The sequence below is a fragment of the Littorina saxatilis genome, linkage group LG9, assembly GCF_037325665.1.
Source record: "Littorina saxatilis isolate snail1 linkage group LG9, US_GU_Lsax_2.0, whole genome shotgun sequence".
Classification (NCBI taxonomy): domain Eukaryota; kingdom Metazoa; phylum Mollusca; class Gastropoda; order Littorinimorpha; family Littorinidae; genus Littorina; species Littorina saxatilis.
Window position 1 is genome coordinate 4,320,729 of NC_090253.1, and position 53,921 is coordinate 4,374,649.

Consider the following 53,921-nt stretch of genomic DNA (forward strand, 5'->3'; position numbering starts at 1 on the left):
GTCTTCATCCGGAAGAAACATGGCACAACTGTCATCGGCAGATCATGAGGAAGCTGACACTCGAATACTGCTCCATGCAAAAGATGCCGCTCAGCAGGGATATGGTCAGACAATCATCATCAGTTCTGTCACAGATGTCCTGGTTCTCCTCACTGTACATCGGACCGAGCTGAGTCCCCTTCTGTGGATGCAGACTGGGATATCCAGGAAGAAACGGTACATCCCTGTGCACGACATTAATCTACCAGAGGCAGTGCAATCGTCTGTACTGGCATTCCATGCAATAACAGGATCAGACAGCACCAGTCAATTTGCTGGCATAGGCAAACAGTCTGTATGGAGTACATTTGTTAAGCATCCTCAGCTTCTCGAGAACCTTGGTCGGGAGGACTTCCCTGACCAGCGGGTACAGGACGACGCTGAAGCTTTCATATATATGCAAGCTGTATGATCCAAACACAGCCAGCCAGCCAACAAGTGCGCTGCTCTCTCTTTCACAATGCAAAGAAAAGCATTGAGAATCTCCCGCCAACACATGCTGCTCTTTCTCTTCACATCAGACGCTCTCATTACCAAACGCTGATCTGGAGGAGAGCCCTGGAAACAAATCCTCAGCTACCTTCGGTCGTTGACAGTGGATGGCATGCTGTTGGGACAGAAGAACACTCGCCTTGAACCTAAGCTTCTGACAACTCACGTCCCAGAGTCAATGTGTTTGGAACTTGCATCTTGTGGATGTGGTGCTGGTCCTACCTGCTGTGCCCCGCGTCGTTGCAAGTGCACCCACCTGGCTCTAGCATGCACGCGAGCATGCCACTGCACAGAGTACTGCAGAAATCCAAGGAGCAGGATGATTGAACAAATAGTCGTACACTCGATATGCATTATGTGTGTCAATTCCACAAGAGGGAGGGTTTAAACTCATCAGACTGATTTGCTCTGCAATATGCCAAGGGTGCCATTGTTGAACTTTGCTGTCTAATGTTTCTGTATCTGTACTGCATATTTGTTTGTTTTTTACTAGGATTGAAGAATGTTGAAACTATTTTGTCATTGTCTGCAGACCATTTGTACAGAAACCGAACTGTCTGGGTGTCCGAATGTCTTAATTTTTCCCAATGTGTCGTGGATAATTAAGAAAACAGCTTAAAACCTTAGTGAATCATTTCTAAAATATCTTAAGTGCATTCCTCGTGCCAGAAAATGTAGAAATAAATGCAAACTTTATTGAATTATTCGTATTAGAGCCAGAGATATTCCAAAATTTGATAGCGGCGGCAGCCATTTTGAAAACTGTCATGGCGGCCATAAAAACGATATTCAGGATGGGCATCCATCCTGGTCGTATTGTCATACATCTAAACTACACATACACACTGGATGTTTGCTTCTAACAAGCAACGTTTAGCGTGTCATTTTTTTTGCAAGCTACAGATCTCAGATTCTAGTCTATCTGTAAATGACTAGATTCAGCCTTCGGCGGCGCAACCGTTGGATAATCGCTTCACTTCAATCGATCGGCCCGGTCAAAGTATAGCCCGTATTGATGAGAAAAGATGTTCTTCTTGTAGATTAGCCTTTTAAGATTACTGAGAGAAATGGGCGATTTCCAAAAACGCCTGTGTCAAAACAAAAACACTGTGTTCAGAATCAACTATATTCACAACATGTTAATAGTAATTATGAGTCGCTCAGCGGAATACATAATTACAAAGGATTGATCTGATGGTATGCAAAATGTCAGTAAACTGCATCTAATACTTTTTCCTTGCGAGATCTCAGAACTTACGCGATTCGGCCTTGGACGGCGCAAAAGTTGAAATATTGTTTCACTTCAATCGGTTGGCCCGGTTAAAGTATTGCACACATTGATTAGATAAGACATTGTCCTGGTAGATTGGCCTTTTAACATTATTGACAGGAATGGGCGATTTCCAGAAACATCTGTGTAAAAAGTAAAACACTGTGTTCAGAACCCACCCTTTTTCAAGACGTTAATAAAATGTTGATAAGTCGCTCTTTCACATACATCATAACAAAGGGTTGATCTTATGCCACACTAAATTTCAATATTGTACTTTAAATAGTTTTTCTTCGCGCGCTCTTGGAACTTGGGTGACGATTTCGAGTGTTTCGCTTGCCGCGACGTCAAATAGCTTTTTCCCTGTACACCGCGTTTGCGGCTAAGTCCGAAGCGGGAGATAGCGTTTTGGGGCAAGTTCGGGACTTGTTTTACTCATGAACCAAAAACAGCACGTTCACATACCAACAATCATTCAAAATAACAACAACTGGAGAAACCCTTGCAAGTTGTTTGACGTTTTCAAAATATTTATTTAGCCTTTTAAATCTTCATAGAAAAGTAAAAAAAAATCACGGCTGTGGCCGCCATTTTGGATTTTCCCTGTGGGCCTCCCTATGTGTGTGTGTAGAGCGATTCAGACTAAACTACTGGACCGATCTTTATGAAATTTGACATGAGAGTTCCTGGGTATGAAATCCCCGAACGTTTTTTTCATTTTTTTGATAAATGTCTTTGATGACGTCATATCCGGCTTTTCGTGAAAGTTGAGGCGGCACTGTCACGCCCTCATTTTTCAACCAAATTGGTTCAAATTTTGGTCAAGTAATCTTCGACGAAGCCCGGACTTCGGTATTGCATTTCAGCTTGGTGGCTTAAAAATTAATTAATGACTTTGGTTATTAAAAATCTGAAAATTGTAAAAAAAAATAAAAATTTATAAAACGATCCAAATTTACGTTTATCTTATTCTCCATCATTTGCTGATTCCAAAAACATATAAATATGTTATATTCGGATTAAAAACAAGCTCTGAAAATTAAATATATAAAAATTATTATCAAATTTTTTTTTCGAAATCAATTTAAAAACACTTTCATCTTATTCCTTGTCGGTTCCTGATTCCAAAAACATATAGATATGATATGTTTGGATTAAAAACACGCTCAGAAAGTTAAAACGAAGAGAGGTATAGAAAAGCGTGCTATCCTTCTCAGCGCAACTACTAAACCGCTCTTCTTGTCAATTTCACTGCCTGAACGGTGGACTGACGATGCTATGAGTATACGGTCTTGCTGAAAAATTGCATTGCGTTCAGTTTCATTCTGTGAGTTCGACAGCTACTTGACTAAATATTGTATTTTCGCCTTACGCGACTTGTTTTTTTTCCTTCACTTCTACTCACACGACCTAACTTTCGGGGTTTGTATTCACTCAATTACACGGTTGAGCACAACACTTACTTTGTGCAAAGGGGTCTATCCCTAGCAAACGCCCACCCCCCAATTTTGCCCTAAATCTGTCCACAGGGGGGGTGGGCTTATGCTAGGGATTTTACGGTATGTGCAATATGATAGCTTTGCTTGTTTTCATCTCTGAAATGTGTTGATGTCTATGAAAGTGGGGAATGTAAAATGGCGACCGCGAAAGTTAGGGGGTAGGGTTGGGAAACTGCCTGCAGTTTCATTTTTTGGCATGGGACTTGATATTCAAATTTTCACTATAGCTCTAGAAATGAGTGAGCTACAACATATCAATTTGTAGGGAAATCGGAATTATTCAGAGACTTTTTTTCTTCTTCTCTATATGAAGACAAATGTAATTGCGCTAAGTAAAATTATTTAAAGGCATACTAACGCACTCCCGTGTTTACAAAGTGTAGTTTGCCCACAATCGATGTCAAACGCACCATAAGACCATATAATGACGATACGTCACCATGCGCGGACCATAATACATGCATTACAGCTTGTTCTAGCCTCTGAAAAAGTGAGGATGTCAACAAAGCCGCGGTGTTCTCTCCCTTGCATCAACGTTACATGTGTTGCTAAATCTATAAATAGGACGATCCAGATCAAAATGAAAATTCAAATATCTCAACATTTAAGGGGTCCTAGACCACAATATTTTGCAGGGAACTTAATTTAGTCTGTCTCCAGCTGTTGGTAAAGCAATTAGCGTGTATAGTCATCGAGTACATATGGCTTTAAAAAAGACGGTATAAAACATACCAAAGTGCTTTGAAATGTAATTTCTTGCTATGTTCTAATAGGTATAGCATTCACTTCCCCCCACAATTATCTAGCAAGTGGCTACTACATGCGTACTGTCCAATATTAGCCGTTATCTTTATGTACCCATTTTCACAAAATTAGAAGACACAAGGTTATTTCAAAAAATCACAAAAAATTAAAAGTGCATGGGACTAGAACAGTTCTCGCAGATATGTAATGTAGACAGAATGTTCTTTCTCCCACAAAAGCATCAACAACTTCTAATTATTCTGACCATAACTAGGCAGATCCCTTAATGGATTTTTTAGCGAGTGGTTATCGACAATTAATGACCGGTAATTTTTAAATCGCAAAATGTACAACAAAAAGTCATAAAACACTTAAAAGAAAAGAAATATGCTCTAAACTCGCAAATGTGATCGCAGCTCTGTACATTTTCAGACTGGAAGAACGAGTTACGTTTGACGTCACAGACAAGTATGACGTGTTATTTCGAGCAAGTGTAACGTGCTTTGTCGCCCGGAATATTGCATTCTAAAAATCGGTCTCCCTCTGGGTTATTGTGTGTACCGTTGTACTTCCAAAATGATGACAACAACAAAGTTTGGTGGCTTGTTGTCAGACCAGCATTTTTGTGTTGGTCCTCGGCCTTGGTCGATAAAAATGAAACAAAAGACGAATTTATGGTACCCTCGGACCAACAAAAAATCTGGTCTGTCAACAAGCCACCAAACATCTTATATTGTTTTCTTGTAAATCCAAAACATCGCCGTTCATAGTTCAAGACACCCAATAAACACACACACACACACACACACACATACACACACACACACACACACACAGACTCGCACACACACACACACGTCAGGGGCGGACGAGGGGGGGGTTTCTGGGGTTTCCGGAAACCCCCCCCCCCAGCCAAAAAATAAAAATATTTTTGTGTGTTTTTTTGGGTTGAGTTTCAATTTTGTGGGTATTAATCAGTGACAAAATCTGCTGCCTGGAACTGGTAATGATCATCCTCAGAATGCACCAGCTTGCACCATTTTGCATCCTTTTTTTCAAAATTTTCCGGGGGGGCATGCCCCCGGACCCCCCTAGCAAGCTAGGCGCTTCGCGCCGTCGGCTCGGCGCTTCGCGCCGTCGGCTCGGCGCTTCGCGCCTTCACACCCATATCTTCACAATATACTTTTGGAAACCCCCCCCATAAAATGAACTGATCCGCCCCTGCACGTCCACACACACACACACACGCGAGCGCGTTCGCCCACACACTGTCAAAAACAACAACACAACTATTCAGTATTGGCGTTAATCGGTAATTAATAGTATTTTACCGGTAGAAATGACAAAATACCGAAAAATAATTGGCTGCCGGTATAACCTACCGGTTGATTTGTAGAACTACCGTTTTTTTCGCTAGTAAAACAACAAAACCAGTACTCTGAGTTGGACTCTCACTGGTTCCAATGACCAACCTACCGTTTTTTTCTGGATAGTTTTTATCATAAAAGTTTGTGTACCAGATTGAAAACATATTAGCGCCATCACTGCTATTTCTTGAAACTGAAATTCTTGCACTTCAAATATGTCGGAAAGCTTTGGATATTCGTTGGAAGCACAGGCACTCGTCACTCGGGGCCTATGGCTGTCACTTGTGATGGACGGGGGGGGGGGGGGGGGGGGGGGGGGTCTTTTCTTATGGTTTATGAGTTTTACCTTGTAATAGTAGTAGTCTTGAGAGCGCACAGGCCACGCCCACTTTGATCCCGACCCGATCGTGACGAGTGCCTGTGCCTGTGGTTGAAGTATCGAAGGTGCGGGAGTTGGTTGACCGAGACCATGATATTTCGTGACACCGCAACCTGCCCACGCTCGCCGAGACTACTTCCCAGCATTATTGCGTCAGCATGCTTGTGTGACGAAATTCTATGATGCAATAATTCCACTTTAGACTATTCCGGACTCCTTGCATTTCCGCACCTTCTTCAGCAAAGTCCAGAGTACAAAATTCTTCAGGGACTCCCTCTAGAAGTCGCCGTATTAACAACAGATTCACAGGGCAGTGAATAAAGCGGTGTGTTCTTCATGGAAGCTTTCCTGTTCGTCGGTGTTTTTTTCCTTGCAGCCTCAACACACTTTAAATCCTTCGTACCTGTTTTGCAGAAGACCGATATTGGTGTCCATGCTTCAACACACAGCAAAGTCGCCCAACAGTGGAACTCAATACTGACCAGCACATTGAACTCTTCAAACTGTACGTTTAAGTATTTTCCTCTGGAAGCAGGACGGAGGGCCGCGTGTGGTCAGACCTGCGTTCTTGTACAAAGAGAACACCAAGAGAGGCAGCCAAGAACAGATCCATTCGAGCGTGTGGCTACCAAGTGTGTCATGCCATACTTACCTGGTGCAAATTACAGCCTCTGGGATATGCAACATTCCATCTTTTGTAATTTTAAAAGCAGATTTGTGCCTGAAATGCTGTATCAGTCCACTGTGATATCTTCGAAGATGCAGTCAACCGTCGATCACTTTTACAAGAATGTGCATTCTTATACAAAAGGCGTCGACAGTTCACAGGGTGATACTTTTCCCATGGTTCTCACACTGCTTGAACAGGCCGGAATTCAGATTGCCTCCTCCCTACAAGCTCAGTCTTTGTGGACAGCAAGTACACATAGTGTTGTGATGAAAGTTATCAAAACAAACATAGCCATTTTGGGGTGCTTCAGTTTTGCCGCAGTTTTGACTAGTGATGCCCACACCAAAACCACTGTTTTACTCAGTCTTCGCAAGACTGAATCGAACGTCGACACGCATTCTGACATCTTGCGCGTGACGTTCTTTGTCGTTTCAAACTCTGACAGGCTTTACAGCAAGCAGGGTACATTCTCTCTTCAACATGCTGAGAAGAAAAGCAGGGGAAAACAGCGAAATAGGATAGTATCTGACATCGTGGGTGTGTCTGTGTCGACATCAAAGCAGGCCTTGTTGAAGACAAAAGTAGTCATCACATTTACCCATCGGATGTGCGTTGATTGGGCCATGCACACTCCGCAGTGTATGTTCTGGGACACTTCAGCCTACAGGTGGTCAAGCAGTGGGTGCTGGATCCTATCCTTCAACAACACCCACAGTCATTGCCAGTGCAACCATCTGACCAGTTTTGCTGTGCTCATAAACGTCAAGCGAGGAGAAGAACTCAGCAGTCATCCAGTGTTGGTGCAAATGACTTTAGTGGGAAACATCGTCTCCATGGTGTGCCTGGGCATCACTCTCTTCACTTTCAACCACTTCGAGAACCTCAATTCGCGCCGCAACCGTCTCCACAAGAACCTTTCTTGCTCGCTTCTGTTGGGCAACCTTATGTTCTTCATTGGCAGTTTTCTCGATGGAAATGCCAAAATGTGTCTTGTTTTCACCGTAGGAGCTCATTACTTCTACCTCTCTGCCTGGAGCTGGATGTTTGTCGAAGGTCTGGAGTTGTTTTTTCTGTTCGCTCAGCCGCTTATGGCCAAACAAGTCACCATGTCTATGGTGGGTACGTACGGAATTTACGGGATAGGCTACATTCTGCCGCTGCTCGTTGTGGTTGTGACGATAGCAGTGACGCGAGAACAGTACAAAGCCGCCGGTTACTGCTGGCTCAACTGTACCAATGGATCCATCTGGGGCTTCGTCGGGCCTGTCATTGTCATCGTCTCCATCAACACGTTTGTACTTGGATTTTCGACCTACGTGATGCTGAATCATTCCTACAAATCTAAGGCCAAGAAGAGTCGTCCTTTCTGGACTAAATTTGCAGGGTGGGTGAAGGGCATTTGGATGCTGGTGGCAGTCCTCGGAATACCATGGATTATTGGTATCTTTGACGTCAACGAAAAAACGATAGTACTATCCTACTTGTTTGTTGCACTTGCTTCTACGCAGGGCATGTATCTCTTTGTCTTGCATTGTTATTTCAACGTAAAAGTAAGAGTGGAATATCAACGGGTTTTTCTTAGCATCAGTTGGCTTCCAAAATGTCTCCTTCCCGATCCGATAAAAGTTAAAGGAAAATACAAAAAAGAAATAAACAAAGAGAGGCGCAAATCGGTGTGGAAAAATTCATCGACCCACCTTGACAATAAATGTAGGGAACAAAGCGAACCCAGCGTGAACAAGATACGTGCTGACGCCTTTGACATGTTCTTGGCTGGATGGGAGGTAGAGACGATTGACATTCCTCTCGCAAAAGCGCAAGACGAAGATGCCTCCGAAAGGGATGATTCGGACAGCTCGGACGACGATTTTTTGTATGTCTTTGACGAACCTCCACTGGAGAATAAAAGCACTGGAATGATGATCGCATCAGCAGCAAAGAGATTTTTGTTGCGAAGTGACGCTAATGCAGGACCAAGTGACTCGTCAGGGCAAGATGAGGCCGGTCTCGAAGGTAGCGCAGGTTGTTCTGACAGCGCAGGTCAGGGCGTCATCCAGTACATGTTCAGTGTTGATGAAAGCCAACAGGCCGCTCCAACCAAGGAACAGTCATTCATCTCTGCTATCTTTTCTGACATCCCAGAGCTGAAAGAAGACGAGTCCAGTCTAACTGCAGGCATGAAAAGAGCACCCATTCGCGAGAAGAGTCGAACTTCAAAATCTAATTTGCCAAAGAAGAAGAATATGAAACCTGATTCTGTGAGCAAACGCAAATTTTCAACCTTCAAGCGAATAAAAAGCAGTGCCATCAAGAGAATTGATACTCTGCATTTGGCAACAAAACGATCGTTTGCTGATATTCAAAAGCAGCAGGGTTCTGGTAGCAACACTTCCGTTGATCAGTCTAAACCTGCCACTGGTGGTTTGGCACCAACCACTAAAGGCATGAGTGACTCCGGCCCGGCCGAGGAGACAACATTTACACAAGTAACGGAGGAAGACGAAGTTCAGGATGGTACTTCCGCGACAAGCAAAAGTTTGCCGGAACCGGAAAATCAAAAGGGCGAAAGTAGAAATAAACTGTTGCCCTTTTTGTGTGTTCCTTTCTGGAAAGCAAAGACAAAAATAGTTTCAAAGTGGAATGAAATGAAGAAAAGAAAGAAAAATGAAGGCTCGGGAGAAAGTAACGCGCCTACAAAAAGCCCAGATGCTGCAAGTGCAAATCTGTCTAGAGTTAGTGACTCCTCAGTAAAAAGTGGGATCCGGTCGAGCGCATCATATGTGAAGCACCATGTGGTCAAGACAGTGGACAAACACCGGGCGACAGAAGCAGTACCAAAGCGGACATCCCCTTCTAAAACTACGGATGTTTCGTACACGAATCTTTACTGGCTAACGCCTCGTGCGTTTTTCGTCGGTGAAGATGACAACGGTGAACAAATCAAACCTTCCTCTTCGAAGGGACGCACGGTGATGAATCCGATCTATCCCGGCCAGTTCTACGTCAAGGAATCGGACAGCCTGACAACGGGACTCGCAGAGGAGAGCAAAGCGTCGCCGCGCCGGCCTTTGGTGTCGATTCCTACCGATGTTGTGTTTGAGGACAGTCCCACGGACGCCAGTCTTGCGTCCTCCAGCAAAAGCTTACTGTTTCCCTCCACTTTCTGCGTGGACCCAGACGACAGTTTCACGATCGCCACTGACGACGGCCCCGCAAAGGATAAAAAGCCTGGGGAAAAATCCACCTCGTCTAGCACTAACACAAAAGACCTGATGAAGGAGTTAGCTCATGTCTCGACGGAGAACTCTGAATACATAGAGTTCATTCTGCCCTCGGCTGACTCGGTCGCCTCGACCTCCAGGGGCGTCAGGTCCAAGGCACGAGAAGGAGGGATGATACGACCAGCCGTACAGGAAAGTCTGGCGGAACAGTTTGCCCGAGACATGAGGGAAGACTCTATAGAGCATCAACCATGGGAGATGGGGCTGGTGAGCGGACCCAACAACCTGGTTCGACAGACTGCCTCCCAGCTGAGCGCGGCTGTAAGTCCCGTAAGCAACACTCTTGGTGCTGCAATACAGGCCGCTGAAGCTACGGTCTACAGTAACGTGAGCTACCGTGGTCCCAAGGCCATCCTCAAAGGTGACATGGATCTGTTCGATTTGCTGGCCGGCAACCGCAATCCCAGCATTCGGATCAGGCCAGACGTTTCCAAAGACTTCAGAGCCAGTCGAGAGAAAAGCAAGGGGAAAAAGAAAGGTAAACGGCATTGAGGCAGGAGAATGCAGGTCTCCGGAATCTGCCAAGGTAACTAGGAGGACTTAACACATACGTTGACATTTCAGAGAAGAACTTAAATTTTGTGACTGAGTCAGTGAGTGATATTGTTAGGGCAACGGTTTAGTATCTAGTCTTAACAATATGTAACAGGAATCTGGATATGAAATTGATCTGACCAATTCGGCGTATAGTCGGCCTTTTCGGGAATGAATGGAAAGGAAGATTGAGAAAGTTTTACATTTACACACTCGTCATATACACACACACACGTTGGAGTCGTTGAACGTTGCCCGAAATCATAATTTCAGGTTTGAAATTAAAAACATAGACCAGAGTGGGGGGGGGAAAGTGTAGAAACTAGAATGGTCAACTTTAGTTCATACCTCGAGAGTAAACTGCATCGTCTTAGAAAACCAGACCTAACAGTCTTCGTAAGAACTTACAGACACACTTCTTTCTGTATACATACTGCACGATTACTAAAAGATAAACGCCCTGGGAGTTCGCTGTGCAGTGTGGGTAAAACATTTTTATGAACTAATGTCGTAAAAGCGATTTGGCTTTTTAAGGCTGGAGTTCACACCTGAGGCCATATTTCAAAGTGGTTAGGCAGTTTTAAAGGTTTGTTTTTATGTTAGTTCAGTGTTTTGTTTATCAGGAAAAAACAAAATGAATAGAGCTTGTCGCGCAAAATTTTGAGATAGCGACTGAAGTTTGAGCATAGGTATGAGATTTTTTCACGCAAACCCTACTGAAGAAATTGTGATATTGTATTGTGAATATGTTAACAAAAAAACAATCGGATGATCAGAAACTGAAGAAGAGAAATAGGGAAGCAAAATAGAACATCAAACATAGTGATTTTACAGGTGAATTTGGAAAAAAACCCTTATGTATCCATTTTTGAAGCCCAATTTGAAGCATGGAACACAGTCAAACATAAATTAAAAGTGTTAAAGTGGTTACAGTGTTCACAAATAGTGTTAAATAACAAGTTGAGTTATCCCTCTTCACAAATTTTAAGAGAAATACACCTCTTGTCGCGCAAAATTTCGAACTGTGATGCTTTTACTACCCCCACCCCCTACTCATTTTTCAGAAAAGAGTGTATATTATCTTCCAAATAGACAAGCAAGGTAGTCAGATGATCAAAACTTCAGAACAAAAATAGGGAAGCAAAATAGAACATGCAACATAGTGATTTAACTGGTGAATTCAGAAAAAACACACTTTTTTACTCATTTTATTCGCTGAATTTAAAGCTTGGAAGACAGAAATAAATAAATTAAAAGTGCAAAACTGGTTACAGTGTTCAGAAATAGTGTTAGATACCAAGTTGAGTTATCCCTCTTCATCAAAGTTAAAAGAAACGCACCTCTTGTCGCGCAAAATTTTGAACTGTGATGCTTTTACTACCCCTACCCCCTACCCATTCTTCAGAAAAGAGTGCATATTATCTTCCAAATAGAAAGGCAAGGTAATCAGATGATCAAAAACTTCAGAACAGAAATAGGGAAGCAAAAAAGAACACCCAACAGAGTGATTTAGCTGTTGAATTCAGAAAAAAACCACTTGTTTACTCATTTTATAAGCTGAATTTAAAGCTTGGATGACAGAAAAAAATAAATTAAAAGTGCTAAAGTGGTTACAGTGTTCAGAAATAGTGTTAGATACCAAGTTGAGTTATCCCTCTTCATCACAGTTAAAAGAAACGCACCTCTTGTCGCGCAAAATCTTGAACTGTGATGCTTTTACTACCCCTACCCCCTACCCATTCTTCAGAAAAGAGTGCATATTATCTTCCAAATAGAAAGGCAAGGTAATCAGATGATCAAAAACTTCAGAACAGAAATAGGGAAGCAAAAAAGAACACCCAACAGAGTTATTTAACTGTTGAATTCAGAAAAAACACACTTGTTTACTCATTTTGTAAGCTGAATTCAAAACTTGGATGACAGAAAAAAATAAATTAAAAGTGCTAAAGTGGTTACAGTGTTCAGAAATAGTGTTAGATACCAAGTTTAGTTATCCCTCTTCATCACAGTTAAAAGAAACACACCTCTTGTCGCGCAAAATCTTGAACTGTGATGCTTTTACTTCCCCCACCCCCTACCCATTTTTCAGAAAAGAGTGCATATTGTCTTCCAAATAGAAAAGCAAGGTAGTCAGATGATCAAAAACTTCAGAACAGAAATAGGGAAGCAAAATAGAACATCCAACATAGTAATTTAACTGTTGAATTCAGAAAAAAACACTTTTTTACTCATTTTATTAGCTGAATTTAAAGCTTGGAAGACAGAAAAAAAATTAAAAGTGCTAATGTGGTTACAGTGTTCATAAATAGTGTTAGATACCAAGTTCAGTTATCCCTCTTCATCACAGTTAAAAGAAACACACCTCTTGTCGCGCAAAATCTTGAACTTTGATGCTTTTACTACCCCCACCCCCTACCTATTTTTCAGAAAAGAGTGCATATTATCTTACAAATAGGAAAGCAAGGTAATCAGATGATCAAAAACTTAAGATAAATAGGGAAGCAAAATAGAATATCCAACATAGTGATTTAACTGTTGAATTAAAAAAACACCTTTTTTTTCTCATTTTTTGAAGCTGAATTAGAAGTTTGGAATTCCTCCGAAAGCGGCGTATGGCTGCCTAAATGGTGGGGTAAAAACGGTCATACACGTAAAAATCCACTCGTGCTAAAAACATGAGTGAACGTGGGAGTCTAAGCCCATGAACGAAGAAGAAGAGGAGGAGAAGAAGAAGAAGTTTGGAAGACAGAAAAAATAATAAATTAAAAGTGCTAAAGTGGTTACAGTGGTTACAGTGTTCAGAAATAGTGTTAGATACCAAGTTGAGTTGTCGCTCTTTATCACAGTTAAAAGAAACACACCTCTTGTCGCGCACAATCTTGAACTGTGATCCTTTTACTACCCCCGCCCCCTACCCATTTGAACACAAAAGAGTGTATATTCTCTTCCAATTAGAAAAATAAGTAACTTGCAACTGGACATTTTTAAAATACATATTTTCTGTCAGTCCAAGGATTGCTTAGTCCATTAAAAACAAACAGACTAGGATTTAGCGCACCCATTTTAAGAAAAAGTTAACATGATAATTGATATATCATATATCAGACTTTTTTTTATGCAATTACTACTGAAGATTCCAGACCAGGTAAAACAATCATTTTATATTCTACGGTCACATTTTTAACTTTTTTTTTAATAAATGTATCTATAGCGAGTCTTGTCTCTTTGTGTCATTTAGTTATTTTGAAGAATTCTATCCTGGCAAAAAAAATTAAAAATCCCTACCTACCTACCCTATTTTGTTTACCCATGTTATTAGAAACAGACAATTTATTTTTTATTGGCCTAAAGATCTTGAAACATTTGTTTTAATAGAGAAATAACAAGTACAGCCCTTAGCTGTGTCACTCGAATTTCTTTGTCAGGCTGAAACTTAGCTGTTGCGTTGAAGTCTGCTGTGTGTGTCTGGGTCCAAAGCAACTTTCACATTCTCATCTAAACATTCTCATCTACACACTCACGTTACTCACACAATTATACAATTCTACCCACAGAGGCGTTCGGGGATGGGGGTCTCGCACTCGGGCGAATCACACCACAAAATACAAAGTATAACGTACACAGATTTTTCTATTGAACCAAAAGGCAAATTAAATCATGAATAAATCAATCAAGCAAAACTTCCACACAATGACACATTCACTCTCGGTTCACACTGCGCTCTGGGCATGCACACTTGGCAGCACGTATACGTTCCGACGCCGTTTGTCTTCCTGCAAGTCCAGCACAGGCACACGATTGTCCAAGAATCACAATAATCCTCGTGAATGTCACAGCAGGCATAGTAAGGTTACGTAGAAAAGTCCAAAAGGGTGCGTTAATGGTGGTAATCCGGCACACACACACACACACACACGCACTGACACTGACACTGACACACACACACACACACACACACACACACACACACACACACACACACACACACTCCGGTTTGGTAAGTTACCTGATAAATAATGTAGCCTGTAGATTTAACGGGGAGACTGATCAGACAGGAAGAGTAATACTTTCACATTTCCGATGTTCAGCGATAAACTTGTTTTCTTCGAGAGTTCGATCTTCGTGCGATTCTGGCGCGTTGTCACCAAGAACGTTAAAAAAACACAGGATATCATCATGATGCCTCTCTACAAAAACCAGGTCTAGGAACTCTTCATCTAAAGTCAGTCAGTATTAACCTCCTCAACACAATCATCATCTTGTCCCATAGTGATTTCTGCCGCCAAAGAACATGTGGTTCTCAACTCAAAAGACCGATTTGTCGTCTTCCGGCATTGCGAAATTCAGATCTACCCCAACTTCGTGCATTGATCTGAGCAATAAAATGTAGATGCGATAATCTGCAAACATCTCTTCAACACAATCTGCATCTTGTCCCATCGTGATTTCTGTCGGCAAAGAACATGTGGTTCTCAACTCACAAGACCAATTTGTCATCTTCCAGTGTGAAATTCTGATCTGCCCCAAGTACGTGCAATAAAATGTAGAAGCGATAATGTGAAAAAAATCTGTTCGCGTGAACGCTGCCACGTTGTCATCAGTCCAATGTCTTTTACTCCAGAGCAGGGACGAACACACTTTTTCATCAGCAGTTTGTTATGTTTATCCGCAGACTGCTTTCCATTACTTGTCTGTTTTAGATTGACTCGTATGGTTCTTCAGCCAGGCAAGAAGTGCTTGTTTACAGTGACACGTTCTCACGCACGACATGTCGTAAATGCAAGTTCTAACGATTGTTTTTTTATTGCACTGATAGAGAATGTCGATAGTTGTAAACTTCTGACATTTCCTAATGTTTATTTCATTATTTTGCATACGGATATGGCTAATAAGTGGATAATCTGTTACGACACGAAACGCGTTCTAAATCCGGGAAGGGAGGCTACTCCAGCGTACTGTCAGGTGTGTTCTAATACCTTAAACATTCAATTCAATACCTACTCAACATCATACTTTCCACACGGAGCAGCCAGGGTGTTCATTTTTGGTATGTGTCCAATCGGGTGAATGGTCTCATCCCAATTTAAAGGCTTGCCAGATCTAAGATGAGTTAAACTGTTTTCAGGGAACGAGTGTGACTTTTAAGTGAAACATATACCGTGTTGATGTTGCAATTATTAGAGGGAGTCGAAGAGAATTCTTAATCATGTAAGCCAAAATAAATTCATAATTGCTCATTTTAATATCTCATAACCGTCGAATTATTCTTTGAATTGTTTGTCTGTACTGTGTGTCTGTCTGTTTGTCTGTCTCTCTGTCTCTCTCTCTCACAGACACACACACGCGCACGCTTGCGTTGGCACACACGCTCGCAAACACACACACACACACACACACACACGTCACACCCACACACATACACACACGTCACATACACACACACACACACACACCACATACACACACACACACACACACACACACACACACACACACACACACACACACACACACACACACGGCGTCACTTACATGTAACCGAGTGCCGAAACACCACAATCACCTTTTAGGCGAAGTCCAATCAAACAGGATTAAGAATTTTAGAGCTTATTTCTTTATTTCTAAGCCCTATAAAAACTGTTATGCATTCGCAAAGGAATCCATGGACATACAGAGAGACAAAAGCCGCCAGACCCCATCACAAACAGAACTCTACAATCCACAGGTGTTGCCTACTTCAAAGGCGAACAACTCTGCAGAATCTGCTGTGAAGGGCGACGGTAGTCTCCCTGTCACACACACACACACACACACACACACACACTCGTCACATACACACACACGTCACATACACATACACAGTCACACGTCACATATACACACACACACACACACGTCACAAACACACACACACACGTCACATACACACGCACACACACGTCACATACACACACACACACGTCACATACACACACACGGCACATACATACACACACACACGTCACATACACACACGTCACATATACACACACACACACACACACACACACACACACACACATACTGTGATACACGTCACTTAAACATGAGTATAGAGGCGGTAAGTGTGTGTGATGATGATAATTAGTGTTAACGTCCTCTTGGAACCAATTGGCCTATCTTGGGACAGGTAGTGTTGATATGCTTTATGGGGGGACAAGACACTGGACAGACATGCAAACAGAGAACACATATGATCGTGTTATAGATCTGGAAGTCTGTTGTTGCGATATTTCAAAATGGGGATGGAAGTAAAGATTTTGTTGGGGTTGTTGCCATAGTGTACGCGAAATATAGTTGAAGTGGAGCGGTTTTGTAGGCTTATTTGCTTTTTATTTATGTAAAATATTTTTTAGACTTTTGGATAATGCCAAAATAATGTAATAAAGAACTGGCTGAATAAGTAAATAAATACGTAACTAGAAACATAAAAATAATTATTAGCCAAATAAGAATATTAAATATAACTTGCTAAAATAATATATCAGAATGGGGAACTTAAGTTCAGGTAGGAGGGCGGTGTATGTGATTCAGCCTTGTTTGAATAGAGCTATGTGATAGGTGTTGTAGGCGCTTTGGTTGTTGGGCGTGGGGGGGGGGGGGGGGGGTCGGTGGGAGAGAGGGTTGAGGGGTGGGAAGGAGGAGAGGGGATGAAGTTTTCAAAACAGATGTCCTATTTCAGCCTTATGTATTGAGAGACACAGGGTGTATGCTGGCTTCCTTTGAAGCGTGCAATGTTTATCTAAAAACTCATGGGGTTTCAGTTTGTGTTCGTTGACAAGGGTGTGTAGGTTGCGGAAATCTTGTTGGAGTGATTGGCAGCGGTCAAAGAGGTGTAAAAAAGATATTAGCTTTCCACATTCACAGAGACGGGGAAAGAACTTGTGAGTGTAGGCCTGTTTTGTTTTGTTTGTCGGGGCAGAATAAGCCAACCATGGGCATCGCCTTCTGTTTTTAATTCTGTTTCCCAGTGACGCCAGGCAACTTTGGCCATTTTGTGTTTTGCTTCCGTCTTTGTTAATTTGAGGTCATGAAATTCTGCTTGATCTGTGACAGATTCTTTTGCTGCTCTGTCAGCCATATCATTGCCTCTGATCCCCGTGTGTGAGGGGATATACATAAGGGTCAATTCTGTTCCAGAGGCAATGATCTGGTGACAGAGGAACAATATTTCCGTCTGAAGCTCTTCCCGGTTTCTGGAACCATTTTGGAGAGCAGTCAGCGCTGATTTTGAGTCGGAGAGGATCGCGACTCTTGTTGGGGGTTGAGGGAGGTCATTGATATAGTGGCATGCTCTTAAGATGGCGTACATTTCTGCAGTGAAAATGGACATATCCTGGTTGAGTTTGAATTTTTTAGTTATTTTGAGGTCAGGGATGACAAAAGCACAGCCGGCTTGGCCATCATTTTGTTTTGAGCCGTCAGTAAATATTTGTAGGTGATCTTTGTAACTGTTTGAGATTATTTCTCTTACTATTGATGAGACAAGCACAGGGTTATCTTTCTTTGTTATACCCAGATCATGATCAGGGATGATAATGGGGGACTCCATGAACCAAAAGGGGAAGGGGTTAATGGGAATTTGGGCCATCCTACCTGGGTTCACCCCACTTTCTTGTAATATCGGTTGAACATAGTCTGCTAGTTGGATTGTTGCTTCGTATATTGTGGGTGTTTTTCTTTTTAGGTTTTGGTAAGGGGCCGAGGTTATCGTGTCGAACTCAGCAGTGAGCTCTTCGTTCACAGCATTATCAACTGTACTGGCTCTTGATACATACTGCGCCGACTTTAGCCTTCTTTCTTCATCGAGGGGCAGCCAGCCAGCCTCTTGATACACTAAGTGTGTGTGTGTGTGAATGTTCGTCTAGTCGCCACAGCCCCTTCCAACTTACACCAACCCAAGCTTCAATTGCTGTTAAACTTTATTATGTTGCCAGAGTTAAACTTTTAATACGTGCGCTCCACATACTGATGTCCACCAACAACAAAACCTACGACAAAGAACAAATCATGCATTTGTTTCAGATGACTTCAAAGTCTTCTCAGAGAAAAATATCTAAATCAAACGCGTGCACGACAAAGATAATTACAAAACGAGAGTGTTTGATTTGAGCACATTCGAATATTATTTTGTCCCTGTGCGCTTTTTAGGCATGTTCGAATCATAACCTCACAAAACTGTCTGTTCCTCTGAAATTGTCTACGGGTTGTTTTGCTTTTTTGACTATTTAGATGATGACCACGCGTTACTGAATTGTTAGATTACAGAGGTCCAGACGCACTTCGTGTAGCGAAGACGTGTACGTGTGGATTGTGACGTTACCCGCACGCGTCGAAGAGGTTGGTCCTGGGCCGAGGTGCACAAGAAAGTAACCAACCGGATAGGAGCCAGCCGCGGTGTTGGACTGGTTGAAATTGTGATTTGTTGTGATTTCAACCAATCAGACCCCGCGGTTTGTTATCACCCGTTTGGGTGGCACCCACTTAGGTTTCGTGTACCTCTGCCCTGGTTGACACAATGTGTAGATCCTGGCAAGCGTGTGACGTAAAATATGCATGTTGGTGACGCCTCGCTTCACGTCCACGTACACGTTCTCAAAAAGCATTTTCTGGGCCTCTCTAGCCTAATACTGCTAACCTCGTTTAAAACAATTAACATTGACAAAGAAGGAATACATTTCCTCTAAGCTGAATCTGACCTGCACATTCCCAAGAAGACAGGTCAAAGAACGAGCTTTCGAAAGATGTACACTGTTTACTCTCACTCAGATGGTGTGGATCCAGTACGATTCATGGTCTCCAAAAACGTCCTGGAGGACCCATTCTTTCTACGTTGAATGCCTGTGTACAAAATATGGGTCATACACGTCCCACGTCATACACACACACACACTCACACACACACAGACACACACACACACAGACACACACTAACACACACGAGCACACACACACACACGTTATCAAATACACACACACGCGTTATCAAATACACACACACGAGCACACACACACACACACACGAGCACACACACACACACACACACACACGAGCACACACACACACACACACACACACACACACACACAAACACACGTACACTTATCTTCATATCAAACATAATCAATACCTCTCAATCCATTCATTATGAGTCAAGTTCTCCACGACGAACGAATACCAAGTAAAGTACTTTGAGCCAGACACAGCTGTTGATTTTTTTGGCGTGAATTCAAGTTGAAAGACGCTCTTATCCCTCGTTATGTCTGCACCATCTCTGTCTGTAATCTTTGTATTGTTATCTCTGCACCATCTCTGTCTGTAATCTTTGTATTGTTATGTCTGCACCATCTCTGTCTATAATCTTTGTATTGTTATGTCTGCACCATCTCTGTCTATAATCTTTGTATTGTTATGTCTGCACCATCTCTGTCTATAATCTTTGTATTGTTATCTCTGCACCATCTCTGTCTATAATCTTTGTATTGTTATCTCTGCACCATCTCTGTCTATAATCTTTGTATTGTTATCTCTGCACCATCTCTGTCTATAATCTTTGTATTGTTATCTCTGCACCATCTCTGTCTATAATCTTTGTATTGTTATCTCTGCACCATCTCTGTCTATAATCTTTGTATTGTTATCTCTGCACCATCTCTGTCTATAATCTTTGTATTGTTATCTCTGCACCATCTCTGTCTATAATCTTTGTATTGTTATCTCTGCACCATCTCTGTCTATAATCTTTGTATTGTTATCTCTGCACCATCTCTGTCTATAATCTTTGTATTGTTATCTCTGCACCATCTCTGTCTATAATCTTTGTATTGTTATCTCTGCACCATCTCTGTCTATAATCTTTGTATTGTTATCTCTGCACCATCTCTGTCTATAATCTTTGTATCGTTATCTCTGCACCATCTCTGTCTATAATCTTTGTATTGTTACTTCGTTCCTCGCAGAGAACAAAACTTCTCAAATGTAAAATCACACGACACAGAATTCTCAACCTTTTCATAATAACTCGTCCAAAAAGGTTAATTAACCTTCAGTGCTAACGGAGAGTCGGGATTCAATTTTGGTTCAACAAAAACTTGTTTAAAATGTGTTGCAGCGTTCTCCAGTTGAGTTGTTTTTATGGAGCGGATTACAAAAGAGATTTCATTTTTTTGACAATGTAAGCAGTTAACAACAGATGAAATGATGACAACTAATGTCACTGACCATAATTTATTGATGTATGGTAAACCTAGATGAAGGCTTCGAGACTGCGCTGAATAACAGGTACATCAATACATTAGCAATGACAAGTAAGCGCAGCAAGACCTAGAGTTAAAGAGTGGATGATAGATAAATATACTGCAACAAACAATAAGGAAGAAGTCGTGGTTGTTAGATTCAACTATGTCTCTGAGACTTTTTTTTTATGTCTCTGAGACTCTAAAAATTCCCCATTCGGTAGATAAATGAATGTATCGTTTGCAGGTCCACAATTGTTATCAACACCACAGATCTGTCAAGATCTTCAAATAAAATGGGAGCATCATTTCCCTTGGACCAATATCGTGATGTAAGCCTACCTTTAAGGCCAAACAAAAATATTTGTCATCATTTTCACGAGTTTTTATTCACAAACACCTGGGAAATAAATCTCATGTTCCCCATGCAATAAATCCCCGGTTACCATAGTTGCAGGAAGCAGGTTATACATGGATAATCAAAAGCAAACCCAATAGAAACGCTCGGGGATTCTTCGGCTCTTTTCATTGGCGTTTCCCCAGACCTAAACAGACGACACGACACTGCTTTGCAAAGTTCCAAAAACGAACTGGCAAACTGGCAAAAGTAAACAAAAAACAAAACAACTTAATGAAAGGTAATACATTCATCACAAACAAATGAAACCTAGCCATATGTTTTGTCTTCTTACAAAGTCATGGAGTGCGTGTATCTGTGTTTCGATACACAGACGTTCGGAGAAACACGAACGTCAAGTTCAAGTCAAACCAATAGACCCGTGACACACAAATTTTTACCCTTGCTTAAGACGTTGTATCGATAAACGAAGCGCAAATAAGAAATAATAACAAAAGCAAAGAACATAGCAACAATATATGCAAACATCTAGCAAAGCCGAGCAAGCAGAATGACAGGTCTAATGAAAAACAAAGAGGCAATGAGTCGGAAACAAGATCGCGATTTTTTCCTTCGCTGCACGACGCAAATCTTCTGTGACCTTTGACCCAACGTAGCTTCCCCATTCGATCACTAAGCTTTAATATTTACAACTGAAAACCGAGGGGGTGGAATGCTGAGAGGAACCTACACAACTGTGCATCCTCAAACCTGCCATATTCATCCCAACATTTTATGAACTCAAAACACAGAAAGTTGCTTTCACACGCCAGCTTTGATTGCAACAACGTGCTGGGGCCCCAAACCATGTGTTATCAAAACGGAACTCGTGTTTCAAAGCATGGCTCCCTGTGTTAATTTGGCACTTTTTTTCTCACTACCAAAATGATGACAAAAACGATGTTTGGTGGTTTGTTGTCAGACCAGCTTTTTTGTCGGTCCTCGGGGGGCATATGGACTTTTGTTTATTATTTATTGACCGCGGCCTTCGGCCTTGGTCAATAAATATGAAACAAAAGACAATATGCTCCCCCTCGGACCGACACAAAAGCTGGTCTGTCAACAACCCACCAAACATCTTATAATGTTGGTTTAGGGCAACGTCACCAACAAAGATAGGGTCAGTAATTTGCTTTAATTTAAAAAAAAAAAGTTTTAAATCTAGTCGATTTTAAAGGAGGTTACTTCCTTTAGTCTCGGTATCGTTCGCAAAATGTGCCAAAAGTGTTAGGGTCGGCGGGAAAAAATAGAGTCGGTCGGGTTACCCTAAACCAACATTATAAGATGTTTAGTGGCTTGTTGACAGACCAGCTTTTTTGTTGGTCCAAGGGGACCATATCGTCTTTTGTTTCATCTTTATCGACCAAGGCCGAAGGCCGCGGTTGATAAATATGAGACAAAAGGCGATATGCTCCCCGAGGACCAACAACAAAATGCTGGTCTGACGACAAGCCACTAAACATCGTTTTTGTCATCATTTTGGTTGTGCAACAAAATGCACAATAACCCACAGGGAGACGAATTTTTAGAATCCAACTCCGGGCCACAAAGCATCGTCACAGTAGCTCGAGATAATACGTCAACCTTGTATGTGACGTCAAACGTAGCTTGTTGACGCTTTTCTTCCAGTCTGAAAATGTACAGAGCTGCGATCATACGTGTGAGTTCAGTAAGTGTTGAGCATATTTCTTTTCTTTTTAAGTGTTTATGACTTTTTGTTGTGGATTTTGCGATTACAGGGATAAGTTGCAAATTGACCATGAGTCGTCGCGGTAATTATCAACATTGATTGGGTCTTTGAGAATGAATGCTTACAATCGTTGTCCTCGGAAACACAAATCCAAAGCCGCGATGGTTCCACACATCAAACAATCAGCCTGATTGGCTTTTACTTTGACAATCCACGTTTCACATGAAAGCTCAAACCCATTCACCACCTCGATTTATTGCGTGGGGAACATGAGATTTATTTCCCAGGTGTTTGTGAATGAAAACTCGTGAAAATGATGACAAATATTTTTATTTGGCCTAATGAAATACGGTTCAAACAAATCAGGAACGCTTTAGCTCAGTTGGTAGAACACTGGACGAGTGATACGTCACGGGTTCGAATCCGGGCCAAGACGAACACGAGTCAACCTTATGTGCAGACTCAGAGATACGGAACGCGGATCGTATCAACTGATGCATCAAATTGATGCATCCAAAACCAAGATTTGATGCATCATTTTCACAATTTGATGCATCATTTTCACAAAAGGATGCATCATTTTCAAAAAGGATGCATCATTTTCCAAAACTGATGCATCCGATACGAAAATGATGCATCGTTTTAGAAAATGATGCATCATTTTGATGCATCACTTTCGGTTTTGTATGCATGCGAAAGATCATTCATTTCCGGTCTTTCCGTAAGAAATGCCTGAGCACGGAAAAACTTGAAATGACATTTTGACGAATATAAACAGATTGGTTAGATAAAACAAATATAAACGTACAACATACCATTAAATAGGGAACAAGTCAAAGTCACGGCATTATTATTATCATTATTATTTAAGTTATTGAGACATCCCAGTGCACTAAGGGATTTATAGAGCAAATCGAGAAAATTCATTATTGAACGAAGCGCATAGCGCTGAGTTCAATAATTATTTTCGAGATTTGCTCTATAAATCCCTTAGTGCACTGGGATTGTTTCAATAACGATATTGTCAGTACCGCCAAAGAAAAAAGAAGATTCAAAAAGCACATTTTGCAACGCGCATTTGGATAGGCGTGACTGTGTGGTCAGGTTTGTGTCACTGGATCTACTTTTGTGTGGGCTGTCTCAAGTGTGTCGTGCTTTCGTCACACGCAAACTCTTGTTTTAATTTCTGTTGGTAAATTCCAGTGTAGCGTTAAGCTAAAAAGTGATGATCTTTCATAGAGACCTCATTTAAACTCGGAGAAAGGACTGTGCTCTTGGTTTTGAAACCTTCATCGAGCTTCGACAGATTGACTGTGCAGAGTTTTGCCCCTTGCCACGGTCGACGGAAAGCACATTTCCAAAATAAATGTGGCATGTTTCTCGTGTGGTATCTTTACTCATCGGGGAGTCTGGTACTACATGTGAACGGTAAGAATGCTCTGAACCCTACACGTATTATATTCCCATCGTTTTTTTGTTCACATTTGCCCAACATGTTAATTTGCTGAGTGGGGTTTATGTCGTCTGCTAGGGCAATCAAACCACTGCATGCAGTCTGCACTGCCACTGAGTCTGCACGCACGAGGCACGCTGGTAATAAGTCTTATATATGGTAAGAACGTTCTGAACCCTACACGTTTTCGATTACGATTGTTCTTGCCTTGAAATAATAATTCGGAAACCATTCATTTACTGAACTGATGCTGTCGTATTTCAGTGTAGTCAGTGCGGCTACGTAATGACACTGGCAGAGTCGATCGAGTCAGTCTTCCAAACTGGTCTAGCTGGTACGTTATCGGAATAACACTTGTGTTTTCTGCTAGCGGGTGGGAATTTTATATTAACTCATCATTTAGTAATGTGGATGATAAGCTACATGCCACTAACACGGCATATGAGAAGAATCTATGCAAGTCGGCGAGAATTAGATGAAACGCAGCGGCTTCTATTTTTAGATCAGTGGCAGCCGCACTTTGGCACAGGCACATGCAATCTGTCAGAAAAAAACCCACTTCTGCTTTAATTGAGAAGCAGGGAATTTATGGTCATTTGGTATTGTGGAGAATATAAGCTACATGTCATTCATTAATTCTGATAATGAGAGCACAGTCTTGCTTAGGCAAAGGGCGTAAGAATACGCTCTGTGGAAAAGTTAGCGCACTCCAAGAGTGCGCTAACAGTTTTAGCGCATCGCCATTAGCCAATCAACTGGTTCACATCAGTCATGTGACACCAGTACTTACTGACAATTATTATTATTATTATGGTGAGCTTATATAGCGCGAACCACAGTTAATAGTGCTCTCCGCGCTTTACATACTAATTTCTGCCGTGTGAAATGGAAATTTTTACAGACAGACAGACAAACAAACATTTTTTACACACAATATATAACGCATTCACATCGACCAGCAAACCTCAAGCCTGTTAGGCGAACATTCACTTTTCACGGCCTTTATTCCAAGTCACACGGGTATTTGATGGACATTTTTATCTATGCCTATACAATTTTGCCAGGAAAGACCCTTTTGTCAATCGTGGGATCTTTAACGTGCACACCCAATATAGTGTACACGAAAGGACCTCGGTTTTTCGTCTCATCCGAAAGACTAGCACTTGAACCCACCACCTAGGTTAGGAAAGGGGGGAGAAAATAGCGGCCTGACCCAGGGTCGAACACGCAACCTCTCGATTCCGAGCGCAAGTGCGTTACCACTCGGCCACCCAGTCCCACATTATGCATTTTAAGGCATTTTTTGTTTTGTTTGTGGTTTGTTTTCTGTGCACACGAAGTTTTGACGCCCTTGACCTTCGACTCAAACTTTCGTTTTCCGACGTTCGTTTCGCTTCGTATTCCGGTTCAAATTTTTCTTTTTGCTCGGCACTTTCCGGGAAAACCCGAAAATTCTGATGTATCCAAACGATGCATCAAATTGTGAAAATGATGCATCAAATTCTTGGTTTGGGATGCATCAGTTGATACGATCCGCGTTCCGTACAGAGACTGTATCCATGTCCAATGGGACAATCAAGTAATAAACATGAAAATGAGAGAGGAAAACATGATTCTGCTTAGGGTAGATGAACGCCAAACGCAGACCGAAACCACAGTGGTACAATTAGAATTTCTAACGATTAATTAAATATTTCAAGGGCGACAATCAACACAGCTAATTGTACAAACTGCTATTCACAAAACGCATGATACATTTGTTTGCCGATTATCTGAAAGAATGTGGAACGTGTCGACCAAATACATGGAATGATAAAAGACAAGTTACTGCCCAACACATTTAATTTATACAACACTTTGGGGATCGTAAATATCCCATCTCCGAAAAATGACATACGTGCGTGTGCTGGTTGTCTGAAAGAACGTGGAATATACGAACTAAGTAAACTGAATGGTAAAAGTAACATGGCTTACCAAATTTCTTTTTTCTTAAACTGTTTTGGGATTGTATATGCCCCATTTCAATGCATGCTACAAACTTAAAGTACACAACTAGGGTAAGCTTACATGTTCTAGTATGCAAGAAGCGACTAAAGAGGTAACAATACATTCTTCACTTTTTGAACTGATAACGGAATCACGCGTAAACATGTAAATCTAATACAAAAACACGATACATATATCACCAAAAGTGATGGAAGTAGTAACGCCACAGTCGCAAGTGTCCCATAAAACATCTGTATTTCACAGCATTGTAAGACATACGTCTGTGTCCATTCATTCAACCGTGTCCATCCAATCAGTACGTGGTTTTCACACGAGTACACAATTCACTGTTCGTGTAACCCATCGTTAAAATCATGTCTCAGGTTTCAAAACCAAAGTCCGCAATTATTCGAGGGTTTAGCCTTTCAATACACAGTCCTCGTCTGCATATTTATGTGTTAAGCAAATTCATCATTCCCAAATCATGGATCGAACGACCTGCCGTAATTGGTAGGCACAAGACGACAGCAGGGTCTCCAGGGCGGAGGTTTGTATGTTTGTTCGCTTGTTTGCTTAACGCCCAGCCGACCACGAAGGGCCATATCAGGGCGGTGCTGCTTTGACATATAACGTGCGCCACACACAAGACAGAAGTCGCAGCACAGGCTTCATGTCTCACCCAGTCACATTATTCTGACACCGGACCAACCAGTCCTAGCACTAACCTCATAATGCCAGACGCCAGGCGGAGCAGCCACTAGATTGCCAATTTTAAAGTCTTAGGTATGACCCGGCCGGGTTTCGAACCCACGACCTCCCGATCACGGGGCGGACGCCTTACCACTAGGCCAACCGTGCCGGTCCAGGGCGGAGCTGCACCAACCAAAAGTTAATGCCGCCCAAACGGGAGAGAACAAACCGCGGGTTCTGATTCGTTGAAATCACAACACATCTCAGTTTTAACCCATCAAACTCGGCGGGTGGCTCCCGTTTGGATGGTAACTATGTCGTGCCCCTCAGCCCAGTACCCAAGTCACCCGATTTCCAAATTGTAAGCCATGAACGCGGGAAATAACTGTCCACTGACATTATTTCAACAAACCCGCAATAGTTTCTCAAGACACAACCTCACAATCAGTTGACAACTGATAATCTGTTACAAAACATAACAGCCGTTACTTTCCACTGACGCAGAACGGGTTTCAAGACTTTTCTTGAACTTAAACCTCTAGTCAAAAAGTGACATTGGGCATTTTTTAAGAAAACAAATCTTAACTGCATGTCATCGCTTGTTTGCATTACTGTTTCAATCTCACCATTCTACCAAATGATAACGTACGTTCTGTGCCTGCATGGAATAGTCATTATACGAGTATTATACACGTAAGTGTGTCGCTAACAGTGACATTCCACAATAAACTGCAACGCCGGGCCTCTTTAGAAACTTCCTAAAACCAATTAGTCAGCATCCTGGTACAGAGTTGACTTCAAGACTAATGCAAAGTTATTAAGTTCGGGCCATGACATTTTCTAGCCGTGAAAACAACCTAGAGCATCCTACATGACATTTCTAGCTATGAAAACAAACCTATCATCCTGTCAAACATTCTTGCTCAAGTCCCAAATAGGTTTTCGTGGGCGAAACCTCACTTAGCACTGCCACGCACCAGTCACAGATCGGACGTCGAAGTCTAGACTTCGTACAGAGAACTCTCTGTACATGCAATGAACGCTCAACAGAGATCTTCGCAACTAACTCTGTCGGAGTTATCATTTGCAATTTAACCCGCCTGTGGAAGCAATGTGTGTGTTTGTGTCTGTATCTATGACAACCAAGCTATCTCTTTGTCACCTCTCGGGACGAAAAACAGCACTAGACACTTTAAACCCAACACTTATGTTCAAGATGAGCTTGTGTGTGCATTAGATTGCATGCCAGACTACACAGCAACAAGCTCATTCAGTGAAGGAGTTCCTAAAGGTGGCAGAGAACCAGTTTTTGCAGATACCTCTTCCCAAGAGTTCCACTGAGTTCCAGCACAGTTGAACCACTCGTCCACATTTTCTTCTTCTTCTTCGTTTATGGACTTATACTCCCACGTTCACTCATGTTTTTAGCACAAGTGGATTTTTACGTGTATGACCGTTTTTACCCCGCCATTCAGGTAGCCATACGCCGATTTCGGGGGAGGCATGCTGGGTATTTTCGTGTTTCTATAACCCACCGAACTCTGACATGGATTACATGATCTTTTCCGTGCGCACTTGGTCTTGTGCTTGTGTGTACACACGAAGGGGGTTAAGTCACTAGCAGGTCTGCACATAATTGGACCTGGGAGATCGGACAAATCTCCACTCTTAACCCACCAGGCGGCAGCGACCGGGATTCGAACTCACGACCTCCCGATTAGGAGGCCGATGTCTTACCACAACGCCACTGCGCCCGTCACTCGTCCACATTGACACAGCTTTGACCACCAGGGGTGGCCAAATCTCAAAATTGTTATTCACCAGCCGGGCGAGTAACTTCAAGAAAGTCACTTAGGGGGTTAGGGGGAGTCCCATGTTGGTTGGGACGAGAAAGAATTTACCCGATGCTACCCAGCATGTCGTAAGAGGCGACTAACGGATTCTGTTTCTCCTTTTACCCTTGTTAAGTGTTTCTTGTATAGAATATAGTCAATGTTTGTAAAGATTTTAGTCAAGCAGTCTGTAAGAAATGTTAAGTCCTTTGTACTGGAAACTTGCATTCTCCCAGTAAGGTAATATATTGTACTACGTTGCAAGCCCCTGGAGCAAATCTTTGATTAGTGCTTTTGTGAACAAGAAACAATTGACAAGTGGCTCTATCCCGTCTCCCCCCTTCCCTCCGTCGCAATATAACCTTGAATGGTTGAAAACGACGTTAAACACCAAATAAAGAAAAAACAGTTTACAATGTACTATGTATATTCTTTTTGTATGCGCTAACCACCTTCATCTTTCATATGTACCTACCATTCTTTCGTTCCACCTCCACCCTCCCCCTCTTCCTCCTGCCAGCTTTTTCCTGTTCTTTTTGGTTTGCTTCAACTATGCTGTTGACCTAGGTAGTTCCATAGTTTATAAGTAATGTTTGTCCGAAATAATATTTTTGTTAATTTGTAACTACGTAGGGCGCGTAATATAAGCGTTCGCTTGAGTTCGTGTCCCTATTGTTTATCGTTGTATTGTTGTACCATGTTTGATTTAATAAAACATTGTTTAAACCAAGAAAGTCACTAGCCCGGCAAAAATGTCGCTGGCCCGGTACATACCACAGTTGATCTGCAGAATTTATATGGCTTAAAAAAAACCGTTATTACAACCAAAAGGATCGCATTTGACCAGAATTTTCATTGACCAGCCGGGCGAGTTACCAGGCGGTTTCAACTAGCCCGGCGGATTTTTTACTCGCCCCTGGCGACCGGGTGGACGATTTGGCCATCCATGGCCACAGTAGATGGCAAAAGAGCACAATGAAATCCACTGGGAGAGCGAAGCAGATTCTATTATTGTTTCTATTTCACTGACGTTGGAGGGGTTCTTCGCACCAGATTCATTCTTCCTTTTTTTAAAGGTCAAGGAAGTTTGCAGAATGTTATTAATTAAAGCCCATTGCGGGCCTTCGGACATCGAGTAAGCTCGATATAACGTCATCAATGCAACGAAAGGAGGTCACAGTCTTTACATTTTTACAGAGTCTATTCTTGCAATGTTGTTGTGAGTTAGCTAGTTACTTGTCACATTGATAGCTTCAAACCCCCGCGACCCTTAAAGCCGAACATCCGTCTCCAGGAGACTTTGCAAAAGAAGAAGGCCACAGAGCTAAAATTAGCGTTGCCAGCACGAAAAACTAGAGCTACATCCGCCGCGCGGCCATTTTGGCTTTAAAGCTAAAGATCAAAAACCGCACATCCGCCTCCAGCAGACTTTGCAATAGAAGAAGGCCGTAGAGCTAAATTTAACGTGGCCAGCACGAAAAACTAGAGCTTCATCCGCCGCGCGGCTGATTTTGGCCTTTAAGCAAAATCAAAGTCTTAAGAAAACTGTTCCTCTTGAGACCAGAAGAGGAGTGGGGCTTAGATGAAGAAGCAGCAAAGCGTGTCACGATCTCCCGTCCCCGTTGAGGCCCATAGCCCGGGCCAGGGTGAGGAACTTCTGGCGGCACTCGGACTGAATCAGCTCAAAGCACATGGCCAGCAGAGCGAGACCGAAGAGCAAGTAGAGCGTGCAGGACACCCGCTTCGCCTGGTTGCCCCACGAGTCGTGCTCGAAGCCCGGAACGATGTCCCCGAAGCCGATGGTGGAGAGGGTGATGAAGCAGAAGTAGGAGCTGTCAAAGTAGCTCCAGTCCTCCCACAGCAAGAAGAGCACGGCGCCCAGGTTGATGTAAGCAGCCACCATGATGAGGCAGACCATGATGGGCACGCGGACCACCTCAGGCTGGGAGGAGACCGAGATGGTGTGCTTCAGAGCGCGCTGCATGTCGTCGTTCTCTAGCACCAGGTCCGGGTCGCTGCAAGGGTTGGTGGCGGTGATGGTGATCTCAGGGTTTTCTGCGTCGGTGACCTGGACTTTCTCGGTCTCCTCGCGAGCTGGCTGCTGCTGGTGCTGCTGCTCGTGTCTGGCCGAGGAAGGGATGGAGGAGCGGGGAGACTCTGTGAGCGGGATGACGGTCCTGTCGCTGGAGTCGCTGGGTGGACCTTTCTTGTGCAGCTCTCTGGACACCGACTCTCCTGCAGTGAGACCCTCGAACCCTAACATATAACGGCTATCGCCTGACGGGAGCGGGGAGTTATTCGCGCCTCCGCCTTTCCCTAGAAGAGACGTCCCGTCATGGACAGCCGCTGGAGAGTCGGAGGCGCCTTCGTCGTAGCTCCGCCCACCTTCTGTCCCCGCCTTCCCTATGGCCACGCCCCTAGCGTTAGCCACACCCCTTTTCTGCTTAGCGAGGCTGGCGACGTAGGCCGCGGCGGCGGCTTTCTGCTTGGCGGCGCGGTACATGGAGCGGCGACGGATGTGGTTCCTGCAGGGCTTGCAGACGATCTGCTTCCACAGCATCCTGAAGCAGCGCGCCATGAAGGAGCCGATGTTGGTGAGACATAGCAGCGTCATGGGGATGCCTATCACCGCGTACAGCATGGTCACAACCCGTCCCAGCACAGTCTTGGGCGTCAGGTTGCCGTAGCCTGCACGGGCAGATACATCAGTGGACAATCACTTTTTCTGTTCGATAACATGTTTTCTTTATGGTGCGAGTTTGCTTTGTGTGTGCGTGCGTGTGTGCGCGTGCTTGTGTGTGTGTGTGTGTGACTTGAGGCGAGGAAGCTTTGAGTGTATACTGCTAGTTTTAGTGAATGTATTTTTAAATGTATGCTGTCCAGTGTTGTTTTTGAATTAATGTTGTTGATCAGTTTGTATAAATGATGCGTGTGTTGGTGTATATGGCTGGATTGAAATGTTTCTTAACCGCAATGTCATCACAAATTCCCAACCTTGGGCAATTAAAGGTTCTGTATTTTGATCTGCAGATGAGGATACACATACAAACAAATCAGAAAATAACACACACACACACACACACACACACACACACATATGCAAACACAAACACACACACACACATTCACACAAACACATATAAACACATAAATAATAATGTGTGAGTTTAGAGGGAGCGGTTAGCGACAATAAACTCTATTTAAACGAGACAGATATGCGGGAAAGGGGGGGGGGTGTAGAGGTAATGCAGGGGGAAGTGATAGCAAGTCCCGTGGGAACGAATGCGGGGAATGGAAGAGGGTTGGAGGGCAGGGGGTAGGTGATGAGTGAAGGAGAGCCATCTGGAATGAAACAATGGTAACCGATAAGGGGGAGTCCGAGAGAGAGCGAGTACCGAAGTCATTAGTAGCAGCGCGGCGGCCAGCAAGCAAGTTCGGCGACTTTTTCAGTCCTGCAAACCATGGAGTTCAATTTTACTTCTTGGGCAAAAAATCTGCCCCAACCTGTAATTGAGGTTCTGGAAAAAGAGGAGTTCACAAGCCTCAGTGCCTTGAAATATGCAGGAGAAAAGGACCTGGAAAGCCTTAAGTTAAAACGAGGCCACATAGTGGAATTAAAAGCGGCAGTGGCAGACCTGCAACAGAAGTACGGGGGAGGGCCGTTGCGTGCTGCCGACCAAGTGGCACCGCTCCAGGGTCTTCTTGGCAACATGGCCATACAGTCTGCTTCACCAGGTGAGACTTATTTACGAATTGTTGACTTCGTACCGGCTTCTATGGCGGTGGAGGAAGAGGTGACGCTCGGGGGAGGTGTCACGCTCAAGCTGGCCAACAAACCAAAGTTGGAGAAAGTATCCCCCTGCCACTGGATCGTGGCAAATGCTAAAATAATGGCAAAACTCATGAACACCGTGGACTTCGACCACGAAGCTTACCTCGGTTATACAGAGATGGTGGGCGAGCTCGGCGCAAGATTCTCCTGGCAGTCGGTGCTCCTTTATGATGATGAGTACAGGAAGCGCCAGTCTACCAGCGGGTTTGCTTGGGGAACCTCCAACCCCCACCTGTCCACAGTGATTCTCCGTGAGCGTGCCCAACAAGTTCCTGGCAACAAAAGCGGCAAGGCCACGACGGGAAGCGGCGGTATTCGACGACCTGTGGGACCCAGTGGGAAGGAGGTGTGCCTGCAGTACACAAACAAAGGCACATGCCTCTACGGGTCCCGCTGCAGGTTCGAACACGTGTGTGACACGTGTGGAAAGGAGCACCCCGGCAAAGACCACCAGGCGACAGCAAACACCAATGCCTAGGATACAGCGCAGCGAACTGACAACACAACGGTAGGCCCCACCTATTCCAGCCCGTTCCCTCAATTAGATCCTCATAACTGTGCGTTTTTAGGAAATCATGCATCTATTAGTGCAAAATCTCAAATGTGGCACTCAGTGCTAGAGGGCGATTGTGACAGAGAATTTTTGTTAGACGGTATACAGCACGGTTTTCGTGTAACAGAAAAACATAAAACATGTGTGTTAGCGGCAGAACAAAGCAATCATAAATCAGCGTACGATCATCGTGACGTGGTAGAACAAGAACTGTTAGATCAAATAGCGAAAGGAAATTATATAATGGCAAGTAAGAAGCCAACGGTGGTAAGCGCACTCGCCGCGATCCCCAAAGAAGATGGTAGCGTTAGGCTAATTCATGACGCCAGCAAACCAACAGGTAGGGCAATGAACGATTACTCCGTCCCTGAGTCGGTGAAGTTTCAAACAGTCTCTGATGCGTGCGCCTTAGCGAAGACAGATTATTGGTGTGCCAAAGTCGACTTGCAGTCCGCATATCGCTCAGTGTGCATCAGTCCGGATGATTATTGTGTAACGGGACTCAAGTGGCATTTCAAAGGAAAAAAGACACCGACTTATTTGTTTGACAGTCGACTTCCATTTGGTAGCAATGTTGGACCGTCACATTTCCATAGACTTTCACAGGCGATTCGCAGGTGCATGGCCAGGAGAGGCATGCCTGGTGTGTTAGCATATATAGATGATTTTCTTTTAGTAGCAGCAACAAAAGAGGAGTGCAACGACATGTTATTCTCTTTAATTAGATTATTGAGGGAACTAGGCTTCAACATTAGCTGGAAGAAGGTGGTGGGGCCCACCCAACGTATCACATTTCTTGGAGTCGACATCGACACGCGGAACAACACTCTGTCACTTGGAAGTGACAAACTGCAGCAACTGCGGCGGCGACTACTGCAATTTCAAGGAAAGAAGCGCGCGACAAAAACTCAGCTTCAAAGCATCGCGGGTTCTCTTAATTGGGCCTGTCAAGCTGTCAGAGGAGGAAAATTCTTTCTGCGGCGGATACTGGACACAATCAAACCCCTACAGCAGCAGCGGCACAAAGCAAAGCTTTCTAGCGAATTCCAGAAAGATGTGCAATGGTGGCTTTCTTTTATGCATGTATTTAATGGAACAGTGTATTATTTCCACAATGCAAAACAGCATGTCCATGTGGACGCTTGTAATATTGCAGCAGGTGCCTTTTGGCAAGGCGACTGGCAGTACACCTACTTTGAAAAAGACATGCCGGCAGCGAATGATTTACACATAAACTTTAAAGAAGTATGTGCTGTGTTACAAGCTGTGACACGATGGGCACCGATGTGGTGCGGACAAGAAGTGATTGTGCATACTGATAGTACTGTGACAAAAGCGATTATCAATAAGGGCAGATCTACTAATCAGTATGTCAACAGCTTACTTCGGAAAATGGCATGGGAATGTGCTAAAGTAAACTGTAGCATTGCGGCGGTGCATGTGGCCGGTTGTGTAAACATTATGGCTGACACTATTTCACGTCTTCACGAGCCCAGGCGGCGCGAAGAATTAGTGCGGCTGTTGACTTTCTGGCACCGGGGGAGACCCCCCAACGTGAACCTGTGTGACCATATGTCTGACCAAGCCCTTGTGTTCCTTCTTTCCAGGTCAGGAATCCCGCTTGGGCGCTCAGCTGACAGCAGAGGTATTGGATTACAGGGCAAGCGCCTTCTCTGATAACACCAAGAAGACATATCGCACTCACCTCACCTCGTATTTACGCTTCTGTGCGGAGATGGACATAATGCCAGTGCCTGTGAACGAGCAGACTGTTGCGCAATACGCAGCGTACTTAGCCAGACGCTTAAAACCGTCGTCCATTAAACAGTACATAAACATTATTCGCATCCTTCATCTGGAAAGTGGTTTGCCGCACCCCTTTAAAGACTCGTGGTATGTACAGACCACTCTTAAAGGCATTGAGAAATCTAAAGGGTGTGCTGTAAACAAGAAAACCCCAATCACTCCTGAACTACTACATATTATCAAGCGCCAGCTGAATTTTCTTTGTAAAGAAGACATTGTGTTTTGGGCGGCGTGTTTGGTGCTTTTCTTCGGAGTTCTCCGAAAATCAAACTTGTTCCAGGACAACGGGAATTTTGATCCCGATAAGCAGCTTACACGAGATCGCGTGGTGATTTTGGGGACGGACAGTGTGTCAATAACTTTTCAATGGAGTAAGACAATTCAGCGTAAAGAACGCTCCGTGGAAATAAAGCTTCCTGCAATGCCTTCACATCCTTTATGTCCAGTGTCCGCAGTGACTGAGATGTTTCATGTGTTGGGACCGATGGGCCCCAAGGCGCAGGTTTTTCCGATCAAAGGATCTGATTTCAATAAGAGACTGCGTGTAACTGCTGCTGTTGCTGGAGGGAATTTCTCTAGTCACAGTTTCCGGCGGGGCGGCGCCGCGTGGGCGTTGAGTTGTGGCGTGCCGGGTGAAATAGTTAAGGTGATGGGGGACTGGAAAAGCACTGCTTACTTAGGTTACTTAGATCAGCTGCCGCCCAAGGTGATTGACTCGTATAGATTGCATATAGTCCGCAAAACCCCTTCAACTAGTACAACATAACACTCCTAACTAATAATACTATTTTCTTGAATTGGGCGGAATAACGAGTGTAACTTCCTATTTGGGATTTATCTCTGAACAATGTTATCTTTCATGGTCATTGTCAGATGGTATTTTTCTCTGAAGTAAACTGCCCTCGTTACTTGGCCCAAACCAATGAACCTCTTGGCTATACGTTTTTTGGTACGGAAGCGTGAGTGTAAAATGTGTGCGCGCGCGTGTGTGTGTGTGTGTGTATGTCAGTGTATGTGTCTGCGCGTGTGACGATGTGTGTGTGTGTGTGTGTGTGTGTTAGTCAGTGACAGTTGCCTGGTGTTCGACAATTGCAGCTGGGGAGGGGGGGGGGGAGCATTAGTGAGTAGTTTAAGTGTGAGTTTAGAGGGAGCGGTTAGCGACAATAAACTCTATTTAAACGAGACAGATATGCGGGAAAGGGGGGGGGGGTGTAGAGGTAATGCAGGGGGAAGTGATAGCAAGTCCCGTGGGAACGAATGCGGGGAATGGAAGAGGGTTGGAGGGCAGGGGGTAGGTGATGAGTGAAGGAGAGCCATCTGGAATGAAACAATGGTAACCGATAAGGGGGAGTCCGAGAGAGAGCGAGTACCGAAGTCATTAGTAGCAGCGCGGCGGCCAGCAAGCAAGTTCGGCGACTTTTTCAGTCCTACAAACACATTCCACACATTCACACAAACACATATAAACACATAAATAATAATATAGGAGATTTATAGAGCGCTTGACGTTCTCTAAGCGCTTTACAATGAATTGGTGGGAGGTCAAGGCAGGTGAAGTAGCCCGCACGTTGAACATCTCTCATGCTGGGTATTGTCGTGTTTCTATAACACACCGAACTCTGACATGGATTACAGGATCTTTTCCGTGCGCACTTGGTCTTGTGCTTGCGTGTACACACGAAGGGGGTTAAGTCACTAGCAGGTCTGCACATAAGTTGACCTGGGAGATCGGAAAAATCTCCACTTTTAACCCACCAGGCGGCAGCGACCGGGACTCCAACACACGACCTTCCGATTAGGAGGCCGACGTCTTACACACACACACACACACACACACACACACACACACACACACACACACACACACACACGTATATATATATATATATAACCCAACACATACACACACATACACACATACCAATTGTAGTAATGACAGTGACGGAGTAGAGCAGTGAGCCAGCGTATGTCCACTGCAGGTCAGCAGTGGTCACGTTGTCCGTTCCGTCCCACGCCTTGTCCTTGACCGCCTCGTACATCTCGCTCTGAAAGTCCTTCAGCACGCCCTCCGCCACCTGGTGCCACTTGTCCGGGTCAAAGATGTTCAGCTGCTGGGTCACGTTCCACAGATCCTGTCGATCAATAGAGATAATTATGATAATGATGACAGCTTATATTCAATTCAATTCAATTCAATAAACCTTTATTATCTGAGTGCAACAAACAGAAATGTTTCTTTTGGCGTGTGTAATATAGCGCGAACAACAGTAAACTATGCTCTCCGCGCTTTACATATTAACTATCAATAAAACTATACTATTTAAACATCGAATACATACATACATCCTAACAAAATAACGTAACAATAAACTTACAGCAACACATTATCCGCTTATTGACAAAACCATGCAATAGATGCACCACTCACAATAAATCTTGTACAATGAACATTGGGGGGGGGGGGGGTGCGCGGGGGGGGGGGGGGGATTGTTATTGTTTAGTGGTAGATCGTCGTCGTCGACGCCGGTTTCGTTGTTGTCATCGTTGTGATCGTCATCATCATCGTTATCATTATGACTATTATCCTTCCCCTTGACGTCATCGTCAGTGGCAGATCGTCGTCGTCGACGTCGGTTTCGTTGTTGTCATTGTTGTGATCGTCTTCATCGTCGTCGTCATCATCGTTATCATTATGACTATTATCCTTCTCCTTGTCGTCATCGTCTCAACATTCTCGTTGCTGTCTTCGTCATCATAATTTCCTACAGCAGCAAAGCTCATGTCGTTATAGTTGTTGTCGTCGCTCTCCTACAAATTGCCACCACCGTCATTACAATCAGCATCATAAAGGATGACGTCGTCTTAATTGTCATGTTCAATATCAGACGGAAAATAACGTTGATGACTATGATGACTTGCTTTTTCCAGATCTGATGTCGATACACCCAGTACGTTTATCCTCTTTAGGACTCTATCTATTTCCATACCTGATTGTCTGAGATTGATGGCATTTTAAAAATGTATGGCGGCCGGAAACCTCAACATTGCCTTAGTGTATCTCCTGGATGTGATTCCTGCTCTCCTTATTGGTGACATCATCATCATCATCATCATCATCATCATCATCATCATCATCATCATCATCATCATCATCATCATCATCATCATCCATATCTCTGCCATTCAATCAATCAATCAATCAATCAATATGAGGCTTATATCGCGCGTATTCCGTGGGTACAGTTCTAAGCGCAGGGATTTATTTTTTTATTTTTTTATTTTTATTTTATGCAATTTATATCGCGCACATATTCAAGGCGCAGGGATTTATTTATGCCGTGTGAGATGGAATTTTTTTTACACAATACATCACGCATTCACATCGGCCAGCAGATCGCAGCCATTTCGGCGCATATCCTACTTTTCACGGCCTATTATTCCAAGTCACACGGGTATTTTTGTGGACATTTTTATCTATGCCTATACAATTTTGCCAGGAAAGACCCTTTTGTCAATCGTGGGATCTTTAACGTGCACACCCCAATTACCACCTCCAGTACCTTAACAGGGCGTTCCCGTATCTCCTGGATGTGGGTCCGGCTCTTCTTCTCGTTGGTTGTCTCATCATCATCATCATCATCATCATCATCATCATCATCATCATCATCATCATCATCATCATCATCATCATCATCATTATCATCATCATCATCCATATTTCTACCATTTCCACCTCTAGTACCTTAACATGGCGTTCCCGTATCTCCTGGATATGGGTCCGGCTCTCCTTTTCGTTGGAGGCCTCCAGGGCCATGAAGATGAAGCCGCCCATGATGGAGTAGGCTACCACCACGCACGTGAGCCCCACGTGCGACACCAGGAAGATCAGGAACTGTTTCGTGGCGTTCTTGGCGTGTCTCTTCACCGTCTCTCTATGAGAGCGTGACATGCGTATGCTTCTCATGCGCCTTCTTAGGGTGCTCGGGGGTTTCTTGTTTGGCTGAGAAGGAGGAGGAGGGGCAGCTGAGAGAGGAGGAGGAAGAAGAGGAGGACCAGGGTTCGTGGGAAAAGGGATGTCCGAGTCTGATTTCGGCCGTTCGTGGTTGCTGACGTAAGTGACGGGAATGACGTCACCTTCGGTGTCGGTGTCTGGTTCGGTACCGGGGGCAAAATCGGCGGGTTGTGATTGGCTTTTGATGAAGCGCTTCTGGCGAACGTTTTCTTCGTCGTCGTCGCTGTTCGTGTCCGAAAATCCGTTCTGTATGGGTTTTGTTTCATCGCTGACACTGTCGTCGTCAGCGTTGTTGCCGTGGGTGATCCGTTTCTTGTCTGACATGTTTTCCACATCCAAGTCTTCCGTCGTGGCTAGATGATTCTCCATGGTGAACGCCAAGGCTCTCCTTTTTGCGTGTGTCTCGGTGGCTGTTGGAAGGCAGTCAGGAAGAGTTGAATCTGGCTGTGGAGGAAAACGTTGATGATTATTATGTTAGACATACACTGTGACATACCATAATTATAAACTCTGCAAAAACATTAGTGCACCCATTTTGGACGAAATGAATCATGTTAGAGTTTACTCGTTTAAATCATCTTTTCAATCGCCATAGTTCTAAGCATGCGTGTATACATATCCGTGGGATACGAGCATCCTTTCATTTGCACACACACACACACACACACACACACACACACACACACACACACACACACACACACACACACACACACACACACACACACACACACACACACCAAAGAGTAGCAGCACGCGTTCCTCCTGTGCAGGGCGGAACATTTCTATCGCTTTTACGAAATCCATTCATTACAAGAATTCTCAGTGTGCACAAAGTGCACCCATAATTACTGCCCATTTTTGGTATGCAACCACGGTGGGGGATGCTCTTATGCCATGTTCAACCCTGGCCAGACCTGAGATGGACACGGGTCAACTTTATGTGCAGACCCAGAGACGGAAGCCATGTCCCACCCCCGTGTCATCACAATGGCACGTAAAAGACCTTGGTCATTCTGCCAAAAGTGCAGGTGGCTGAATACACCTAAACACGCAGACACTTGGGTAGCGCGACTCCGTTGCTGCTAGCTTTCCACTGGGAGGAAGCGACCCGAATTTCCCAGCGATGGGACAATAAAGTAATGAAAATGAAAATGAAAAAAAAATGAAAATGAGATGGTGAGCCGAGCAGTTTGCACGAGGACGAGTGTGCCTTTAACACCTAACGCGATCACTGACTTTTAGTGCATACCTCTTGACGGGCGCAATGGCTTGGTGGTAAGACGCCGGCCTTCAAAGCGGAAGGTCGCGGGTTCGAATCCCCGCCATGCCTGGTGGGTTTAAGGTGGAGATTTTTCCAATCTCTCACGTCAACTTACGTGCAGACCAGCTAGTGCCTTATCCCCCTTCGTGTGTACACGCCAGCACAAGACCAAGTGCGCACGAAAAAGATCCTGTAATCCATGTCAGAGTTCGGTGGGTTATAGAAACACGAAAATACCCTGCATGCTTCCTCCGAAAGCGGCGTATGGCTGCCTAAATGGCGGGGTAAAAACAGTCATGCACGTAAAAATCCACTCGTGCAAAAACACGAGTGTACGGGGGTGTTTCAGCCCACGAACGCAGAAGAAGAAGAAGAAGTGCATACCTCTTGAATAATATTAGGGCTTACAGAACATATTTATGGCTGAACAAACACACCATTTCCAGGGCTCCCCAGAGCGCGCGTCTCTGCGTCCTATACGCACTAGAAGCCGAAAACACGTACTAGAAATTTATGGAGGGACGCACTAGACTTTAAAAAAAGCGGGTCCTCGGACGCACTAAATTTCCTTTATCATGCGTACCGTAGATACAATTTCCAGACTGCAATCGTCCACTATTGCGTACCTGACGGAACAGGCAAACCAAGTGCGTGTGCATGTGTGCGAGTGTGTGTGCGAGTGTGTGTGCGAGTGTGTTCCATTCATCAAGGTGTTGTTGGATTGTCATGTCCACCTAGAATAATTATTCCAATGAAAAACACACTTCGCAGTACACTAGACGTGACCACAATGTTTTACAAGTACACTGGGACTTTTCGGCATTTGGACCCTTGGGACCCTCTAAATTTCTGCAGTGGGGGTCCCTGGACCCTCTAAATTTCTGCAGTGGGGGTCCCTGGACCCTCTAAAAATTAAAAGTTGGGGTCCTGGGACGCACTAGGAGTGGCGTCCGTGGGGAGCCCTGCCATTTCTAACATTACCTACGCATCTTTGACTTGATTTTTCAGATCAAAACAGTTCAATTATAATGAAAGTCGTGAGTTTGAGAAGCAAGCTGTTTTTGCGTGAAATTCCTGTGAGTGAAAGATACACGATAAGAAGAGCGAATTAAAAACCACGTTTCCATCTGAAGGATTTATAACAATCCCCAAGGGAAAGAGCTTGCATATAAAAGAGTTATTGGGAATAAACGACAAGGAAAATTGAAGGTGGCATAAATTGATGAAATGAAGATATTTGTTATCGCAAGACATTATCGTATAGTAATGGCAGAAAATTCCGGCGCAAGTCTCCTTCATTCAACATTTCGCATTCTCATCACGTATGCGGAACGAATCGGAAATGCTAGCAATCACAAGGATATGTGTGTGTGTGTGTGTGTGTGTGTGTGTGTGTGTGTGTGTGTGTGTGTGTGTGTGTGGTGTGTGTGTGTGTGTGTGTGTGTGTGTGTGTGTATGTGTGTGTGTGTGTGTGTGTAAGTAGAGCGATTCCATGAAACCTACTGGACAGATATTCATGAAACTTTACATGTAGATTCACACACACACACACACACACACACACACACACACTCACAAACAAACACACACACACACACACACACGCGCAAACACATACATACAGAGCCCCAAACCCAACCATTCACTCCCAGAAGATGCACCCACACGACGCACGCTATTAGCACTGATTGGATGATAATGTGTCGTAGAACACACAATAACATGCACTCGAGAGCCAACCATAGCTATTAATAATTTGGCCCACTTGCCAGACCACAAAGTGTGCCTAAACAGGCTTCTAGAGTCGCACAGTTGAATAATTCAACGGTCACATGGTTGTGTGAATGTAATGCCTGCTACCGTTTTATCAAACCGACGCCATTTAGTGTAATTAAATGCTGCTTGTTAATAGTTAGTTAGCATGACGATTGGTTAATTTACTGCTATAACCGTGATCTTTACCGGTTGAGAAAAGTACTGCGTAAATGTGACCATAAATCCTATTCTGTTTCTTGATATGTCTTAAATAATTCGATTTTATTCCTGTCGTATTTTGAGATAACACAGAGCACGATTTGATCTCTGTGCAAAGTATTTACCGCATTTGCAGTTTTGTTGTTGTTGACGAACTGCAACAGTCGATTTTGCAACAAATAGAAAACAATGTAAATTTGTGCACGTACGCTTGCATACATACTTTACACTGGATTTGCTACGTTCCTAAAAAATAGTTGTTTTTACATTTAGTCAAGTGTTGGAGGGAAAATCGAGACGAGGGTCGTGGTGTATGTGTGTCCGATCTTTATGAAATTTGACATGAGAGTTCCTGGGAATGATATCCCCGGAGGTTTTTTTCATTTTTTCGATAAATACTTTTGATGACGTCATATCCGGCTTTTCGTAAAAGTTGAGGCGGCACTGTCACACCCTCATTTTTCAATCAAATTGATTGACATTTTTGTAAATCAATCATCGACGAAGGCCGGACTTCGGTATTGCATTCCATAAGCTTGGTGGCTTAAAAATTAATTAATGACTTTGGTCATTAAAAATCTGAAAATTGTAATTAAACATTATTTCTATAAAACGATCCAAATTTACGTTCATCTTATTCTTCATCATTTTCTAATTCCAAAAACATATAAATATGTTATATTCGGATTAAAAACAAGCTCTGAAAATTTAAAATATAAAAATTATGATCAAAATAAAATTTCCGAAATCGATTTAAAAACATCTTGATTTGATCTTATTTCTTGTCGGTTCCTGACTCCAAAAACATATGGATATGATATGTTTGGATTAAAAACACGCTCAGAAAGTTAAAACGAAGAGAGGTAAAGAAAAGCATGCTATGCAGCACAGCGATCCCACTACCGCGCTGAACAGGCTCGTCAGTTTCACTGCGTTTTGCACGAGCGGCGGACTACGGTCATTGTTAAAAAATGCAGTGCGTTCAGTTTCATTCTGTGAATTCCACAGCTTAACTAAATGTAGTAATTTCGACTTACGCGACTTGTTTGTTTTTGCTGTTGATTTGTTTGAAGAGAGAAAGGCAGAGAGAGAGAGAGAGACAGAGAGAGACAGAGACAGAGAGGGGGAGAGAGAGATCGAGTGAGAAAAAGCGAGACAGAGATAAGAAACACACACACACACACACACACACACACACACACTCACACACACACACAACACACACACACTCACACACACACACAACACACACACACACACGCAACCCAGCCCCACTGTAATACTGCCGTGAAAATTCGATTGCACCTGATCGCAAGTAACAGCATTAGGAGCAATGTGTTAGGACAGAGATTAGTGCAGACAATCCAACAAACAAATCAATCGAATACGAGCAGTGGTGCAGGAAGGCATGAAATCGCATGGCGTGTGTTAGGGCAACGGGTGTTGTAATTCCTCTAGAGCCCTACCTTGATTTTTGTAAGACTACTTCCAGAATATTTCTTCTTACCGTCATACCTTTTATTACCTCATTCAAAGAGATGCATCAGAGTGAGCGTGAAAGTTTTAGTGTATCATCACATGCATGTCCCTATTAGCTTAGCCACCTGTGAGGACGTTCAGCTCCCCTTAGTTCCTTCCTGTGCGAGGTATGGGGAGGGTGGCAACCCACGGTACGTAGAGTGAACATGTGTGCGCGCGCATGTAAAATAAATAGTTTTATCATCATCATCATCATCATCATCATCATCATCATCATCATCATCATCATGTAAATCATCTAAATCATCGTCGTCGTCGTTGTCATCACCATCATCATAATCATCGTCGTCATCATCATCGTCATCATCATTAGCAGCAGCACCAGCAGCAGCAGTAGCAGCAGCATCATCATGCACACTGAACCATGTTCAGACCTCGACTGCATTACAGCAGACCCAGAGTTATCAGCAGACCCAGAGTTATCAGCAGACCCAGAGTTATCAGCAGACCCAGAGTTATCAGCAGACCCAGAGTTATCAGCAGACCCAGAGTTATCAGCAGACCCAGAGTTATCAGCAGACCCAGAGTTATCAGCAGACCCAGAGTTATCAGCAGACCCAGAGTTATCAGCAGACCCAGAGTTATCAGCAGACCCAGAGTTATCAGCAGACCCAGAGTTATCAGCAGACCCAGAGTTATGGGTCTTTTTCTTGAAGGATCTTCAACACAAACAATCCTGATCGGTTGTCTTTCCTTCTGTTTCACTCTAGTCTTTCCAGATAGGAAGGACACAATCATTAGATTATACATAACACCAGAATAACAAATTAATCAGATAAGGAATACGGTGGGGGTGGGTGGGGGTAGACGGGGAAAGGAGGGGGGGGATACAGAGGGAAGAAAGTAGGATGTGGGGGGCTAGAGGGGAAGTAGGATGTGGGGGGCTAGAGGGGAAGTAAGATGTGGGGGGCTAGAGGGGAAGTAGGATGTGGGGGGCTAGAGGGGAAGTAGGATGTGGGGGGCTAGAGGAAAAGTAGGATGTGGGGGGCTAGAGAGGAAGTAGGATGTGGGGGGCTAGAGGGGAAGTAGGATGTGGGGGGCTAGAGGGGAAGTAGGATGTGGGGGGCTAGAGGGGAAGTAGGATGTGGGGGGCTAGAGGGGAAGTAGGATGTGGGGGGCTAGAGGGGAAGTAGATGTGTAGGAATGTAAGAGGGGATTTATGGTTCAGGAGATAAGCGATCGACGGGGAAGTATGGGAATATTGGGGGCAAGTCAGGGCATATGAGAGGGGAGGGGGGGTGTGTATGGGTACGGCAATGTGGATATAGGGGAAAATAAGGGGATATGGGGGCGGGAAGCAAGGGTTGATGTTTTGTGACAGGGCTGGTCTGTTGATGTTTTGTGACAGGGCTGGTCTGTTGATGTTTTTCCATTACTTTGTGATGAATCGATCAACTGACCATTGTTTAGCTTATTTTGAACCGATAAAAAAAATATTAAAAAATACATACACTCAGGGTAAAAACGTTTTGGCAAGACCTCCTCTGACTATCTTCCTACACGCTTGCAAATACACATGCACACTCGTTTACATGACAAACCTCTCATCATCCGTTATTACATACCTTAAGTATCACCATATCCATACCATCGGCTATATGCTCGAACGCCAACAATACTATCACAAAACTTCATCACCCTACCATCGGCTGTATGCATAAACAGTAAAAACGATATCACAGCAGTTCATCACCTCAACATCGGATGCATATATATATAAACACCAGAAATCATATCACAAAACCTTATCACCCTACCATATGCTGTATATTAAAACACCAGAAATCATATCACAAAACCTTATCACCCTACCATCCATTGTATACACAAACACCAGAAATCATATCACACAACCTTATCCTCAGCTACCATCTGCTGTATAGATGAACACCACAATTAATACCACACAACATTATCACCCTTCCATCGATTGTATGCATAAACTGCCCCTGGAGCAATTTTTGGCTCACGTAAGTGTAGCCTATGCGATGATAAACTTTGTCTGTCTGTGCGTGCGTGCGTGCGTGCGTGCGTGTGTGTGTGTGTGTGTGTGTGTGTGTGTGTGTGATAGAAACTTTAACATTTCCGAGTCTATGGATTACGTCAGTCTCGGTCAAAAGTGTTTGACGTGTGTGATAGAAACTATTTGAAGACGTCACATTATGACGTAAGAGGGTTAGACGTCACGCAAAGGAATTACTGAACGTCTCGGTCATTGTTATTGTGAGCGGGCCGAGACTACTTGGCAGATCCAGGGTCTCGCTTTCTTGCACAGTTTCACCTATGCTTACTGTGTGTGTGTGTGTGTGTGTGTGTGTGTGTGTGTGTGTGTGTGTGTGTGTGTGTGTGTGTGTGTGTGTGTGTGTGTGTGTGTGTGTGTGTGTGTGTGTATGTGTGACGGAGTGATTGAGTTTGTGTTACTGTTTGTCGATTTCTTACGTGAGCCTTGAAGGCTTCGCCTCTTGTTTGATTAGTGCTTTTGTGAAGAAGAAACAATTGACAAGTGGCTCTATCCCATCTCCCCCCCCCCCCCCCCCTTTCCCCGTCGCGATATAACCTTCGTGGTTGAAAACGACGTTAAACACCAAATAAATAAAGAAAGAAAGATGCATAAACTCTAAAAAGGATATCACAAAACTGCATCGCCCTAACCTTTTCATAATACCATCCGCTGTATAGATAAAAACCGAAAATCATATCACACAACCTTATCACCCTACCATCGGCTGTATACCTAATCACCCAAATTGATACCGTTGCGAAGATGACCAACAGTGGTTCCTGCAACGTAAAGAATCCAGATCCAGATCCAGATCCAGATCCAGATACCATACTGCCAACCAGACCGTACCACACATGCTGCCAATTCACACAACGAGCCAATCTCTGCCTGTTCAAATTTACGAGCCTAACAGAAACTCCCCACAGACGAGCGCGGCCACCATCCAACGTGAACACAAAACCAACACTCATATGCAAATAAGGAGCAAAAATAGTAGTATCAGAGAAAACAAGTATTGACCTCCCCAGACGGGGGTAAACACGACCACATCCCGTATTCCCCACAATGCCAGGGACCCCGATTTCGGTCACTGCGGACATGACAGTATTATCGACGGCGTGTAACTGATTAGTTCGTGCTGTATGGTTATACGCACTCCCCCGGTTCAAAAATCGGCACGGTACGCCTGCGGATTCGAGTTCTCTTTCTTTGCGGACAATAAATTCCCCTAAAAAGGCGTGGGATTTGCGTCACATTTTCCCCCATTTCGCGCCACTTTTAGTTTCTTGCGAAATGTCACATCAGTGTAAGATATGAATGGAAAATTGATGCGTGGTTATTCCCAATACGTGGGTGCGCTGATTTTAGCAAGGACTGGGGGAGGGGGGGGGGGGTGAGGGGGGGGATGAGGGGTATACATTTCATATAACTGACCTGTTTTAAGATTTCGTTTGCAAAACACAACTCCCCCCCCCCCCCTCCGACAAAAATAAAAAATAAAATAAAAATTTATTAAAAATCAAAAATTAACAAAAACTGGAAGTTTCACGATAAACCAGTTGAACCCTGTGGAAGCGGCCATTACGTGTTGAGATCCATCACAGGTATAACGGAATATTAGTCCGATGTCGTGGTACATGGAGCCTTTCAGTTTCATTGGTCTGACATCTCACTGTCGATCTAATCTAACATCATTTGCATGTGCGAAGTAATTTTTTTGACTGCTGCAACCCGGGCCTGAATCTTCACCTGAAAACTGGTCTTCACATGGTCGACTTACCATCGATTTTTTGGTCGATATAAGATCGCTGGAAACTTGCCTCCATATCAATATCGTAAGCGCTTGGTGGTTTGTTCCACCGACTTTTTCCTGTCTAAGGCCGCGAGGCACGGCCAAGCAAGCCAGTTAAAGAACGCCTACTCATTCAAATAAATGTAACCTCCAAAGAGACTGAAGGCAAAAGACTTGCCCACAGGAGCTCAGATATAAAATTGATTTATAGGCAGATAAATTTAATCACGAAACACCATGGGGTTACATGAAAAAACAAAGAACCAAAATACAAATATAGCAGCCTCAAGTTAGGCGCCACGACGTTTTAACATTTTCGGAGACATGGCTATCGCACTTCTACGATAATTCCTCACTAATGATTCCAAATGTTAGTCCCAAAGTTCCATTTGACCGTCCCTTCGTTACTTAGGCTATACTTACTTATATGTAAAACATTACATACTTACTTATGTAAAACATTATTCGTGTAATGAACCCCGCCCTGAGTTTAAAGTCGCTGGCTTAGTAGCCGTGTGGGCGGAAATAAAATTGAAAATTCATTCGCTTGCGGCTTCGTAGCAGGCGGTAGAAACTTCGATCAAGATAAGTTGTCGTAACTAATTGTTTGTCTGTACACTTAAAAGACAGTTGGGTCGATAATATTATATTTGTGAATGTAACATTTCTTGTCAATAACAAACGTTCCAACAACTTACCTTTCTTGTTAATTGATTCTAAAATTTGGAACGTTGGCAGTATCTTTGTTTTTGGATTTGAAATAAAATTGATTATAAAGAAAGCTTTTTGATTGGTCCCCTTCCCCGTCCACCGAATACACATGCTCAATATTGAGAACTAGTTGGTGAAAGTTTAAGAAGAGTAAAGAATGTTCGCGTATGTACGCTTGCGTATGCGCTTGCGTGTGTGTGTGTGTGTGTGTGTGTGTGTGTGTGTGTGTGTGTATGTGTGTGTGCGCGCGCATGTGTGTGTGTGTGTGTGTGTGTGTGTGTGTGTGTGTGTGTGTGTCTATATGTATGTCTGTATGTCTGTCTCTATGCCTGTCTGTCTGTCTGTCTCTATGTCTGTCTGTCTGGATGCATGCGTTTATGGGTCTGTGTCTGTGCTGATCTCCTAAACATTCCCCTAAATCTTCAAAGAAAAAGCATCGTGATTCTGAGCGCACGCAAAAGCGGCAAAGGCTGTGTTCCATCCTTGAAGCATTGGAGCTGTAGTTACCGAATATAAGTCGTTGTGTGCCCTTTGTCAACAAATCGTTCGCCAGCATGGAAGTCGTCTGCTGTCTACATTTTTGCTTGGAGGCTACAGCAACCCGTTTTCGGAAGTTGCATGCACTCTGCGAAGAGCGCGCCATGACATTTTGACTGTTTAACAATTTATCAGCGTCCAATATCACACAGCAGTTCGTTTTCAAATGTCAAATGTTTTGTGTAGGTGCCACATGCACTGTTTTGTGTACATACGATGAGTGAGATATGATTAGATATCACTATATCGCCAAGCTGCACATGCTAACAGTTACATCATACGGTAGTCAAATGCAGGATAAGTATGCTTACATGTCTAAACCGAATCAAACGATAGGGTAATAATCAGACATGTGGTGATTATTGGTATAATTCGGTTACCTCGCGGAATCAGGGAGGTTAAGATAGGAACATGTGCCTTGCGAGTTCGTTTCTTTTATGCTCTTTCCAAGGGCAAGAAAATGTGCATGTTTTGGCAGTCTCGAAAGGACGAGGGGGCAGGGAGGGGGGGTGGCAATGTCTTCATAAGTATATGTACACCTTGAAGAACAAACGCACAACTGAGGCACTATCACCATCCGTCTGCAGTTTGTCTGTAGCCAAAATTGGATACAAACTTCTTAACCAATAGGAAAGCAGAGAGCGGTGAAATAAACACACACGCAACACCAGAAGAAAAAAAGGAGAAAATAAATATCTTAACATAACAATGTGATGGGCATTGCTAAATCTGACAACCCCATGTTCACATTATCATTGTTCTTTTGCTGCAACGCGTAATAATGCAACATCTAGTTTTACGCCATAATGATCTGCACGCCATTTCAATCCGACTAAAAGCCTTGATTATTCGACCTGGTGCCGACAGGGTAGTCGCGTGATGGTGATAAGTGTTTCATTGACCACGTATTCACAGTTAATTGCTGCACACTCAATTATCTGTAAAAAAAAAAAAAAAAAAAAAAAAAAAAAAAAAAAAAAAAAAGGGCGCTGCATTCTCTGTGGCGCAACAATGCGCAGTTCTTTGTTCACCTGTCCGTGGTTTTGAACATGTGCAATGCGGTGCCAGACTAAAACAGACAGCACAACGGTGCCACAGCAATACTCAACATTTAGTCACAATGCCTTTCGTCGCGATATAACCTTCGTGGTTGAAAACGACGTTAAACACCAAATAAAGAAAGAAAGAACACAATGCCTTGAACTGCTAGACAAAAATGTTATTAATGTATCAGGCATTGCCCCATGTTACTTACTCAACTCTGTATTAGGTTAGAATCTTACACACACAAAAAGTGTTTGATAACACTTAAGAAAATGGGTCCCAAATGAGGACATTCATGTTGAAGAACAAAGTTTGAAAATAAAGGGACAAATAGCCCAAACGGCACGGCGCAACTAATCAGTTTTTGTCAAGCATGAGGAATGTTCATCTGTCTTTCTTTCATTGGAGAGAGAGAGAGAGAGATAGAGAGAGAGAGAGAGAGAGAGAGAGAGAGAGAGAGAGAGAGAGAGAGAGAGGGAGTGAGAGAAAGAGAGAGAGAGGGAGTGAGAGAAAGAGAGAGAGAGAGAGAGAGAGAGAGAGAGAGGGAGTGAGAGAGAGAGTCTTACAACCTGTCTCTTATATATAAAGAGAGAGAGAGAGAGAAAGAGACAGAGACAGAAAGAGAGAGGGAGACAGAGACAGACAGACCGACAGACAGACAGAGACAGAGAGACACAGAGAGAAAGAGAGACACAGAAAGAGAGAGAGAGAGAGAGTGTGTGTGTGTGTGTGTGTGGGGGGGGGTTGTAGTAGAAGCAGACTGTGTGAACAGGACAGATGTTTATTCCGTAGAACTGATATTGTTGCTCTGAGTCGGATAATTAGGTTTGAATGCATTGTTGCACATCCTGGCATCAACAGCTCGCGAACATTGATTTCACATTCAAACACCGTTAAAATCACTCAATCAATCAATCAATATGAGGCTTATATCGCGCGTATTCCGTGGGTACAGTTCTAAGCGCAGGGATTTATTTATTTATTTTAATTTTTATTTTATGCAATTTATATCGCGCAGGGATTTATTTATGCCGTGTGAAATGGAATTTTTTTACACAATACATCACGCATTCGATTCACATCGGCCAGCAGATCGCAGCCATTTCGGCGCATATCCTACTTTTCACGGCCTATTATTCCAAGTCACACGGGTATTTTGGTGGACATTTTTATCTATGCCTATACAATTTTGCCAGGAAAGACCCTTTTGTCAATCGTGGGATCTTTAACGTACACACCCCAATGTAGTGTACACGAAGGGACCTCGGTTTTTCGTCTCCTCCGAAAGACTAGCACTTGAACCCACCACCAAGATTAGGAAAGGGGGGAGAAAATTGCTAACGCCCTGACCCAGGGTCGAACTCGCAACCTCTCGCTTCCGAGCGCAAGTGCGTTACCACTCGGCCACCCAGTCCACTGCCACTGCGTTGCGCACAAAAATGGCTCCGACAGTGAAATTCATTTATGCTGTCCATTGAAGTCAAGCCAGTGATTGACAGGATAATTCTCTCTTCAACTCTACACGACCCCATTCAAAAACGCCGAATATGTTGCATTATTATTTTATTTGATCTGATATAATCACAAAAGTGATAAAAGCCTAATATGTTGCTTTTTTTAAAATCTGATCTGATATTATCACAAAAGTGAAAAACGCCTAATACGTTGCATTTTTATTTGATTTGATCGGATACAATCACAAAAGTGATTTTTTTTCAAAAATAAAAAACCCACAATGCCTTAAATCTGCACTGCGACAGGAAAATCTATGGAATGCATGGTTTCTGACGTCCACAAAGAAATTTGAAATGGGTGGCCATCTTTGAAACAGAATATCAGAAAATATATTTGTTTGTGAAGAAAAGAAACCAATGCATGAATCAATCTGGTTGGGGACAGAAAAATCTATAGAGTGCATGGTTTCTGACCTGCTATAAAGAACTGCAAACATGAAGCTATCTTTGAACCAACAGAACAATCTATAGAGTGCATGGTTTCTGACCTGCTATAAAGAACTGCAAACATGAAGCTATCTTTGAACCAACACAAAAGAAAGGAAAGAGAAGGAAATAGAACTATCAAAACAGAAGTGTTCCACCTTTGAACACATTTTTGTAACACGTTTTGAACACTTTGTGACATAGCACTTAGTAACACTTTGTGACATAGCCCTTAGTTAGATCTAAAACCAAAAGAGGCACACATTATAAAGATATAGGTATTAGGTGTACAGTTCACGAAAAATAATTACACCCACACACAAACCCTCACACACACACACACACACACACACACACACACACACACACACACACACACACACACACACACACACACACACACACACACACACACACACACACACACACACATACACTCACTCACCCAGAAATAATAACGAAATCAGCACAAAAAAAAGGTAAAAAAATACTGATAGTTTTCTATCCCCTCCCTTTTGAGTAGACATGCTAACATCTGAGACATAAATATCCAACAGATGATATTAGGAGACAAAATAATGGCTTATTTCCCTTTTCAGACTTGTTATTTGATTTGCATACGGCTTTGCAGTTGAGCGGAAACGTCAGGGTGCTCAAAAGGGAAGAAACGGAAGCAGATAGCTGACAGTTTGGAGAGCTGTTGTTACAACCCCCTCCTCCCCTCCCCCCTCTCCCCCACCCCTCCCCCCTCCCCCCTTACTCAGCAAACAATCTATCCAAGGCGGCACGTCGCTCGTGGTGAACGAATGAGATTTACATCAAGGAGTGACGGGCCCTGTGGCGTAGTGGATAAGACATCGGCCTCCTAATCGGAAGGTCGTGAGTTCAAATCCCGGCCGCGGCCGCCTGGTGGGTTAAGGGTGGAGATTTTTCCGATCTTCCGGGTCAACTTATGTGCAGATCTGCTAGTACCTTATCGCCCTTGGTGTGTACACGCAAGCACAAGACCAAATGCGCATGAACGAAGAAGAAGAAGAAGAAGAAGAAGAAGAAGAAGAAGAAGAAGAAGAAGAAGAAGAAGAAGAAGAAGAAGAAGAAGAAGAAGAAGAAGAAGAAGAAGAAGAAGAGATATCAATGAGAAGACCATCTTTTCTTGCAAAAGAAAACAAATAAAACGCAACAGAAGCGTTCGAATGCAGCAGTGATGACATAAAACGGAAGACAGGAACAGACATTAGATCTCTTAGCATATTCTCCAATCAGTATTGCTATAGTTCGTAGAACTTTGCACACACAAATAATTAGTAGCCTGTCTGTCACCACACGAGTCTTATCTTGACAAAACGAAATGCCTTTTGTGTTTAAAGGAACAAAAAACCTGCCAGAAGGGATTTGCGGTGCGAAAAATGCCTTCCACAATGCAAATCTCACGAAGATCTTTGTTCTCATCTCAGAGCAAGTCTTGAGAATCATGCTTTCCCCTGAGGGAGTTAATTTTGTTCAAATACTCAATCAAATAGTCTTGTCAAATTGAAAGACGCACAATTCTTCATCAGTCAGTTTGGGATGAGCAAAAACCATTCACTCTGTAATCGTGATATTAATGCTCAGAATTAAGTGGCAATTAAACTAAACAGAAAGAAGCAAAATTTACATGAGATTTTACAAAAGTTCAGGTGAATAAAGCAACCAAAAAATTAAAAATAAAAACGAAAAGGGAAAATCACTCTGGCGTCTGACCTTATGAAATGCAAGCAAAAAGTTATTGTTTATTTCCACTCTTTGTTTTGTATCTTTACTGTTCAAGTTTTTCTTTGTTTCTTTTCCTCTCTTCCATTTTCCCTTTGCTATTCAGTAAATACTTCATTTGGATAATTGATAACACGTTTTTGTCATCCATCTGTGACCGTTCTTTGCCTTAGAATAGGAACAAGAGATTGCAGAAGACAATTCTCCCGAAATCGGCGTATGGCTGCCTGAATGGCGGGGTAAAAACGGTCATACACCTAAAAATCCACTCGTGCTAAAAACATGAGTGAACGTGGGAGTCTAAGCCCATGAACAAAGAAGAAGAAGAAGCAGAAGACAATCGTCGAAACCGTTTTTGTTTTTATTGTTCGTGTTCCTGGTGCTGGTGACTACATTGTCATTGTCATCTCCTTCTTTCACTTATTTTGTTTTTTCAGGCACCACCTCCACCTCTCCAATCCCTGTCCCCCCTTTTCTGTTTTATTCATTCTTCTCGATGACATGAAGCCTGATTTCAATAACGGCTCAGTCAGCACGCAAGAAGCTGATCAAGTTCTGGCTCGCGTTG

The 53,921-nt window shown here is 43.4% G+C and overlaps 2 protein-coding genes across 2 annotated transcripts; one reads left to right on the forward strand and one right to left on the reverse strand.

Annotated features, from left to right (window-relative positions):
- The first annotated feature begins 6,012 nt into the window (after positions 1-6,012).
- On the forward strand, positions 6,013-10,279 carry LOC138975099 (uncharacterized). Its single transcript, XM_070347749.1, has one exon. The coding sequence runs from the start codon at positions 6,127-6,129 to the stop codon at positions 10,231-10,233; it is 4,107 nt and encodes a 1,368-aa protein (XP_070203850.1). The 5' UTR covers positions 6,013-6,126; the 3' UTR covers positions 10,234-10,279.
- A 14,395-nt stretch (positions 10,280-24,674) lies between these two features.
- On the reverse strand, positions 24,675-39,235 carry LOC138976686 (potassium channel subfamily K member 18-like). The gene is made up of 3 exons (XM_070349560.1): positions 38,532-39,235; positions 36,711-36,921; positions 24,675-31,286 (listed from the first exon to the last, which is right to left on the reverse strand). Exons 1-3 carry the CDS (start codon positions 39,168-39,170, stop codon positions 30,202-30,204), a joined length of 1,935 nt encoding a protein of 644 aa, XP_070205661.1. The 5' UTR covers positions 39,171-39,235; the 3' UTR covers positions 24,675-30,201.
- Positions 39,236-53,921: the final 14,686 nt, after the last annotated feature.

What these genes read in the sequence shown, in the direction of transcription:
- LOC138976686 (XM_070349560.1), bottom strand. Translation starts at nt 39,170, where the DNA reads ATGGAGAATCATCTAGCCACGACGGAAGACTTGGATGTGGAAAACATG. An exon ending in TACGGGAACGCCATGTTAAG is followed by an intron (nt 36,922 to 38,531) that starts GTACTAGAGGTG and finishes ATTGATCGACAG; the next exon opens with GATCTGTGGAACGTGACCCA. An exon ending in CACTGTCATTACTACAATTG is followed by an intron (nt 31,287 to 36,710) that starts GTATGTGTGTAT and finishes CTGCCCGTGCAG; the next exon opens with GCTACGGCAACCTGACGCCC.
- LOC138975099 (XM_070347749.1), top strand. Translation starts at nt 6,127, where the DNA reads ATGGAAGCTTTCCTGTTCGTCGGTGTTTTTTTCCTTGCAGCCTCAACA.